The sequence below is a fragment of the Lethenteron reissneri genome, chromosome 16 (assembly GCF_015708825.2).
Source record: "Lethenteron reissneri isolate LAM-NWPU_2019-01 chromosome 16, ASM1570882v1, whole genome shotgun sequence".
NCBI classification, from domain to species: domain Eukaryota; kingdom Metazoa; phylum Chordata; class Hyperoartia; order Petromyzontiformes; family Petromyzontidae; genus Lethenteron; species Lethenteron reissneri.
In genome coordinates, this window is record NC_083794.1 from 10,608,901 (window position 1) to 10,677,152 (window position 68,252).

General features: G+C 48.9%; 2 protein-coding genes across 2 annotated transcripts in view; both read left to right on the forward strand.

Annotated features, from left to right (window-relative positions):
- Window positions 1-28,286: 28,286 nt before the first annotated feature.
- On the forward strand, window positions 28,287-47,634 carry LOC133342986 (paired mesoderm homeobox protein 2B-like). The gene is made up of 3 exons (XM_061552401.1): window positions 28,287-29,377; window positions 34,403-34,590; window positions 47,056-47,634. The coding sequence occupies exons 1-3, from the start codon at window positions 29,125-29,127 to the stop codon at window positions 47,632-47,634; spliced, it is 1,020 nt and encodes a 339-aa protein (XP_061408385.1). The 5' UTR covers window positions 28,287-29,124.
- An 8,135-nt stretch (window positions 47,635-55,769) lies between these two features.
- The window catches only part of LOC133342964 (histone deacetylase 3), a 13,819-nt gene continuing 1,336 nt past the window's right edge, over window positions 55,770-68,252 (forward strand). The window contains exons 1-15 of the mRNA XM_061552367.1: window positions 55,770-55,864; window positions 57,115-57,197; window positions 57,610-57,752; window positions 58,396-58,477; window positions 58,714-58,770; window positions 58,960-59,015; window positions 60,320-60,453; window positions 61,766-61,846; window positions 62,518-62,591; window positions 63,274-63,338; window positions 63,986-64,075; window positions 64,170-64,228; window positions 64,738-64,817; window positions 66,093-66,253; window positions 67,142-68,252. The exon at window positions 67,142-68,252 is cut by the window's right edge and continues 1,336 nt beyond it. Coding sequence (XP_061408351.1) covers window positions 55,810-55,864; window positions 57,115-57,197; window positions 57,610-57,752; window positions 58,396-58,477; window positions 58,714-58,770; window positions 58,960-59,015; window positions 60,320-60,453; window positions 61,766-61,846; window positions 62,518-62,591; window positions 63,274-63,338; window positions 63,986-64,075; window positions 64,170-64,228; window positions 64,738-64,817; window positions 66,093-66,253; window positions 67,142-67,211 — 1,290 coding nt within the window. The 5' untranslated portion in view covers window positions 55,770-55,809 and the 3' untranslated portion in view covers window positions 67,212-68,252. The remainder of the gene's footprint in view (window positions 55,865-57,114; window positions 57,198-57,609; window positions 57,753-58,395; window positions 58,478-58,713; window positions 58,771-58,959; window positions 59,016-60,319; window positions 60,454-61,765; window positions 61,847-62,517; window positions 62,592-63,273; window positions 63,339-63,985; window positions 64,076-64,169; window positions 64,229-64,737; window positions 64,818-66,092; window positions 66,254-67,141) is intronic.

Here is a 68,252-nt window from a genome sequence, read left to right on the forward strand (position 1 = left end):
ACCCAACCCCATCCATCTAGCTACCTGCCATATCGATCCGAACGTCTACCGACCTATCCGTCGACGCCTACCTCCGTGCGTGCTGTCTGCCTGATCGCCCATCGACTTGACTCTCTACCTGCCTGCCTGCATACCTAAATACCTGCTTCACTACACATCTCTCCGACTGCCTACTAATTCACATGCCCGCTTGTCTATATACGTGCATAGCTGCCCGTTCACCTGCCTAACTAGCCATCCACTTGTACGCCAACCTGCCTGCACACCTGAATACTTAATTTCCTATCGAATTACTTTGCGAGTTCCCATCTACAATCAATCGACGGCCTACCTGCCTGGTGATTGGTGCTATCGCGACTTAGTCAAGCTCACATTCCAATTTAAATGGGTGGGGGGGGTGGGCCGCTTTCATTTGTTTAACAATCATCTGGCGCGTGCGGCGTGTAACAGACTTAGAGTTCATTTGTTTACTGGGACAGAGCCAGAAGATCGGTGGCCGTGGCAAGGCGAACCATTTCGAGAGTAAACAACGATTCGGTGAATTCAGCTCAAGCGAGCCAATTGAGGAAAGTCCACATTCCTATGGCGGGGCAGGGGACGAGGGGGGGAGGGGGTGGTGAGTTCCCCCGTGGTACAACTAACCATAAAGTGGTACTCATTTCAGCAAGGCCGCAAGGAGGTTGTTGGTCAAACCCTACCACCACCACCACCGCCACCGCCCTACCCACGGGGCATTTGAACTCGGATCTTCCCCATTGCCTGAGAGCCGCCCACTCGCTCGCTCGCTCGCCTGGAGGGCTCTGGGAGAGCCCTCGGGGCTCCAGGAGCCGCGTGTGTGCGCCCCCAGGGCCTCGCGCGGTCAGCGACATCAATCTCGCCGTCCGCTTTTATTGACTTAGGAGGCGGAAGTGATTGTAGTTTAATATCCATTTCCTACAGCCCCGGCGCCTTGCGCGGGTTGAAGAATATGGGATGATATTATGGGGGCTATATAGTGTGGCGTGTGGCGGGGAGTGTGGAGTGTGTGTGCGTGTGTGGGTGTTGGGGAGCGGTAGTGTAGCAGTTAGTGCGCTGCGCTACGAACCTGGCGACCCGGGTTCGATTCCCGCTCACGGCCAACACCAGTGATGATTATCTGAACCGGTCCTGGGCCTCCCCTAGGTCGACTCAGCCTCAAATTAGTATCTGGTGCCGTGTGTAAACATCGCTGCTAGGGAGACAAAGGCGGCCGGACGTGGTGTTGGCCACCCCACCCCCTCGTGTGCCGTGCCGACCTTCATAGGTGCTCGCTAACAGAACTTGCCCCTACAGTCTGTTAAGGCTATACGGGGGATCTTTGTGTGTGAGGTATTGAGTGGGGAGTCGGTAGTGCGGCGGTTAGCGCTACGCTGGGCCACGAACTCGGCGACCCGGGTTCGATTCGCTCTCACGGCCAACACCCAGTGACGATTATTTGAACCGGTCCTGGGCCTCTCCTAGGTCGACTCAGCCTCAAATGAGTACCCGGTGCTATGTGTAAACATCGCCACTAGGGATACAAAGGCGGCCGAGCGTGGTGTTGGCCACCCACACCCCATCGTGTGCCGTGCTCGCTAACAGCACTTGCCCCAACAGTCTGTTAAGGGGACAGGGGGATTCTTTGTCTCTTGTGTGTTGGGTATTGAGTTGGGAGCGGTCGTGTAGCGGTTCGTGACGCTGCGCTATGGACCCCGCTCACGGCCACCAACACCCAGTTACGATTGTCAGAACCGGGGTTGTGGTCGCCCATCCCATCGTGATGATCTGAATCCGGTCCTGGGCCTCCCCTAGCTCGACTCGGCCTCAAATGAGTACCTAGTGCGATGTGTAAACATCGCTGCTGCTAGTGAGACAAAGGCGGCCGGACGTGGTGCTGGCCACCCACCCCCTCGTGTGCCGTTCTAGCCTTCATAGGTGCTCGCTAACAGCACTTGCCCCAAAAGTGTATTAAGGCTATACGGGGGATATTTGTCTTTGTTATGTATTGGGTAAGGGGGGGGGCATCGGTAGTTTGCATAGGAACTTGTGTGGTGGCAACGACGGTGGACTACCAGGACTGGAGTGTGGATGGGAACTCGTAGGATGGGAAACCACGGCAGTGGATCACGTGGACTGGAGTGTGCACGGCGCCACGGTGGCTGTGAGATGTTAACTCCCTCGCCTGGTATGCAGGAGGTCGTGGGTTCGATCCCGAACCTGATGCCTACTGCTGTGTATTTTGAGCTTGCGTGTCTCTCTATCATAATCATCATCACGGTGGCTAGGAGATGTTAACTCCCTCGCCTGGTATGCAGGAGGTCGTGGGTTCTATCCCGACACTGATGCCTGCTGCTGTATATTTTGAGTTTGCGTGTCATATCTCTCCTCGTGGTCCGCGTGGATTTTCCTCCCGCGGTCTTCCGGTTTCCCCCTCCACGTGTTAGAATCAACATCGTGCGTTTATCTTCTTGGTTCTTTCGGTAAAGTCACGTAGAAGGGAAATAATACAATTATAAAAAATAAAACATAATAAAATAATTCTCACGACGTTTCGATTATTGGTTGCTATGTTTTTTTACGCGATCAGCCACTTCGTTGAGCTATCATTTCGCTTCTGAAAAACCAAAAATTATATATAGCTCGGTGGGCTTTACACCTGTTAAAATAAGAAAAATAGTTCAGTGGGATGGCCAAACTACGGCGGAAGACCACCAAGATTGGAGTGTGGAACCACACGTTGGGTCCCCCCCCAGCCCCCCACCAGCCCCCCCCCCCGCCCTTCCTGTGTGTAAACTCCCACGCTCCTGTGTGGAATTTTTTTTTTGGCTGTTGCCCGAATGCGTTCACATTAATCACGCAAACATTCTCGCCTAACCCGTGATCCGGTGCCATTTTTCACTTAATCTAATTGCGCGCTAATGCTCCCCGCATAAACTCTGAGCGGCGCTGTAATTTACCATTCAGATCGTTCAATACCCTACGAGGTATTGAAATATTTCATCTTAATTATGTAGACGCCTCGCTCCTGCCCGGGATATAAAAAAAAAATCTCGTCGTCAGATGCATGCGAGGGTTTTATTTATTTTTTGTTCTTCCACCTCCTCCTCTTTCATCTGCAAGAGAACGGCAGGCGCACGCGTCGCAGGCGTCGTCTTAGCCATGGCGCAATAACTTTGAATTAAGTTGCGTTTGATTGATTTTTCGCCTTTCTCGTCGTATATACGCGCCGTGTATATGCATGCGCGTGCGTGCGCGCTCGTCTGGCGACGATGCTGCCTAAGTGCGTCGCGCGAAAGGTCCTTGTGAGAATTATGCATATCGTGTGTGCTTGTGGTGTATTCGAGTGTGTGAGTGAGTGTATGTGTGAGTGAGTGTGTGAGTGAGCGTATGAGTGAGTGAGTGAGTGTGTGAGTGTGTGTGTGAGTGAGTGAGTGTGTGAGTGAGTGAGTGTGTGAGTGAGTGAGCGTGTGAGTGTGTGAGTGAGTGTGTGAGTGAGTGTGTGAGTGAGCGTGTGAGTGAGCGTGTGAGTGAATGAGTGTGTGAGTGAGTGTGTGAGTGTGTGAGTGAGTGTGTGAGTGAGTGTGTGAGTGAGTGAGCGTGTGAGTGAGCGTGTGAGTGAGCGTGTGAGTGAGTGAGTGTGTGAGTGTGTGAGTGAATGTGTGAGTGAGTGTGTGAGTGAATGTGTGAGTGAGCGTGTGAGTGAGTGTGTGGCGACGATGCTGCCTAACTACGTCGCGTGAAAGGTCCTTGTGGGCATTCTGCATATCCTTCATAATGAAGGTTTTGGGTTAGATCGCGTAAGTATAAATGCGTCGAAACCCTCCACCACCCGACACGGCCAATCAGTAAGAGATTTGTCACGTAAACAAAACGACAACTAGTTACTGCTTCAGCCCACCGGCGTGTTGAAGAGTGAATCCACAACATTTACAATTTTAGTACGACGTGTCGCTAGTAATTACATCCAGCATCGTCGGGCGATTTGCCAGAATAATATTGGTCTCGAAAGCCTACGTGTTATTATGCATATCGTGTGTGCTTGTGGTGTATTCGTGTGTGTGTGTGAGTGTGTGAGTCTGTGTGAGGCTGTGTGTGTGTGTGAGTCTGTGTGTGAGTCTGTGTGTGTATGAGTCTGTGTGTGTGTGTGAGTCTGTGTGTGTGTGTGTGAGTCTGTGTGTGTGTGTGTGAGTCTGTGTGAGTGTGTGTGAGTGTGTGTCTGTGTGAGTGTGTGTGTCTGTGTGTCTGTGTGAGTGTTTGTGAGTCTGTGTGAGTCTGTGTGAGTCTGTGTGAGTGTGTGTGTGAGTGTATGAGTCTGTGTGAGGCTGTGTGTGTGAGTCTGGGTGTGTGTCTGTGTGAGTGTGTACGCGCACACAGCACAGTAGGGGGCCAGCCGGTGATGTATCTACCGGTTGATCTCAGTCGGCCAACCCATGGTACCTGCTGGATCTGTCCCGAGACCTCCCTGTCAGCCAGCCTTCGACACTTCACGTGGCAGCCTCAGAGTGCACCTAGCCTGGCACAGGCGCCGTGGTGACGTTACCGTATTGGTATTGGTCCGTGCGCGCTAGTTTGCGTGGGGGGGAGCAGTAACGCAACGGTTAGCGCGCTGCGCTACTAACTCGCTAACAGCACTTGCCCCAACAGTCTGTTAAGGCTATACGGGGGATCTTTGTCTTTGTAAAGGCGGAGCGGTGCGCCGCGAACCCGGCGACCCGAGTTCGATTCCCGCTCACGGTCGACACCGGTGACGATTGTTTGAACCGCTCCTGGACCTCACCTAGGTCGACTCGGCCTTAAATGAGCACCTGGTGCAGTGTGTAGTAAACATCGCCACTGGGGAGACAAAGGCGGCCGGGCGTGGTGTTACCCACCCACCCCCTCGTGTGCCTTACCGGCCTTCATAGGTGCTCGCCAACATCACTTGCCCCAACAATCTGTGAAGGTTATACGGGGAATCTTTGTCTTTGTTTTGCGTGTGTGTGCGTGCGTGCGGTAAAGAGAGGGTCAGGGTTTGGCGTTAAATACATTATAAGGGACAATTACATCCACGCTAAACCGCCTCATCCCGGGATCTCCATCAGATGAATGGAGTGAATCAGTGCGCGAAGGTGGATGGGTTTGCTATTGTTACAGCCGCAGAGCTACGTTGGGTTGGCTGTCTGCTGTCGGTTGGAGGGTGCTACAGTTATAGCGATGTGTGTCTGTGTGTCTGTGTGTATCTGTCTGTGTGTGGGGTGCGGTAGTGTAGCGGTTAGCGCGCTGCGCTACGAACCTGGTGACCCGGGTTCGATTCCCGCTCACGGCCAACACCAGTGACGATTATCTGAACCGGTCCTGGGCCTCCCCTAGGTCGACTCAGCCTCAAATGAGTACCTGGTTCGGTGTGTAAACATCGCCACTGGGGAGACAAAGGCGGCCGGGCGTGGTGCTGGCCAGCTCCCCCCGCCCCCCACCCCCTCGTGTGCCGTGCCGGCCTTCATAGGTGCTCGCTAACAGCACTTGCCCCAACAGCCTGTTAAGGCTATACGGGGGATCTTTGTCTCCCGTACCTGTACGTGTGGTCAGAGCCCGATCCGCACGCTGATAACGCGACGTCTTGATTGATGCATTAACTCAGTAAATCCCAGAGGCAATTTCCGCTCATTCAATCGCCCCTCGAGTGTAAATCATAACGCGACAGCGTTAATTAACACGAAATAAATGGGCTGATTATGAACACACACACAATACACAAAAACCCACATCAATCAACGCATTAAATGTTGTCTATCAAAGTCATCTTCTCTTTGCAGCCTTTGGGCCCAGAGGTAAAAATTCCACGTTCCCATGGCCGGGGCTAACTGTCTGAGTGAAGGACAACCACTTTTTTTTATTGGCTTTCCAGTATTAAGTGATGCTCGATTTATCGACCACGGCACGGACGATGGGCCGAGATGTGAACTCGTGAAATTGTGAGTCGAAGGCTCTGGCCGCCGTCACCACCACCACCATGACACCTGGTCACATTTGCATAGCCATTGCTTTTCACAATCGCTTTGTAATTCATGTTGAAAGCGGTCACAAACTGTCCTCTGTCCATCATCGCGTCCGTCCGTAACAATAGGATCGCGATAGCTCCAGGCACTTCGATCCAATATGAACGACCCTACAGTTACAGAGTTGTGTAGCCATTTAGGGACTGACCCTATAAGTCGACACAACGGCCGTATCAATCGACGGGTTTTACCCAAAACTTGCGGGAGAGGGCCGGAGGGAGTGGGGGTAGAAACATCATCAAGAACGATGATTGCCCGTGCCGCGCTGGCCATGAAGTGGGGAGGCGTGTGGTGGTGTGCTTGACCATACTTCACCACGCTGGTCAGTGCGTGTTGGCTAATGGAGATTGGGAAGGTGCCACGACTCGTTGCTGGCGCTTAATCGAACGTATGCGGGCGGGGTTCACAGCGCGGTGTGCTAACCGCTGCTCCACCGCTCCTCCCCGTTAGATCGTTTTATACGTATAAATATAAGATTGTTTTCTGCACGACGATGTAACAACACATCATCGGGTGACGCTGCTGCACAAAATAAAACAAAAACGACTTAAAAATCGTCTATAATGCTGAACCCTGGCTTAATACAATTTTAAAAAGTGTTATAATGGGAGACGTTTCATACTCTTTGGTTATTTTGGTAACTAACATTTTATTTAATTTTCTACCTACGTGACTTTACCGAAAGAACCAAAGAGTATGGATTCCTGCAGTCACGAAAGCTTCAAATCAAGGAGACGTTTCAGTCAATGACCCTTCTCCACACAAACACACACGAAGTTATACTGTGCAGAAAAGCCATTGCCAGAAATGTCGCCCTATTTGTCGCTGGGTAAAAGCCCACCGAGACGAAAGGAGGTGCCTCTCCGAGCCGTCATTTGAAGTCAATCAACGGAGCGAGCATTCCTCTAGCGGTCTTCAAGAACTCGAATCGGTGTTAATTACAGCCGACTCGCTTCTGCCTCTGTACAAACAGTTCCGTGGCCAGTTGGGGCACATGGGCGGATTGGGTCACCCCCCCCCCCCCCCCATATCTGGACACATAAGTTCCAACCCGAACCCATCCGCGTGGTAGATGCAGCGAGTCGAACCCATAAGAGCGCGAACTGTGATTTGTGCAACGGGGATGCCGGTTCAGGCGCCGAAGGGCACGGGGCGAATTGGCGGCGGATAGGCAGCAGACAGACACAGACAGACACAGACAGACACAGATAGTCACAGACACAGACAGTCACAGACACAGACAGTCACAGACACAGACAGTCACAGACACAGACAGACACACACAGACACAGACAGATACAGACACAGTCACAGACAGTCACAGACACAGACAGACACGGACAGACACAGACACAGTCAGTCACAGACACAGACAGTCACAGACACAGACAGTCACAGACACAGACAGACACACACAGACACAGACAGATACAGACACAGTCACAGACAGTCACAGACACAGACAGACACGGACAGACACAGACACAGACAGTCACAGACACAGACAGTCACAGACACAGACAGACACAGACAGACACACACAGACACAGACAGATACAGACACAGTCACAGACAGTCACAGACACAGACAGACACGGACAGACACAGACACAGTTAGTCACAGACAGTCACAGACAGTCACAGACATACACAGACACAGTCACAGACACAGACAGACACAGACAGTCACAGACACAGTCACAGACAGTCACAGACACAGACACAGTCACAGACAGACACAGACAGTCACAGACACAGTCAGTCACAGACAGACACAGGCAGTCACAGACAGTCACAGACAGTCACAGACACAGACAGACACAGACAGACACAGACACAGTCACAGACAGACACAGATAGTCACAGACACAGACAGACACAGACAGTCACAGACACAGTCACAGACAGTCACAGACACAGACACAGTCACAGACAGACACAGACAGTCACAGACACAGTCAGTCACAGACAGACACAGGCAGTCACAGACAGTCACAGGCAGCCACAGACAGAGACAGCCACAGACAGACACAGTCACAGACAGACACAGATAGTCACAGACACAGACAGACACAGACAGTCACAGACACAGTCACAGACAGTCACAGACACAGACACAGTCACAGACAGACACAGACAGTCACAGACACAGTCAGTCACAGACAGACACAGGCAGTCACAGACAGTCACAGACAGTCACAGACACAGACAGACACAGACAGACACAGACACAGTCAGTCACAGACAGACACAGACAGTCACAGACACAGACACAGACAGACACAGACAGTCACAGACAGACACGCCGACACATGGCACTCGCAGACACAGAGGGAGACATGAAGGCAGTCACGCACAAAGATACACAGACATACGAAAGACAAAAACAAAGATCCCCCGTGTAGACTTATTAGACTGTTGGGGCAAGTGCTGTTTGCGAGCGCCTAAAGCACACGAGGGGGTGTGTGGCCAGCACCACGCCCGGCCGCCTTCGTCTTCCCAGTGGCGATGCTCACACACACCGCACCAGGTACTCATTTTAGTCTGAGTCGACCTAGAGGAGGCCCAAGGACCGGTTCAGATAATCGTCACCGGTGTAACAACGTGGAGCAGGACTCAAACCCTGGTTGTTAGCGCAGCGCGCTAACCGCTCCACCACCGCTCCCCCTCCCGCCTAGCACAGATACACAGACACTCAGACGCACACACACACGCACACACACGCACGCACACACGCACGCACACACGCACGCACACACGCACACTCAGACGCACACACACACGCACACTCAGACGCACACACACACGCACACACACACGCACGCGCACACGCACGCACACACGCACACTCAGACGCGCACACACACGCGCACACACACGCGCACACACACGCGCACACACACGCGCACACACACGCGCACACACACGCGCACACACACGCGCACACACACGCACACACACACGCACACACACACGCACGCACACAGAGGGACACCCCCCCCCCACCTCTCTCTCTTCAAGTGGCGCTCTCATTACTGAGCTCAATAATTCGACAGAAGCCGATTATGAGTGCAGGTGCTCCGAGTAACCATCACTCCGTCTCTGTCACTGCGCGATATTAGGCCAATGAGGGAGTACGCGGCCGGGGGATCCGGTGGGGGGGGGGGGGGTTGGTGGGGTGGGGGGAAGGGGTGGGGGGAAGGGGTGTGTAAACAAAGATCCCCCGTGTAGCCTTTACCAGACTGTTGGGGCAAGTGCTGTTAGCGAGCGCCTATGAAGGCCTGCACGGCACACGAGGCAATCGGGTTGATGTTGCCGCGATTCCATTCAATGTCGTTTTCTTCTGCGCTTGCGCGTTGCGATGGGATGGGATGGACATACGTCGCAGTGGTGCGAACCACTGCGCCACCGCTCTTCACACTCTGTGACGTGGCCAAACGTCACGGACACCACGTGCACAGAGGCCCACGACGACGATAGAGGCCACGTGGTGTCGTGTCTACCTGAGCCGTTTACAACTTGGGCGAGTTAATGTCATGGCTATGATCGCTAATATTTGTTCAGGTGGGTCTCCAGGTGGGTCTCATCATTCTGCTTGTTCACCGAGGGAAGCCTCACTGAGTCTGTAGACGTGTTTTTTCCCTGTCAAGCTCTTACTATTGAGGTGACGATGCTGCTGCTGCTCTTGCTGGGTATTCTAAAATTGAGTTGTTTCAGCATTGGGATGCTTGGCCAATAGCACTTACATTGTACGTGATGTTTGTTGTTATTGTTGTTTCAGCTATGGGAGAAACCCGTGTGAAGCAGACGACGGGTAGTTGCATCGCGCTTATTTACACCGGCGCGAATAACCAGGGCGGCCTGCTGGATTGGAACCGTCGTGAACTTCTGGCAAACAAAGAAGCGGCGAACGAAAAAGGAGGAGGAGGAAGACCGCCTCTTACTGTCGGCAACTCAACGACACACTCCGTCGACAACACCACCTTAAGAAGAAGAAAAAAATTAACCCGTAAAAACAAAGTTTTTCACTATAAATCCTTTATATGCGTGGCGGCTAGAGTCCTCTCGTCCTCTAACTTGAGATGGCTGCCACCTATGGGTCAGATGATTGCCTGCCACCATTAAGCAATTGGTAATTAAATATAATTAATTTTTTCCTAAAAAGTGTAAAATTTTGGAAAAAAAATTCACGTAAATAAATTGTCACGCACAACGAGTCTGTGTGCAAAATGTCAGCTCGATTGGATCACGGGAAGTGGGTTAAAAAACGACCGAAAGATTTGCACGGTCGTAAGCGCGCAAGCAAGCAATAAGTGAACTTAATATAAAGGATTTAAAAAACCGATACAGCCTATGTATAATCGGCAACGTTTCGTGCACTGGCCCTTCTTCAGAGCACACGTCATCATCATCCCCCCCCCCACCCCCCCACCGCGAGACGATCAAATCCTGAGCGCGCACGAGCGAGCAGGCCTCGCACAGTCCGATACACGTGCTACGAATAGCTATTGTTGTGGCTATTGTTGTGGCTATTGTTGTGGCTATTGTTGTAGCTATTGTTGTGGCTATTGTTGTGGCTATTGTTGTGGCTATTGTTGTGGCTATTGTTGTGGCTATTGTTGTGGCTATTGTTGTGGCTATTGGTGTGGCTATTGGTGTGGCTATTGTTGTGGCTATTGGTGTGGCTATTGTTGTGGCTATTGTTGTGGCTATTGTTGTGGCTATTGTTGTGGCTATTGTTGTGGCTATTGTTGTGGTTATTGTTGTAGCTATTGTTGTAGCTATTGTTGTGGCTATTGTTGTGGCTATTGTTATGGCTATTGGTGTGGCTATTGTTGTGGCTATTGTTGTGGCTATTGTTGTGGTTATTGTTGTAGCTATTGTTGTAGTTATTGTTGTGGCTATTGTTGTGGCTATTGTTGTGGCTATTGTTATAGCTATTGTTGTGGTTATTGTTGTAGCTATTGTTGTAGCTATTGTTGTGGCTATTGGTGTGGCTATTGGTGTGGCTATTGTTGTGGCTATTGTTGTGGTTATTGTTGTAGCTATTGTTGTAGCTATTGTTGTGGCTATTGTTGTGGCTATTGTTATGGCTATTGGTGTGGCTATTGTTGTGGCTATTGTTGTGGCTATTGTTGTGGTTATTGTTGTAGCTATTGTTGTAGTTATTGTTGTGGCTATTGTTGTGGCTATTGTTATAGCTATTGTTGTGGTTATTGTTGTAGCTATTGTTGTAGCTATTGTTGTGGCTATTGGTGTGGCTATTGGTGTGGCTATTGTTGTGGCTATTGTTGTGGCTATTGTTGTGGCTATTGTTGTGGCTATTGTTGTTTTGATTCTTGTTCTTGTTGTTATTGCTGTTGTTGTTATTGTTGTTGTTATTGCTGTTGTTGTTGTTATTGTTGTTGTTATTGCTGTTGTTGTTATTGTTGTTGTTATTGCTGTTGTTGTTATTGTTGTTGTTGCTATTGTTGTTGTTATTGCTGTTGTTGCTATTGCTGCTGTTGTTGTTAATATTGTTGTGGCTGTTGCAATTGTTGTTTTTGTTGCTATTTTTTATTGTTGTTGCTATTGCTGCTGCTGCTGTTGTTATTGTTGTTTTTGTTGCTATTGTTATTGTTGTTGTCTGTGCTTGTGCACCACTGCCAACGCAGCAGCAGCAGCATCGCCACATCATTTATCTGCTTCTTGAAAGCGATCTTCTCACTGCGGTGGGTGTGGGGGTGGTTGCACAACCGATGGCGGATGTCTGTCGAGCTCCAGGGCTCTCATTTCATTTCGCTCTCAAAGGAGCAGCAGCAGCAACAGCAGCAGTAGCAGCAGCAACAGCAGCAACAGCAACAGTAGCAGCAGCAACAGCAGCAACAGCAACAATAGCAGCAGCAGCAACAGCAGCAGCAACAGCAGCAGTAGCAACAGCAGCAGCAGCAGTAGCAGCAGCAGCAACAGCAGCAGCAACAGCAGCAGTAGCAACAACAACAGCAGCAACAACAGCAACAGCAGCAGCAACAGCAGTAACAGCAGCAGCAGCAACAGCAGCAACAGCAACAGCAGGAGCAGGCAGGAGGAGGAGTGAGGGGAGAGCAAGTTTAATATCACGGCCGATATAGACTCCAAAAGAAGCCTTCGGGGGATTTTCTCAAACTTATCACGAAATTGACTGAGGGCGCGAACACACTATTTATTGCTTTTTAAAAACCCGATGAAATGTTCGTCCTATTTAAAATACCCCCCCGCCCGCCCCCACCCATCGCCCTCTCACCCCTCCCTCACCTCCCCCCCACACCGCGATGCACGGATGAGTCGACTTTGTGCATTGAGACGCAGTTTTGTATCTGACCTTTGACCTGCCCTGAGCCGTCACCAACTTGCGACGCTTGCGTGGGTGAGTGGGTGGGTGGGTGGGGGGAGGTCAACACGTTTTTGAGAACGCGAATCTGGCCCGATGTGATTTTCTGCGCGGTTACGAAACAATTTCTCTCCCCCATCTATGCAGATCGTCATCGTAATAATCGTCAATATCATCGGCCATGGTCTATCCACTGCTGGCTAAAGGCCTTCGCCGCGTTCATTTGCGCCGTAAGCAATCCGTCCGTCCCCGCGGAGGAAGTCGTCTGCTCGCGATTCCCCTCCTTCGGCTGCCATTCCCTTGCGAGTCTCGACCGCCGGGCATCGCTCCCGGTGCTGGGCATCTCCTAGGTTGACTCGGCCTCAAATGAGTACCCGGTGCAGTGTGTAATCATCAGCACTGCGGAGACAAAGGCGGCCGGGCGTGATGCTGGCCACCCACCCCCTCGTGTGCCGTGCCCGCCTTAATAGGTGCTCGGCTCGCTAACAGCACTTGCCCAAACAGTCTGTTGAAGGCTATACGGGGGATCTTTATCTTTGTACAGTACTGTAGACACTCCGTATTGTTGGCACAGGCTAGAGCACAGGTGGCACGGGTGATGCGGATGTGGAATCTGTCAATCATCTCAGTCAGTCAACCCACAACACCTGGGTCTGTCCCGTGACCTCCTGCCAGCAGCGAGCCTTAGACGCATTCGCGTGGCCTCAAAGTGCACCTAGCCTGGCACAAAGCGCTATCGTTGTTGCATGGCATGCGACCCGAACATTATTGGTCTGGCAAGCCAATGGGCTGTTAGACTATACATTTATTTTTTAAACCCATGTATTGCTATATCAGAATCGGATTCAGAATATGTGTTTATACTGGAGGAATCCGATGAGTTATAAGCTCGTTTCACAGCTGTCTAGTAGGGGCGGGGTCAGAACGCAAGAACAGCAAACAATACAAGAAGTATAGATAAGGTAAACAAATCACATATAAGCAACGTGCAAATGAAACTAAACTATTTTATCTTACCAGGTAAAGCCCACTAAGCTATTAGCTTATTTTTCAGAAGCGACTTGGCCACAAATGACAGCTCGACGAAGCGGGCTTATCGCGTGGAAATTCCTAGCAGCAGCAACAAAATAAACTAAAATATCTAAATCACGTTGGAGGCGCAGAACAGAATCTCGTGCCCGCGTGTGTGTACACTCACCTACAACGCTAAAGCGAGTTTGTGTGATCGGTCGACAGTAAGAGTGCATCGGCGGGATCGTCGCAATCACGATAGGGAGGTGAAATAATTATCCACGCCAATGGTTCTTCACCTGGGGGTGCACAGACCTCCCTGGAAGTGCGAGACACGGCCAGAGATTTTTTTAGAAGATAAATAATTAATAAAAACACAAATTAACCACGGGCACGAAAGTATAACTGTTTTGTTTCATCAAGCCTACGTATTTATGAACATTACATTCGGGGCTTTGTCTTACGATTGACAACCAAATGGGTGCAAAGGCTGCAGGAAAATATTAAGAAACCACTGGTGCACACGCATGCCACACACGCGCGCACGCACACACACAGGCACACACACACAGGCACACACACACAGGCACACACACACGGGCACACACACACAGGCACACACACAGGCACACGACAAAGATCCCCCGTATAACCTTATCAGATTGTTGGGGAAAGTGCTGTTAGCGAGCACCAATGAAGGCCGGCAAGGCGCACGAGGGGGTGGGTGGCCAACACCACGCCCGGCCGCCTTTGTCTCCCTAGTGGCAATGTTTACACATTGCACCAGGTACTCATTTGAGGCTGAGTCGACCTAGGGGAGGCCCAAGACCGGTTCAGATAATCGTCACTGGGTGTTGGGGGCGTGAGCGGGAATCGAACCCGGGTATCCAGGTTCATAGCGCAGCGCGCTAACCGCTCGCTACACTACCGCTCCCCAAACACACAACGCACCAACACACACTGCACACACACAACGCACACACACACACCAACACAAACACACCAACACGCACACACACCAACACGCACACACACCAACACACACACACCAACACACCAACACACACACACACCAACACACACACGCACACACGCACACCAACACACACCAACACACACACACCAACACACACGCACACCAACACACACACCAACACACACGCCAACACACACACACCAACACACACACACACCAACACACACACCCCAACACACACACCAACACATACACGCACTGCACACATACAACGCACACACACCAACACACACGCAACACAAACGCACACACACACCAACACGCACACACACCAACACACACACACCAACACACGCACACCAACACACACACACCAACACACACACACCAACACACACACACCAACACGCACACACACCAACACACACCAACACACACACAATGCACACACACACCAACACACACACACACACACACCAACACACACAGACCAACACACACACAACGCACACACGCGCACACACACCAACACACACACACACCAACACACACACACCAACACACACACCAACACACACACCAACACACCAACACACACACCAACACACACCAACACACACACGCGCGCGCGTGCTCGGGGTGGGTAGTGCGGCCTGTCTGTACGGAACGGAGTTTGCACGCCATCGTAATCGCAAGCCGTGCGTTAACCCTCCTGATGAGGTTCGTACAATCGGTACGTTAATGCTACAGTGTGTGTGGGGGGGGGGGGCGAATGAACGATGTTTTTACGATGTTTTAATTCGAATCGGATGGAAGAAGCTGTTGCGCAGTGGATAGAGCACTGCGCCCGCCACCTGAGTTCGAGTCTCGAACACGGCTGACACCACGTGTCCCGGGAAACTGAAGCGCTCTCTGAGGCTGATGTTAGCCGTGGCCGGGTATCTAGCTCAGTCAGAGCAGCCCCGGGTTCGTGGCGCAGTGCGCGAACCACTACACCACGGCTCCCCACGCTTAAAGTACGCGCACACACACGCGCGCGCACACACACACGTGCCATTACATCCACGATCCGTGCATTCTATCGTTAGGGTGACCGTTCCGCACCACGTACGTACTGTGTGTTGAACTTCTTTCGCACCGTACGTAGCCATCCGTGCTACACGGAGGTGCGGGGGGGGGACAACACACATGCCCGGTGTTCGTTGGTGAAGAGCGTGGGTGACTGGGAGTCACTGGGTTTGTGGCGCAGTGCGCTAACCATTGCGCCACCGCTCCACCCTCGGTGCAAAGAGAATGATCCCCATGGGTTCGATTCGCGCTTACTACCAAGATCAGTGGTGAGTGTCCGAATCGGTCCTGGGCCTCTGCCTTGAGCATCGGGAGACCGGCGTTCGCCAACAGCACTTACAGCAACTTCCCCCGAACGCACAGGACAAAGACAAAGATTCCCCGGGTAGCCTTTTTAGACTGTTGGGGCAAGTGCTGTTGGCGAGCATCTACCAAGGCCGCGACGGCGCCCGGCCGCCTTTGTCTCCCCAGTGGCGATGTTTACACACCGCACCAGCTACTCATTTAAGACCGAGTCGACCTAGGGGAGAGCCAGAACCTGTTTAAACAACCGTCACTGGAGTTGTTGGCCGCGAGCGGAAATCAATCTGGGGTCGGCGGGTTCGTCACGCAGCGCGGCGCTAATCGCTGCGCCACCGCTCCCCACAACAGCACACACACACAGGCACAAGGAGAGAGAGAGAAAAAGACACACACACGGTAGTTTGCGGGCCAAGATGAATGATCTTTAATAATGGCTCTGTTTACTTGTGTCATAATCCTCACAGCAGTCCCTGTCAAAATATCGCCATGCACCACCCGCTGTGAGTGGCCACGCAGACCGGATAATTCGCTCAATTTGTCAAATCCTGCTCCCTGTGTCCTGCATACTCCCTCCCTCCCTGTGTCTCTGCCCCCCAACCTCCCACCCCTCACCCCCCTCCATTGCCCCCCCCCCCCTCCCTCCCCTGCGCCCTTCCTCGTCCATCTCTTCCCCTCTCGCAAGACTCACAAATAAGCGTCTATTTATCTGGCGGCTCAAATTTGCCCGTGAGTAGGGTCCGGTTGAAAGAGAGTGGGTGCCCGATCCACTCCAGCTAAGCAGGGTTGAGCCTGGTTATTGGAATCCTGCGGTCTGGAAGAGGGGAACGGGGGGGTTAAGGGACCGCCTGGCAGTGGCGCGCAGGCGGTGCAACTGCACAAGGGTGGGACGGGGGGAGGGAGGGGTGACACGTGCCGGACTACGAAGAGGTAATATTGAATACAGCATCGCACCCAAGGCCAGTGGCATCCACGACCTCGTCAATGCCGTGTGCGGAAGACCTCGTTGTGTGTGGGCTCGGTCTGCCAGCTAGCCTCTCGGTGGAGGTTCAGCGAGTCATTGTTGAATCCATCTGTGCGGAGGTTTGGAGCGTTAACACGCCCGAGTGCGAATGGGTTGGCTCGATGTTCTCCGGGAATTTCTGAATTCCTCGCACACGAAGCCAAAGTTTCGCGATCGTGGAATTGGCCAAACATCCCCCCCGTGTAGCAGCAGCAGCATCCTCTTGATGATTGAGCCTTGTGACTCAGTGAGGCCTCCTTGGGTAAACGAAGCGAATTATTGGTTGTACTATGATACCAATTTTAATTTCGGTGGTGCGCTGAGTAGCGCATTAACCGATGAAGCCAACGAGCGAAGTTCAATTCCAGACAATGTCCATAAGGTCAGCGGCGATTGATACCTGAACAGTGCCGTGGCTTCCTCCCACATGCCCTAACCCGCACTGAGCAGCGTGTGGTGAAGTATGGTCAAACACCCCCCCCCCCCAACCTCTTCCGCATGGCCATTTATACAAAAGGCAAAGATCCCCCGTGTAGCCCGAACAGACCGTTGGGGCAAGTGATGTTTGCGAGCACCTAACATTTTTTTACAGTCCTGTATAGCAGCATCATTTGTTTAAACAAACACTGAATAGGTTTCGATGTTGGTGTGTCTCATCAGCCGAGTCGGACCTGTTGAACAAACGTTACCGGGTTGCCAGATGTCACTGGCGAAAGCGCTCCATTCACGAGACGGGACCCGACTAAACTCGACCGGACATCTATGAACAAGAGCTTCATAGCTCATCGGATTTCTGCAGTATACAAATAAATATTCCGAGTCTGAACCCGGAGCAATAATCACGCCTAAAACGCATTACTCCGTTTGTCGCGGCCTAATGCGAGCAATACAATGCATCAAAAAAAATGGAACCATCTGCTCGTTTCCACGCGCAAACATCTGCCTGATGTATCTGCATGCGGCCTTTCCGATCTTATCCAACGTTGTCTGTTATGAACGGCGCAGCAACGGTTTCGACTGGTTTTTTTTTTGGAGAGGGGGGGGATCTCATCGGCAGGCTTGCCTCCCGCCTCCAAAAAAACTACCGCAAACAAAACGCGAAATCAAGAAGATGACTTCGCCTCTCCCGCGGCCCAATTAAAAGTCGCCGTCGCTGTGCGCGGGATTCCTCGGCGCGTTGTCGCCCAGAATGCACGCGCGGAGCTCGCATTCGTCAATGACACGCGGACCAGGTCGTTGCTAAAGCACAGCAAGTAGGCACAGTAGGGGGGCCACAGGCGGTGGTGTATCGGCCGGTCGTCTCGGTCGTCTCGGTCGTCTCGGTCAGTCGACCCGTGGCACCCGCTGGGTCAGCCCCGTGACCTCCTGCCAGCGGGCGTTCGACCACTTGACGTGGCCTCAAGGTGGACATGGCCTGGCACAAGCGTCGTGGTGAAGTCACCGCCACTTAGTGGCGAATGGCGGTTGTTGTTGTCTGTGTGTGTGTGATGTGTGTCTTTGTGTGGTGTAGCGGTTAGCGCCCTGCGCTACGAACCTGGCGCCCCGAGTTCGATTCCCGCTCACGACCAACACCAGTAACGATTATCTGAACTGGTCCTGGACCTCCCCTAGGTCGACTCGGCCTCAAATGAGTACCTGGTGCGGTGCGTGACCATCGCCACTGGGGAGACAAAGGCGGCCGGGCGTGGTGCTGGCCACCCACCCCCCTCGTGTGCCGTGCCGCTCTTCATAGGTGCTCGCTAACAGCACTTGCTCCTACAGTCTGGTAAGGCTGTACGGGGGATATTTGTCTTTGTTTGTCGGGAGCGGTCGTGCAGAGGTTAGCGCGCTGCGCTACGAACCCGGCGAGTCGAGTTCGATTCACCAATTACGATTATCTCAATCGGTCCTGGGCCACCCCTAGGTCGACTCAGCCTCAAATGAGTACCTGGTGCGGTGTGTAAACATCGCCACTAGGGAGACAAAGGCGGCCGGGCGTGGTGGTGGCCACCAACCCCCTCGCGTGCCGTGCCGGTCTTCATAGGTGCTACTCGCTAACAGCACTTGCCCCAATTTCTGTACGGATGTACACTTGCTGTAGGTATATTTACGTATTTATGTATGTGTTCCTATGCGGAATTATGTACTATGTGTATGTGTATATATATTCGTACCTAGGTGTGTACAGAATTATATCTACAGTGTGTGTGTCTTTATATTGTGTATATCATGTGCGTATGTGTATATATGTCTATGGCAGGTTTTCCCAACCTCCAATCTGCGACCACACCACCACGCGTTTACCAATTTACTCCTGCACATTCAAATACGCCGCACGCGCCCGATGATTGGTCAACACGTGACGGATTAAGCAATTAACGATGTCTGCGTGCACATTGAACACGTGCACGCAGACAAAGATAAAGGCTCCCCCCCCCCGTATAACCTAAAGAGAGAGTGTTGGGGCAAGTGCTGTTAGTGAGCATCTATCAAGGCAGGGGCGGCACACGAGAGGTGGTGGCCAGCACCACGCCCGGCCGCCTTTGTCTCCCCAGTGGCGATGTTCGCACATCAAAGATTCCCCGTATAGCCTTAACAGACTTTATGGGCAAGTGCTGTTAGCGAGCACCTATGAAGGCCGGAACGGTACACGAGGGGGTGGGTGGCCAGCACCACGCCTGGCGATGTGTACTACACACCGCACTAGGTACTCATTTGAGGCCGAGTCGACCTAGGGGAGGCCCAGGACCGGTTCAGATAATCGTCACTGGGAGTTGACCGTTAGCGGGAATCGAACCCGGGTCACCAGGTTCATAGCGCAGCGCGCTAACCGCTACACATCAAATACAAAGATCCCCCGTATAGCCTTAACAGACTGTAGGGGCAAGTGCTGCTAGCGAGCATCAAAGACACAAACATACGCACGTACACTGAGATCTCAATGTCATATTGCCTCGGATGTATTTCTTGGCACGTCACGTGGGATGGGTTTAGCAACTATCGGGTGCGCGCAGCGGGCAACGAGTTCAATTGCATTTGAATGGTGGAATGAGTAAATTGGCAAAGGCGGAGCGTGGTGGTGGTTGGGGGGGGGGGGGAGTCCGAGAAGATGAATGGGAAACTTGGGGGGGGGGGGGGGAGAGCGAAAAAATCGTATCTCAGATCTGTCCCCTTAATGAACGAAATTTTGTATGTATCCGTCGGTATCTGAGTAACGCGCCACTCGTCGCAAATAAAAACCGGAGCCATTCTAATGCTTGCGTACGGTTGGTTGGGAGCACCGCGCGTGTCATGGAGCCGGATTGCACAAACGATGTGTCGAGATGTGCCGGCCGCGACGAGAGGACTTCGGGACTCGCTGTTTGTGGTTCGCGTCGAGCTCTGGACGTGAAGTCGAGAATTGTTGAGCTCGCGAAGACGCGGGGCGGGGAGGGACAATGTCGCGTTCATGTTTGCGAGTGGCAGCTGGAGCGAGCGTGCTGCGATCTCGCTACAAACTCGCTCTTATAACGAGCTCATCGCTTTATGTGAGCGTAACGTTGACGTAAGCAATCTCGTACATTACGCAGGTTTCGTGGCATCGTGTACGTTGAACTTCTTTTGCACCGTACGTGGTCAACGGCGCTAATCGGAGGTTCGGGGAAGGGCAACAAACTGAACGCGTAAAGCAGTGCTACAAATATGAGTTTTCATCATCAAGCATTTCTAATTTTTTATAAATATAATTTCGAATTGTATGTCGGACTTACACACACTTTGCGCAAATTATAAATATTATATACGTAGTTTTATCATATGAATGCATTGTCGTTATTGTTCACGATATTATAATCGTTCGACAAAATTATCGTGATCTTCCTAAACAGCGAATACATTTACACAAACTCACGGATATTGCATTTCTGTACCGAACATCCCCAGTACAGGTACAAAACGCGCGTGTGAGTGCTTGTATTGCATTTGCTGTACTGTGTGTGTGTATATATTTTATATATATAGTAGGGAGCGGTAGTGATGTGCCAGTGAGCGCTACGCTGCACTACCAACCCGGCCACCCGAGTTCGATTCCCGCTCACGGACCAAAACCGGCGACGATTATCTGAACCGGTCCTGGGCCTCCCCTAGGTCGACTCAGCCTTAATTGGGTACCTTGTGTGCGGTGTGTGAACATCACCACTGGGGAGACAAAGGCGGCCGGGCCCGGTTGCTGGCCACCCACCCCCTCATGTGCGATGCCGGCCTTCATAGGTGCTCGCTAACAGCACTTGCCCCTACAGTCTGTTATAGCTCGACGGATGAGCTTTATCTTTATATTGTATATATATATTCGGGTTGTTCACAATCGGTCAACCGCATTGAAGAAAGCCCGATAAAACCGGTTACCGGTTTACCGCACATGTTGATATCTATCAAAAACATTGCTATATGTTGAAGCAATTGTACAAGTTTATTAAACCACCCCCCCCGCCTTTGTCTCTCTCCAGCGGTATAGACGGGTAACACCCCCCCCCCCCCCCCCACACACACACACACAGTTAGTCGATCAGCAAAACTCGCGTGTGTGGCTCGGTAAAGTGCGGCTACTTCTCCAAGACCTCCGATCGGTCGAGGAAGAGGAGACCAAATCACAGGAGCTCTCTCTCCCCCTCTCGATCTCCTGGGTGAAGCACGCGGTTACTTGGGCCGTCTCGTGCCCGTTTGTCGGGCAGCGCGCGCGTGTCCGATCGGCGAATTCGTGACCACGATTCTCAACCGGTGACGAGTGCAGGTTATTTACGTTCGCAAACCGGTAATCGATTGTGGAAACGGATATCGGTTTTAGCGGATTATCGATTAACAACCCAACTATATGATTGACAGTGTCGGGTGGTGGAGGGTTACGACACATTTATAAATAACGCGATCTAAACCCAAAAACATTGATTTTGAACCCAAAAACGTTGATTATGTATATATATACATCTTCTTGGTTATTTCGGTAAAGTCACGTAGAATGGAAATATTAAAATAATAATAAAAAAACATAATAAAATAATTCTCACGACATTTCGGCCACAACGCAAGCAGCCGTCCTCAGGTGGAGAGCAGGTCTGTCGACAGACCTGCTCTGTGACTTTACCGAAAGAACCAAGAAGATGAATCCCTGCAGTCACGAAAGCTTTAGATCGAAATATATATATATACAGTATATAAATAAATATATATCGACTCGGCCTTAGGTGAGTTTACCGAGGGTGCGGTGTGTACACATCCCCAGTGGGGAAACAAAGGCGGTCGGGCGTGGTGCTGACCGCATAACCCTCTTGTGTGCCGTGCCGGCCTTAATAGGTGCTCGCTAACAACACATTCCCCATCGGCCTGTAAACGGCTGTACGTGGTATATTTTGATGTACATATATACCGTGTTTGTACATACCCTATATATGTGTATGTGGATATACCTTTGATATCATCTATGTATATATGTGTGTGCTTATGTACAACAAAGGCAAAAAACCCCCGTATAGCCTTAATAGACTGTCGGGGCAAGTGCAGTTAGCGAGCACCTGTGAAGGCCGGCACGGCACACGAGGGGGGTGGGTGGCCAGCACCACGCCCGGCCGCCTTTGTCTCCCGAATGGCGAAGTTTACTACACACCGTACCAGGTACTCATTTGAGGCTGAGTCGATCTAGCGGAGGCCCAAGACCGGTTCAGATAATCGTCACTGGCGTTGGACGTCGGCGGGAATCGAACTCGGGTCGCCGAGTTCGTGGAACCGCGAGCTGATGCGCACACATCCGCACGCGCCTGATAGTACGCATGTACTGAATGTATGCGATGCATGCATACCTGTGTATGCACGTGTATGTACTGTATATGCATCATCAGAATCAGAAGTTTTATTTTCCGAGTACAACCCGTAGAGCTAAGAAGCTCTTTTTCATCCTAAAAGCATTTTACAATTACAGATTAAAAAAAAACTTATATCAATTAAGTCGTGCCTTTGCATTCACACTTAAAACTTTGGAGATTTTAATAGTTTAATTAAATTCACAAGCATATACGCATGTATATATGCACTACACATATACGTGCATTTCTGTTTGTATATATTTACGTAAAACATCGGTGACGAATATCTCCGCCGTTCTGCAGCCTCACCTAGGTCGACTCAGCCTTAAATTATTACCTGCTGCGGTGTGCCAACATCAGCACCGTGGGAGACAAAGGCGGTCGGGCGTGGCTCTGAACACCCCCCCCCCTCGCGTGCGCCGTCCCGACCCTTAATAGGTGCTCGCTAATAGCCGCCTTTGCGCCGACAGCCTGTCAAACGCTATGGCTGTTGAATGGCACGTTCGGAGCTGGCGTCTAAAACTCTCCGTAACTTACAACGCGTCGCTGTCCACGCAGAGAGGGGTGCTGATTTTCACAACGGGGGGGGGGCCCCAGATTTCACGCCTGAGCTCAGGCGAATTGTTCGCAAATTGAGCGTAAAACGCGGTTAATGTGTGCGCAGAGACACGAAGACAAATATCCCCCCCCCCATATTTGCTGAACAGACTGTTGGGGCAAGTGCTGTTAGCGAGCACCTCATATGAAGGTCGGTACTATGGTACACGAGGTAGGGGGGCGGTGGCCAGCACCGCGCCCGTAGTGGCGATGTTTACACACCGTACCAGGTAATCATTTGAGGCCGAGTCGGCCTAGGTGAGGCCCAAGATCTAGTTGAGGTAATCCGTCCACTGGTGGTGGCCGCGGGTGGGAATCGAACTCGGATGTCCGGGTTCGTAGCGCGGCGCTGCTCTCTAACCGCCGCGAAAAGATTCACAAATGCAAAGATCCCCCGTGTAGCCTCAACAGACTGTAGGAGCAAGTATTGTTAGCGAGCACCTATGAAGACCGGCACTGCACACGAGGGGGTGGGAGGCCAGCACCACCCCCAGCCGCCTTTGTCTCCCCGGTAACGATGTTTATACACTGCACCGGGTACTAATTTGAGGTTGAGTCGACCTAGGGAGGCTCAGGACCAGTTCAGACAGTGTTAGCCGTGAGCTGGAATCGAACTCGAGTCACCGGGTTCGTAAGGCAGCGCGTTAACCACAGCGCCACCGCTCCTCACTGGATGCACACAAACGCGCACTCGCACAAAGAGCGACGCGATCCCGCGTGCACGCTTCGGTGTTTGCAGCGGGGTTATCTCGCTGCGCTAACGAACCCCTGATGACCCGACCGAGTTGCCGACCTACTCACGGATAACATCAGACGTGCTGGGGTTTCCAGCTACGTCAACTCGAACTCAAATGAGTACCTGGTGCGGTGTGTAAACATGATTTTAGTATTTTTTGTTGCTGGCTACACCACCCGTGCATGCGCCCTGTCGGCCTTCATTGGTGCTCGCTAACATCAGCGCAATAGCCTAACGTGGACTATGAAGGAGGGTGATCTGATATTCGCATGCGGTCAAAATTAAAGGCGTTGCTCTACAACAGCTGTTCTTCACCTTAACCGCAGCCTTGCATACCCATGGTTCTCAATCTTAATTTTTTTTATAGCGTTCATAAATTACGTAGGTTTCACGAAACGACGTAAGTTCTAACTTAAGTGGCTGTGCTTAATTTGTGTTTTTAGATTTACCTTCGCTAACAAAAAATCTGGCCGTGCGAGCACCCCCAGGTGAAGAACCACTGCTCTGCACCTACATCGGCCACACGAATTAGACAATGCGCGCAGAGAGAGAGAGAGGGAGAGAGAGCCCGAGAGAGACAGACACACACACACGCGCACACAACAATGTGGCCCTGCCACACTCCGCCTCGAGCAGTGCTGATGATATCCAATCACAACAACAACAAACACAGCCCGCGCAGATATCACGAACGGGTTGGGCTTCACTGTTGTCTATTGGCTGCGATTTTTTGCAATCGGTGGTGAGCGGGTAACCTAATATCGTCGGATCTGTCAACCCAAGCAGACCTTGAGCCGAGCGAGTTCCTGGATGGGGGATATACGACGACAACTGCGGAATACCCCACGAGTTGTAGGCGAGCAATCTGCTGCACGGCGATAAATAATTTCTTCTAAATGTGCGGAGCTCTGAGTGTTTTATGCGCGTGGAACTTCTTTCGTACCGTGCCTAGCCAACCGTGCCAATCGGAGGTGCGGTGTTACTCCCGGTACTCAAGTTTCCTTCCGCGTGGCAAACATTCACCGATATAATTGTGGCTTAAGAGACTCGTTCTGGCTTTCGTTGGCCAACTAACGTGCACACTCTTAGGTTTTTTTCGGTAAAGTCAGGGAGGTAAAAATAAATAAGACAAATAAGTAATAGAAATAATAGAAATAATAGGAATAAAATAAATATTTTATTTAAATTTTTATTATTTTTTACCTATGTGACTTTACCGAAAAAACCTAAGAGTACGAATCCTTGCAGTCACGAAAGCTTCAAATCTAGAACTAACGTGCACACATTGATACCCACGCACGCATAATGGGAGGATCGGTGGCGCAGTGGTTATCGCGACTGCGATAGGAATCCGGTGACCTGAGTTCGATTCCCGATCACGCCCTTCCCCCCTCCCCCGCCCCCACTTCGCCACCCCCACTGACGAGCGCGGTGAAGTATGGTCAAATACCTCCCCCTCTTTTAACCCACCCCTGGCGACCTCTTGACACGTCGTGCGGAGGTCTTCATCCAGCAGTAGAGTGGAAAAAAATACTGAAAACAGAGTAACGTTACATGCGTAATGTACGTACCATGACACACGTACATCACGTGCACATCGGGTATCCTTTTCTCGTCGTAGCAATGCAGCTGGTACCACGTCTCTACTGAATAAATACAACGAAATTAGCGATCATTAAGGTCCGAAAAATACTCGGTGTAATACACACACATACAGGGCAAATACCCCCTCCCTCCGTATTGCCTGGAACGGACTGTTGGGGCAAGTGCTGTTAGCGAGTAGCACCTAATGAAGACCGGTACAGCACACGGAGGAGCGGGGGGTGGTGTTGCTAGACTCTCGCCCGACCGCCTTTGTCTCCTCCGTGCCCATGTTTATACACACACCGCACAAGCTGCTGATCTCATCCAAGGCTGAGTGAATCTAAGCGAGGCCCAGCACCGGTTCAGATATCAGCCACTGGTGTTGGCCGCGAGCGGGAATCGAACTCGGCTCGCCGGGGTTTGCAGCGCAGTGCGCTAACCGCTACACCCCCCCCCCCCCATGCGTGTGTATGTGTGTTCTGGCCTTCATAGGTGCTCACTAACAGCACTTGCCCCAACAGTCTGCCAAGGCTATACGGGAGATCTTTGTCTTTCTTTGTTTGTGCGATTGAAAACATACACGAAGACAATGACCTTCCGAACAGTCTTCAACAAACTGTTGTTCTGCTATACTCTTAGTTTTTTCGGTAAAGTCACGTAGGTAAAAAATGTAAATAAAAAAATAATAATAATAATGTTCTGCTAACGATAAAACACAAATGTGCACGCGCAGACATATACATACATATATGTGCACGTGTTAGTTACTATGTGGAACGGTGAGGTTGTGTCGGGCATGGAACAATGAAGTTGCGTGATGGTGTGGGTGAGTGTCTCTACTGTATCTCTAAAATATTAAAATACGAATGGAGTGACTGGTGTCAATTCTGATGGTCTACGAGAAGGACTTACATTCTGCAACTCTGGCACAAATGTGTAACGTCGAATAGATTATAAAAAAAATCAATTCACGAACGCGTTGGGTTTTTTTTAATAAACATATACATATATACAAAATGAGGGTCAAACTAAAACATCACAATGGTTTTTGTAGGACAACCTAAACGTCCAACATTGACGATCTAAATCGTCGAGATGAACACCTAGAATGTGTCAGTCGTCAAGTGAAGAAAGTAGTGCACCTCCCGCGGAGTATGCCGCCAAAGCGAGCATTAAGCAGGCGTACGCATGCCCACTCGGCTTCAAGTAAACACACACACACCTAGTACAAAGACAAAGATCCCCCGTATAGCCTTAGCAGACGTTTGGGGGCAAGTGCTGTTAGCGAGTAGCATCCATGAAGGCCGGCACGGCACACGAGGGAGTGGGTGGCCAGCACCACGCCCGACCGCGTTTGTCTCCCCCGATGGCGATGTTTACTACACAGCGCACCAGGTACTCATTTCAGGTTGAGTCGACTTAGGGGAGGCACAGGACCGATCCAGATAATTGTCACCGGTGTTGGCCCTGAGCGGGAATCGAATTTGGGTCGCCGGGTTTGTAGCGCAGCGCTTTAACCGCTACGCTATCAATCGCCCATATACAGTCTATGTAGTACACACACGTATACACACAGTACACACGCCATCTGTATATATAGGAATAGGTACATATGCGTATAGACTTACGCATTTGGATAGAGGCAGTTGCGAGTCGCAGTGGGTCGATGATGGGTGATGCTATTGTCAAGTTTGCGTCGTTCAATTTAATTTAAAAAAATATATTGTATCCGTCTATTCATGATGATGGTGCCTATTATTATCATCATCTAGCTTGACAAACTCGCAAAAATAAGTGTTCAATATTCACAAAGCATAAAAAATAACAAGAAAAATCTCTGTGGATCTGATGATGACGGTGATGTCGCGAAGAATAGAATCGTGTTTTTACTGAGATGCAACTCAAATGATGACAATGATGCATCACAAATGTACGAGTCGTTAATAATATTATGATTTTATAAAAAAAATATGATGATGATGATGATGATATATCCCTGAGACGATAACGATGTTGCCCCGATGACGATGTCGTTGATTATATTAATGACGTCGCTTAGATAATGGTGATATAGCTCAGATAATGATGATGATGATACCGATGTTACTCGCATGATTATGATGATGTCACCCGGATGATAGTGAGGATGGCAACACTCGGATGCTGATGATACCTAATTATTACAGAGCACATGATGATGATGATTATGATGTGACGATGACACGACTCAATGGCGATGCTGATGATATCGCTCGGATGACGACACTAAAATGACGACACCACTCGGATGATGATGATGACGATGATGATCGTGAAATCGTCATGACGATGGCGGCGGTGACGATGACATCTACAAGTCGAAAACGACAACTTCGACAGCAAATGATGATGCCGATGATGTCACGAAAATCTTCACGAACGCAACACCACTCGGACGACGACGACGCTGTTGCTACGCCAGACAATACCACCATACTCTCGTCACCACCTCCTCGCCTCTCCTCCTCCTCCTCGTGCGTTGCGCTGCGCATAACGCGGCGGCGAGCACGACGCTCAGCGGAGGAGCCCGAGCAAAGAGAGCGGCCACTCCAGTTGCCCAAGCCGCCTCGAGCGCATCGCCATAATTAATGATGCATGGGGGGTGGAAGGGTGGGAGGGGGGAGGGGGAGGGATGGAGCTGCAACGGCGAAGGAGCAGGAGCAACGGAGCCGGACCCGTCCCCAGGGTCAGGCCAATAGACTGATGACTTATTCTTATGTAAAATGATTAGCAGGGGCGACCGCCACCCTCCTCTGCCTTTTGTCTCGAGCCCCCGTTTTTTCCCCTCTCTCTCTCTCTCTTCCCCTTCCTCCCCTTGCCCCGCGGAGGCGCGCGCAGACAACACCCGTGGGGCAAAAAAGCGGCGCGTCTCATCGCCAGGGATAAGACGCGGCCAGGGCACGCGCAGCGGCACACTGCTCGTCGTGCAGTCGACCGACTCACATCGGAAGGGGGGGGGCCCATAGCAGCAGCAGCAGCAGCACCGACAGCCAGTAAAGCCAGCTAGCTAGCCAGCCAGCAGCAGCAGCAAGCACTCAAGACATCGCCATCACTAACATCATCACTAACATCATCACCGCCAACAACTACTGCCATCATCATCATCATCGCCACCACTGCCATTAACTGCCAATGCCAACATCGCCATCACCCGCACGCACGCCTATACACACACGCACACATATATACTCGAGCGGGGTTTGATGCGCATAGCACACACGATCTCGAGAACGCACGCACGCACGTGAGTGAGTGAGACTGCAATTTCTGCGCGTTCACAGAGTGCGTGCGGCCAAGGCTTTTTGCGTTCGAGTCTGGAGTTTCTTCATCTCGCCGAGTAACATTATAGCCTCCGACTTGCATTGATACTTTCATCGTCGTCTTTCTTTCTTTACACACACACACATCTCGATTATATAGATACCCTATCTGGCGTATAGATCATCGCAGCATCAGACGTAGCAGCAGTCGCGTCGCTGCACCGTGACCGACACAACTCTCTTGCCGCACGCGATCCGCACATTTGACTCCCCCTCCTCTCTCGCTCGCGACACGCACAGACTACGACACGCACGGAGACCGCCACTCACCACAACACTTGTTCCCGGGCTATCTCATGTACAAAATGGAGTTCTCCTACCTAAACTCGTCGGCCTACGACTCGTGCATGGGCGGCGTTGACGCCTCTGGACTCACGTACGCAGACTACGGCTCGTGCAGTCAGTACGCGCCCATCCGGGCCAGCTTCGGGGCCGCGGCCGCCGCGGCCGCCGCTGCCTCCGTGTGCCCCAGCCTCGGTCCCAACAGTTGCAGCCTGGCCGGTCTGCGCGACCACCAGGGCGGACCGTACACGGCGGGTATGTATACTGGTACGATTTGCATTGCACCACCGCACACACACACGCACGCGCGCGCACCGTGATGTGATGTTGATTATGATGATGTAAATTTGTACAGCATACCGACACGTGTGTGTCTCTGTGTGTGTGTGTGTGCGCTCACTCACTCACACGCGCGCGCACACCTATGTATTGTTGATGATGATGTGTTGATGATGATGTTGATAATGGTGTTAATGATGATGTTGATAATGGTGTTGGTGATGGTGTTGGTGATGATATCTGCGTGCTGGAATGCTACCTTTTGCGCCGTCTGAGTCCCGTCGTCCGTGAGTGTTTGCCGACATCCGCACACGGTTAAAAAAAATCTTACGTAGACTTCCTGAATAAGGTCCGTTGCTTGAAACGTTGACATCTTCCATTTTGATACGGCGGTACAACTATGAGTAAATATTCATATAACGTTGTTGCATCAAGCGATATTCATAACGGCTACTCCTGAATTAAAAAAAAAGTCGCCGTACGTGGCTGTCAATCCGTCAAAGTCCGATGACCGCTGGAGTAGCAGCAGCAGTGTCCGCTCTAAACGTCGTAAAACTTGTCCCTTCGCTGCGAAAGAAGTCGATCCGTTGTCTGAGCGTTCAACATCTGTCTTGACCGCGGCCACACGGACGAGCGCGCGCATTCACACGGACAGACAGACAGACGGACGGGCGAGCAGGCGTGAGACACGGGGAGACACGGGGAGACACGGGGAGACACGGGGGGTCAGCCACAGCGCACAGGGGGGAGACACGAGGAGACGCGGGGAGACACGGGGAGACACGGGGGGTCAGCCACAGCGCACGGGGAGGAGACACGGGGAGACGCGGGGAGACACGGGGAGACACGGGGAGACACGGGGGGTCAGCCACAGCGCACGGGGAGGAGACACGGGGAGACACGGGGAGACACGAGGAGACGCGGGGAGACACGGGGGGTCAGCCGCAGCGCACGGGGGGAGACACGGGGAGACGCGGAGGCCAGACACGGCGCTCGGGCGAGACACGCGAGTTCGGCAGCAACGTCGCGATTATATCCCCCGGAATGTGCTCTCGACTTCGCCTTAAATTTGGAGGCGCTCGCTCAAATCGTCGCAAATGCAAGTCAACGCGTCAGAAAATACAACCACGCGAAGCTCAAATAATCCCCAAGTAACTCGGTTATGTTATTGTATCTGAAGTCGAAAACGCAATTATTGGCAAATGCCAGGTGACTAATGCGATTTATGCTTCGCCGTTAACACATTAAGGGAAGAAATTGAATAATTTGTTGTTGAACACTATATATATAAGCGGCGTTCCTGCGACACGTTTCCTTCATTTGATGTAATTTGTACCTAAAGTGCATAAGAATATCATCCGATTATATATAAAAAAATAAAAAATTACTGGCTTGCAAGCTCGCTCCTAGGTGGATAAATCGGACGCGCGCAACTGCTAAATAGTAATTCGCTCTCTCTCTCTCTCTGTTGATCCGCGGCAATGGGCGTCAGGCATTGTACAATTGCTAACCCTGCACAGATGGCATCGACATTTTATTTGTCACCACTATTTTATCATCATCATCGTCGTCATTCCTTTTCTTCTTATTACGATTATTATTGTGGTTACAATTATTATCGTGGTTACAATAATATTGCAGGATTGTTTCAGGGAGGTTGGACACGCCGATGATTGGAGACGGGTCTTTTTGGGGGGTGGTTTGGGAGTTTTGGAGTTTTATGGGCACAGAATGTTTAGGGGGAAATAAAAACTGTCCATTTGAGACATCGGCCAGGGATCATCGTTACAGCGTGGTTATATTTACCATCACGTTTTGGCATGATTCGTTTTGGAATATCTTCGCGAATATGGTTTTCCGCCCCCCCAATATAGCATCGGGAGTAAAGAAATAAAATGTAAAAACTAATGGGTGTGTGTGTGTGATAATCGTTGTGGGGAGCGGTAGTGTAGCGGTTAGCGCGCTGAGCTACGAAACCCGGCGACCCGAGTTCGATTCCCGCTCACGGCCAACACCCAGTGACGATTATCTGAACCGGTCCGTGGCCTCCCTTAGATCGACTCAGCTTCAAATGAGTACCTGGTGCGGTGTGTAGTAGACATCGCCACTGGTGAGACAAAGGCGGCCGGGCGTGGTTGCTGGCAACCCACTCCCTCGTGCGCCGTACCGGCCTTCATAGGTGCTGCTCGCTGACAGCACTTGCCCCAACAGTCTGTTAAGGCTACACGGGGGATCTTTGTCGTTGTTAATCGTTCTTCGCAAAGTTTTAATTACGATTAAAAGAGTTCGTTTCTGAATAGGACGTTAACGTCGGATATTTTTAATTATTTTTACCAAACTCTATTCAACTGGTAAAATCGATGTTTTTATTCAGCGTAAAATAAATTACGTGGCGATGTTGCCGCCGCTGCTGCTGCCGCCGCTGCTGCGTTGATAACAAAAACACGTGCGGCTTTAAAAGAAGGCAAGTCAAATTACAATAATAATAACAACAACATAAGACGTTTCGGGTAATGGCCCTACTTCACTCGCGACTTATTTTCGCGACGACGAAAGGGGCATTGCACGAAACCAGTCGCATTTTTGATAAAACGTTACTGTTTCTCTTTTAAGCGGCATTCGCAAACAATATTTGACATTGGCTACCAGCGCAACAACACACGCATATAGATACATATACATGCGCGTGCGCGTGTGTGTGTATCTATATATAAAGTGTTTTGTGTTCTCAATTGCCGCCGATATATGCGGCACGTACACACGCGCGCGTGTGTGAGTTTGTGTGTTGCGATGTGTGTCGCGGTTAGCGCTACGCTGCGCCACTGAACCCGGCCACCCGAGTTCGATTCTCGCTCACGGCCAACGCCCAGTGACGATTTATTTTAACCGCCACTGGGCCTCCCCTAGGTGGACTCGGCCTCAAATGAGTACCTGGTGCGGCGTGTAAACATTGCCACTGGGGAGACAAAGGCGGCCGGGCGTGGTGCTGGCCACCCACCCCCTCGTGTGCCGTTCCGGCCTTCATAGGTGCTCGCTAACAGCACTTGCCCCAACAGTCTGCTAAGGCTACACGGGGGATATTTGTGATTTGTTTGTTGTTCCGATGTGCTGGTGTCATAACGGATCTAGCCCCGCACTACAACAATGCCAACCACCTGCCTTCGAGCCCACGTTACAAATAGTACTCTATAATATCATGATTTCTTTTTTAAATTAAAGGTTTGCTCGCTGGGAGGGAGGGGGGGACGGTGACGTCCAAAGGACATCCTGGCAGCGATTACATTCAGTACATATTACAATTGGTGAACTCTAAAACAGTCCTGTGCATTCTGTGGGTCAACTCGGCCTAAAATAATAATAACATTTACTTCTTTACCCATCAATAAAGCCACGGCTGCGTCGTGAGATACTCCTATTGAGGAGAGGGAGGAGGAGGGTGCTGCTACATCGGGATATTTGACCAACAACGAATATTTATTGCACGTTATGTAAGCAATTTTAAGTTTAATCTAAAAACTCACCTTTTTAAACTTGCTTTCACTGAAGATTATATTTTAGTGTTATTTTTTTATATGCCTTCAACAGCAATTTATTATAATGCAATTTTGTGTTGTATAGAAATTGCTTTTATTCTTCTTTTGATTTAGTCTTTTGACCATGTGTTTTTATATATCTGGCATCCTTTGCACGAAATAGTGCTATAGAAATAAACACTTGATTGATTGAAGTGTGGCCGGCCTTAATAGGCGCTCGCTAACAGCGCGTGCGCTCACAATCTGTAAGCAGAGACGGGAGCCAGTGGTGATCCTCGCTATTTATTACACACGCACACACAAAGCGAGCATCGTGTATCTAACACCAAGGGGTTGAAATACGCAGTATATGGATAGAATATACATTCACCCGACATACGTACAGTCTATAATTATATGATGGTGTATGTGTGAGAGATAGCGAGGGTGTGTAAACGAGAGAGATAGTGTGAGTATGTGTACATATATGACAGAGATGGTCTGTGTCAATTTGAGATGGTTTGTGTGTGTGTGTGTTGAACTTTTTTCGCACCGTACGTAGCCAACCCTGCTAACCGACGGTGCGTGTATATTCTTAGGTTTTTTCGGTAAAGTCACGTAGGTAAAAAAATAAAATTAATAAAAGCAAAATAAAAATAAAATAAAAATCACGACGTTTCGGAGGCAACACAAGCTTCCGCCTTCAGGTGGAACCGTCACAGCACGATTGCTGTATCAAGTGTGTATGCGGTAGTGTGTGTGTGTGCGTGTTGTGTGTGCGCGTGACTGTGACGCATTGGTTAAGGCACTGCGCTACAAACCCACCCGCCTGAGTTCGATCCCCGTCCACAGCTAACATGAAAATCGAAGGACATTGACACCGGTTCTGGGTTCTCGCCTACATCGACTCGGCAATTCGTGCGGATTCGGCGTCATGCCGACTGTGCAAGCGGCACTGCGCATGGGGCCGGGAAAAGGTTGATCCCTACACGGCGCCCTCGTGTGCAGCCACCACCCCTCCACCCCCCCCCGGCCTTAATAGATGCTCGCAAACGACGCCATCCCCCGAACGATATATTTACAAGACGGCTATAGACTGTAGATGTTTCTTTGCACGTTGTGTACGAATGGGACCGAGCGCTGTGCGATTCTTGTACTGTACAAACAAGTGTCAATTACATTAATCAACCGCTCCCGTGTCTCCTCCCTGTCTCCCCTCATCCCGTTACCCGTCCGCCTCGCCGCGTCTCCCATTGTCTCTACCCGTCTCTTCCCTCTCTCCCCCTCTCGCTGTCTCCTCGGCTTTGTCCCATTTTGTTCCCCTCTATCAACTGTCGCCCGCGTGTCTCCCACAAATCTGCCGGCATCTCATCCGTCCCTCCTCCTGTCTCTCTCCCCGTGTCTCCCCTTCGTGTCTCCCCGCACGTCTCCCCACCACCCCTCCTACTCCTCCTCGTGTCGTCTCCCCGCCCTCCCCTACCTGGCGGCGTGATGCCCACAGTTCCCTACAAGCTCTTCTCGGAGTGCGGCTCCCTGGCTGAGAAGCGCAAGCAGAGACGCATTCGCACCACGTTCAGCAGCGCGCAGCTCAAGGAGCTGGAGCGCGTCTTCGCCGAGACGCACTACCCCGACATCTACACTCGCGAGGAACTCGCCCTGCGCATCGACCTCACCGAGGCGCGCGTCCAGGTGAGAGGCGCCTCGGTGGCTCCTGTGTAGCACCCCCCCCCCCACACACTCTGCTGCACCGACTCGCTCTTTAAAAAAAAAAAGCCAAAGAACGCGGGGAGGTTTCACACACCACACACGCGAACCGCCCCGTGGCGCCTGCTGGGTCTGCCCCGTGACCTCCTGCCGGCGGGCGCTCGACACTTCACGTGGCCTCAACGTGTACCTAGCCTGGCACAAGCGTCGTGGTGATGTCACCGCCACTGAGTATCGAATGGCGGTTTTTGTCGTTGTTGTGTAGCGGTTAGCGCCCTGGGCTACGAACCCGGGGACCAGAGTTCGATTCCCGCTCACGGCCAATACTAGTGACAATTATCTCATCTGGTCCTGGATATCCCCTAGGTCGACTCAGCCTCAAATAAGAACTGTGCCTGGTGCGGTGTGTAAATATCGCCACTGGGAAGACAAAGGCGGTCGGGCATGGTCCTGGCCACCCATCCCCTCGTGTACAGTTCCGGCCTTCATATGTGCTACTCGCTAACAGCACTTGCCCTAACAATTTGTGAAGGCTATAAGGGGGATTTTTGTCTTTGTATATAAAAATAAATACTTTTTGTTTTTTACCAGGTAAGGGCCCACTGAGCTGCATAGCTCTTTTCGCATGCGACCTGTCCACAAATGATAGCTCAACTTAGTGGCTTATCGTGTGGAAATCTATTGCAACCAAATACTCGAAACACGTGATGTTGAGAAAAATCCCCGCGACCACGGGGAGAAAGAGAGACACGCAAACTCTAAATATACAGCAGCAGGCGTCAGGGCCGGGATCGAACCTACGCACTCCTGTGTACCAGGCGAGGTAGTTAACATCTCGCCAGTGGCGCCCACAGGTCGACTCAGCCTCAAATGACTACCTGGTTCGGTGTGTAGTAAACATCGCAACTCGGGAGACAAAAGGCGGTCGGGCGTGGTGCTGGCCACCCACCGCCTCGTGTGCCGTGCCGACCTTCATAGCTGCTCGCTAACAGCACTTGCCCCAACAGTCTATTAAGGCTACACGGGAGATATTTGTCTTTGTGCAAGTGTGTAGGCTGATGGGACACTTCTATGTCCGTTCGCCTATGGTACATCGGAAGCAATGTTTAACAGCAACATTTACGTGCATTTAAGCGCACAAAGCCTCGAGCGGTTGTGACTTTTTCGAGTCTCATCGGCAGGGTGCGGCCAGAGATTAACAATTTCCGCTGGATTGCCAATCGTTTATCGGCAAGAAGTTAACCGTTTAGCCCATTCAGCGCAGCACCAGCAACGGTTGTACAAAATCTTTCTCCGAAAGGCGTTTGACTTTTGCTGAAATACCAAGGCGGGGGAGTGGTGGCGCAGTGATTAGCGAACTGGGTTATGAACTCGGCTGCATAAGTGCGATTCCCGGCCACGGATCGGACATCTATCGCGAGTGATTATTAAGTAGCGGTTTTGTTGTTTCGATTTAAAGCTTTCGTGACTGCAGGGATTCATCTTCTTGGTTCTTTCGGTAAAGTCACGTAAAAGGGAAATAATAAAATAAGAAAAAATAAAACATTATAAAATACAATTCTCACGACGTTTCCGCCACAACGCAAGCAGCCGTCCTCAGGTGAAGAACAGGGCTGTCGGAAAGACAGCTGTCGGAAAGACAGCGTCCTGTTCGTCACCACAATACAATCGGCTGTTACCACGCCTAGGGCTATCTGTGTGTGTGGCGTCTGTATGGGCAGTATGTCTGTTCGTCGTTAGTGTGAACTTTCGGTAATTGTGTAATAAATGTGGATTTTAACAAACGAACAAAAATAAACAATCACGATCCTGAGCGCTCTGCAAAGTGATACTCGTCTTCGAGCTGAGTTGATCTGTGAGTAGCCCGCACAATATTTACGATGGATATCAATTTTAATTGGCTAAGTGAAGGGTATTGCTATTCAATTGGGTAAATAAAGGGCATTGCTATGTTTTATTAATTAAGTGAATTATTATGATGGGCGCCGTCAATATTGGAGCGCATACATACACGCATGCATACAAAAGACAAAGATCCCCCCGTATAGCCTTAACATACTTTTGGGGCAAGTGCTGTTGGCGAAAACCTAAGAAGGCCGGCACGGGTTACGAGGGGGTGGGTGCACAACACCACGACCGACCGCCTTTGTCTCTCCAGTGGCGAAGTACGCTTTACACACCCACCAGGTACTCATTTGAGGCTGAGTCGACCGAGGGGAGCCCCAGAACCAGTTCAGATAATCGTCACTGGGTGTTTGGCCGTGAGCTGGATTCGAACTCGGGTCGCCGGGTTCGTAGCCCAGCGCGCCTACCGCTACACTACTGCTCCACAAAGACAAAGATCCCGCAGGTAGCCTGCAGAGGCCGTTGGGTCAAGTGCTGTTAGCGAGTAACATCTTTGAAGACCGACACGGCACACGAGGGGGTGGGTATCCAGCCCCCCCGCCCAGCCGCCTTTGTCTCCCCAATGCTAATGTTTACACAGTGTGCGAGGCGCACAGCCCTACACACATACACACACAGGGTTACACACAACGTAAAAAACACACACATATATCGAATTACAAATATCCCCCGTATAGCCTTAACAGGCTGTAGGGGCAAGTGCTGTTAGCGAGCACCTGTGAAGGCCGGAACGATACACAAGGGGGTGGGTGGCCAGCACCACGCCCGACCGCCTTTGTCTCCCTAGTGTCGATGTTTACACACCGCACGAGGTACTCATTTGATGCTGAGTCGACCTAGGGGGGCCCGGGACCGGTTCAGATAATTGTCACCGGTGTTGGCCCTGAGCGGGAATCGAACCCGGGTCGCCGGCTTCATAGCACAGCGCTTTAACCGCTACACTACCGCTACCCCACCAAAGTAAAAAATATACACACACGCACAGTGTTACACACAACGTAAAACACACAGACAAATATATACACACACACATATACACACACGCACAGAGTTACACACAACGTAAAACACACAGACAAATATACACACACACACATATACACACACGCACAGAGTTACACACAACGTAAAACACAGAGACAAATATATACACACACACACATATACACACACGCACAGAGTTACGCACAACGTAAAACACACAGACAAATATATACACACACACATATACACACACGCACAGAGTTACGCACAACGTAAAACACACAGACAAATATTACACACACACACGCGCGCACACGCACAGGCACGCATGCCCGATCGCGTCTATCGGAGGGTCCACGATGTCACTTGACAATTGCAGACGGCTCTCTGCTCGTTGGCTTGTTTCGGGCTGAGATCACGGCGCCGCAGCAGAGAGGCGCTGGGGAGGAAGAGGAGGGATGTGCTTCCCATAGACCGCGGGCTCGGCGATCTGCGGCTCTCCCAGTGACTGCTTCGTGACCGTTCTGTATGAAGGGCCCCCCGCCGTCTCGTATTCACCACGCAGTGCATCTTGTGATTAAACACCAAGCTACAGTCTTGCTTAAAAACCAAGCTATAGTCTACGTTATAGACTGCCAGTACGCTCACCGAGGTTAATAAGCAGGCTACAGTCTAAACTATAGACTGCCAGTACAATCACCAAACTTAATAACCAGGCGACAGTCTACATTATAGACTGCCGGTATACTCACTCCAATTAAGAACCAGGCAGCAGTCTACATTATAGACTGCCAGTACACTCACTCAGCTTAATAACCAGGCTACAATCTACATTAGTGATTTTTATTATTATTTTTCTATCTCCGTGATTTTTCCAAAAGAACAAAACAATATGGCTCTTGAGATATTGAGTTTTTGTACCGAATTCGAAACAAATGCCTCGTCATGTAGCGTTGGTTGCCGACAGTACATCGATCAGTTACGATAACGCCAGTATTGATAAGCGTACGTGTATATAGGTGATCGTCTGCTTTTCGTGTGGGCTCATGTAGATTGCAGAGCACCAACAACAACAACAAGAGTTTCGCATTCAGGTGGTCAAAGCCCAGACGACCGCGTCCAGGAGCAGTGCATCGCTGTGACGTCTCCTTCGTATTTGTGGATCGGGCATTGCGTCGTTAACCGCTGTACAGTCCGTTCTGGATGACAAGGCTCTCTCATATAGGTATATATGGGTGACACAGTTCCAATATACACTATGGGGACCTCATTTGCCAGTAAAAATATGATAATTGGTTCTTTACCCTTCTATCTGGCAACAAAACTGACACCTTTTTGCAAGGAGTCATGTTTGCATAGACCGCAATACCTGCAGTCATAATACAAACAAAAGAACATAACTCTGATAGTGCACATTATCAGAGTTATGTTCTTTTGTTTGTATTATGACTGCAGGTATTGCGGTCTATGCAAACATGACTCCTTGCAAAAAGGTGTCAGTTTTGTTGCCAGATAGAAGGGTAAAGAACCAATTATCAGTTCCAATATAGTTATAGAGATGTTTTTTTTTTCTGAGCTGTTAAGACGATGTAGCGGGCTTGAGCCAGGAGGACACGTTGTTTACAGATAGGATGGTCGGTCGTCGAGTGATAACGGAGTGGGAAGCCAAGGAATGAAACTCGTCCAGGGAGGACGTCTACAGTGGAGATGGAGCGGTAGAATCGGCTTCTTTTCAGTCGCTCGGTGGATTTATCCCACCAAAGGATCGTCGCGAGAGACGGCGGCGACGGCGTTAGTAAGGCCTTCATCCAGCAGTGGATTAACCATGGCTGATGATGATGATGATACACGTAATAGATACACGCGTATCATATGTCACAGATGTACCGGACACAGATTTAAACCCCGTGTCACGCACGCTTATCCCAAAAAGATAGAGGTGATGGAGACTCATCCATTATAATGATGTTCAAGAAGGGTTATAAACCCTAAATGTGGTGTACGCATAGATGGTGGAGGCTGACCGATCTAAATTCTAATGATGTTCTAGAAGGGTTAGAAATCGGAAATATGTACGCATAAATGATGGAGGCTGACCGATCTAAATTCGAATGACGTTCTAGAAGGGTGAGAAATATGATACATCGTTAAATCAGTTCTGCTTATAACTGGAAACATCGGAAAACGAAAGTATGTTTTTTTTTATTATCGAGGGGCAAGGTCAGCCTAAAGGTCAGAATTTATTTCGGGTCTGGCGCATCACGCTTTTAAATAAAACTGTGCGCGCACCCCCCCCCCCCATCGTCATTGAACCATGAAATTCGCCTCTCGTCGAGTGTGACGCTAAAGCCGACGGACAGCGGGATAACACCGACGACGATGCCCTTCCCGAGTGAATAATAATAATAATGTCGATTTAAAGCTTTCGTGACTGCAGGGATTCATCTTCTTGGTTCTTTCGGTAAAGTCACGTAGAATGGAAATAATAAAATAATAAAAATAAAACATAATAAAATAATTATCACGACGTTTCGGCCACAACGCAAGCAGCCGTCCTCAGGTGAAGAACAGGTCTGTCGATAAGACAGAGTCTGAATGTAATAAAATAATTCTCACGACGTTTCGGCCACAACGCAAGCAGCCGTCCTCAGGTGAAAAACATGTCTGTCTTCTTGACGCTAAAGCCGTCTTCAGGTGAAGAACAGGTCTGTCTTCTTGACAGACCTGTTCTTCACCTGAGGACGGCTGCTTGCGTTGTGGCCGAAACGTCGTGAGAATTATTTTATTATGTTTTATTTTTATTATTTTATTATTTCCATTCTACGTGACTTTACCGAAACAACCAAGAAGAAGAAGAATAATAATAACACTGCCGCAGCTTCACACGAACAGAGGCATTCACTCGAGCCCCTACGTACACGCGCGTGCGATACCGTGAATTATATTGAATTATAATTGCGGGGGGGGTGGGGGACCAATATCGATACGTAATTAATATAACATGACAGTCATTGTCGTGTTTAAAATGCAGTGGTGATGCTTCGCATGGTTTATTTTGTTTGCTGTATTCAGTAACGTGGATCATCATGAAATCACGTTTGTGTGAATTATTGTTATTGGGATAGTTTTTTTGGGGGGTGTTTTGGCTTTTACCCCACGAAAGTTAACGGTTGCTTGTGAATTGTCCATTTTTTGTGTTTGTTGTTGGTGACGCGGGCAGCAACAAACAGCACACTCGAGGGTGTCATCGCCCGGAAGAGTTGTTTTTTTTTATGTTCCCCGAATTGAGCCACGTTGCAAGAACTCTGGGAGCGAAGAGGTTGTCTTAACAGTTCGGGTTAGAGGGTTCGAGGTTAGGGTTAGAGGTTAGGGGGTTATAGGGTTAGAGGTTAGGGTTAGAGCGTTAGGGGTTCGGGTTACATGGATATAGGTTAGCGGGTTAACGGGTTAGGAGTTAGAGGTTAGGGTTACAGGGAATATAGGTTAGCGGGTTAGAGGTTAGGGTTACATGGATATAGGTTAGCGGATTAGGAGTTAGGGGTTAGAGGTTAGGGTTACATGGATATAGGTTAGCGGGTTAGGGGTTAGAGGTTCGGGATAAAGGGTTAGAGGTTAGGGTTACAGGTGAGCAGGTTAGAGGGCTCGGGTTAGAGGTTAGGGTTATAGGGATACAGGTTAGCAGGTTAGAGGGTTAGAGGTTAGAGGTTCGAGGGTTAGAGGGTGCGGGCTAGACCAGGGGTCGGCAACCCGCTACTCCGGGCCGCCTGCGGCTCTGTAAGGACTGCCCCGTGACCCTTCTCTATGAAGGGCCCCCGCCGTCTCGTATTCACCCACAGTGCATTGCGGCTCTTGAAATATTGAGTTTCTTACCGAATTCCCCCCCCCCCCTAAAAAAAAATCACTCTTCGTGTCATTTTGGTTTTCTGACCCGTGGGATAGAGGGAAGAGGCAGAACGAGAGGTGTGTTGATCGACAGGCTGCTGCTCCTGGTGGTAGTGGTGGTAGTGGTGGTGGTAGTGGTAGTAGTGGTAGTAGTGGTGGTAGTGGTAGTGGTGGTAGTAGTGGTGGTGATAGTGGTTGTACACCGTGTGTGTGTGTTTATCTACAATATTTGATTCACGGGGGGGGGAGGGATTGTTGTTTTATTTTGGTGGCCAATGTTGCCTCTTTGCCGTCGGATTGTTTGGCGAACACCGAAGCACTTGCCTCCCCCGTCAACGGCGGGGGATCGTCATCCCAAGTCGATGGCACGGAAACGCCATCCCAAGTCGATGGCGCTTCCGACGCTAAAGTGTGGAGAGGGCTTCATAATATCTTCTCGTAAAGACCAGTTAGACGGCGCATTGATTTTCCATCTTCAATCTCCGAATCATCTCCGCTGTCCCTGCGAGTGAAACCAATCAACCTCCGCGCGAACTTGATTTATGGAGGCCCAAACTCTAAACAAACAACAAGATATATACAGTATTGGTTTTCAGATGTTTAAAAGGCATAACTGACTTGACCCTGCAGAGCAACATTTAAGATTCCCAGCCATTGTAGAGCATCAACCCCATGTAGCACGTCAGTCACTCCGTCTTGATTGTATGTATACTATACATAGGCAAACGAGCTTATGTATGTCTATATTTATGGCGAGCTTCTTTCGCACCGTACGTGCGAAAGAAAACGACGTTTTATTCGTAGAATGTAATTTATATTACTATTGTGTAAATGTTGCTATATTTTAAGTGGCGTTAACTATCGGTGTTAAACACACCTTTACAATAGCCGCATCAATATAATTATTCTAAAAAAAAACAAGAATACTTTACCGCCCCTTGTCAACTCACTGCTGGATGGAGGCCTCCCCACGCCCTGTGGGCCATGGTGGGGAGTCGTTTGACCATACTTCACCACGCTGGTCAGTGCGGGTTGGTGAAGTGAGTGGAGGGACGGGGAGTCCAGGCACAGTTCACACGAATGAGATTCTGTTCGACGGTGCCGCTAACTGCTGCGCCACCAATCCACCCTCCTTCCCCAAAACCGTAGTGTATGCAAACGCGCGTATAGAGAAGGATGTGGGTAAACATGTGTTTTGGCTAACGTAAGTGTTTCAATATATAGAACAACAACAACAACAACAGCAGCCGTCATTCGTCACTAAGCGGTGGTAATGTAACTTTCTCCGACCCGCCCTCTACTGGACATCTGTGATGGGGGGGGGGGGGGCGTAGAAAAATAAGAGCTTCATAGCTCATCGGATTCCTCCTGCAGTATAAAATACAGATTCTGAGGTGCACTCCGAGGCCACGTGAAGTGTCGAAGGCTCGCTGCTGGCAGGAGGTCACGGGACAGTGCCAGGTGCCACGGGTTGACTGACTGACTGAGATGACCGGCAGATGCGCCAGCTGTGCCTCACTAACTGTTCCAACTCGCCACGTGTCTGCCCCCCACCCCCCACCTCTACACGTTCATCGATATGGCTGGGGAAGTTTTCATCCATGAAGGGATTGAGAATTCGGACTTTAAAGTTTCGTGACTGCAAGAATTCATATTTTTGGTTCTTTCGGTAAAGTCACGGAAATGGAAAACAAAAAAAATCTAAAATAAAAGCAAAAAACCCACGACGTTTCGATCGCAACACAAGCGGTCTTCTCCGCCTGATGAAGACTGGTGAAGTGTTGCGATCGAAACGTCGTTTTGGTTTTTTGCTTTTATTTTTCGATTTTTTTGGTTTTCTATTTAGGTGACTTTACCGAAAGAAATCAAGAATATGTGATTGAGAATGTAAATAAATATTTACAAGACGCTACTTTATATCGTCTTTAGCGTCACACTCCACGGCAGGCGAATGGATCGGGTTCACTGACCATTGATGGGGGTTCATATAATAATTGTTTTTTTACCCTTCTATCTGGCAACAAAACTGACACCTTTTTTACAAGGAGTCATGTTTGCATAGACCACAATACCTGCAGTCAAAATGCAAACAAAAAACATAACTCTGACAGTGCATACATTATCAGAGGTGTGTTTTTTGTTTGCATTATGACTGCAAGTATTGTGGTCTATGCAAACATGACTCCTTGTAAAAAAAGGTGTCAGTTTTGTTGCCAGATAGAAGGGTAAAAAAACAATTATCATATTTTTTACTGGCAAATGAGGTTCCAATGGGGGTTCATATAGTTCGTCGGTGTTTAACGCGATGTAGAACTTTAGATTGTCTGTGCTCTATGAGTAAAACCAATCGACAACGTCCATGCCGCGATTCTTTTGAGGTCGAAATATATAAGAAGAAAAAATACGTAGTTTTATTAATTTTGTTTTTGTGTGCACTTTGCTGAATGTTTGCCAAATTTCACATCTCTTGCCTCTCTCCTGAACATCATCATCACTTTACATCAGTTACCCCTGTCGTGACCGTCAATGCGTAACAATATTACACTATCATAGTTATTATATTGTGTCAATTATTACGTAGATATATTATGGGGAGGGTGGGGAGGGGATCAACTCGGGGATAACTCGGTGTGTCGGTAACACGCGAAGTTGCAATGAAGCAATCAATGACTTTTGTTTAGAACCCACGAGCACGTGGCATGACCTCGCCATATCGAGATATCAGGAAGCTAAGCAGGATGGAGCCTGGAGAGCCCTTGCATAGGTGACCGCTATGCACACAGCAAGGTGTTTATATATATTCTGCTGCGGGGTTATGTAGAGGGCTGTGTATAGCTAAGTCGTGGTGAAGTATGGTGAAATGACCCCCTCGATCCGTACGGGGTGGGGAGACCCTCATCCAGCATTGGATTATTTCTGATCCCGGCAACCCACGTCCAGTATATATTTGACGTATCACTGTGGCCACTAATGTACTCGTCACGTGGCAACTACTCCGGTCCACTAGCGTCTCGGTAAATATTTATAAATAAAACACAATCTTCTGAAAATCTGTTTTAATCATTAGCTTTATATCGCGTCGTTGCATGCAAATTGCATCTCACAATCGCCCGGGTAAGGGACCACAAGCCAACGTCGGAAGTGCCGTCGGGTGGTGAGCCGACACCAACAATTGCTCTGCAGTTCTCTCCATATTAAGATGTTTCCAGGCAATCCGTGAGTGTATATTAACGTGGGATGAAACCGGAGCACCCCCCCCCCCCCAGAAAAGAATCCCACGCATGCCAGAGGACATCGCTCTATCCCAGTTCTCTTCAATCATTTTCAGAAAGAGGGGGGGCACTTTCGCCGATAAGACATCGTCGGTGCGAGGGCCGCCACACTATTTGAAACCATTGGGGGGTTTGACAGCAGCACGATGATGATGGGGGGGCAGGTGTTGTCACGTGTTGTCACGTGTTGTCTATTGTCGGGGGCCGCACGGGGGGGGGGAGCGCCAGTGGCCCGCGGGCCATGCAATGAAGTTGCACTGCCCGAGCCCATCAAACAAGGGGCAGGTGATGTCAGTCCACACACACTTTGCTCGACTGCATTCTGCTGGCAAGCCAGGTGATGGCACTTCCTCAACGCCAACGGGAAGAGAGTTTCGGCAGGATCTGTGTGTGATCCAGCAACCCTCTCTGCTGCCCCCACACGCAGTGCTGGGTTTACAGACAGTCACGCGCGTAGCCACCACCACCATCACCACCACGTGCCCGGCTTTCCCGTGAGAAATTAATCATCGCGTGCTGCCATCTCCTGGCCACCCAGAAAACTGCAGCTGGTTAGGCAGGAGTCTCACAAATCTCTCTCCGATTTGAAGCTTTCGTGACTGCAGGGATTCATCTTCTTGGTTCTTTCGGTAAAGTCACGTAGAAGAGAAATAATAAAATAATAAAAATAAAACATAATAAAATAATTCTCACGACGTTTCGGCCACAACGCAAGCAGCCGTCCTCAGGTGAAGACCAGGTCTGTCGGGAAGACAGCGTCTGACAGACCTGGTCTTCACCTGAGGACGGCTGCTTGCGTTGTGGCCGAAACGTCGTGAGAATTATTTTATTATGTTTTATTTTATCATTTTATTGCTTCCCTTCTACGTGACTTTACCGACAGAACCAAGAAGATAAATCTCTCTCCGTCCAGTGGTTCTTAACGTGGGGTGTGCGAGATGCCCTTTCTATGGGTGCGAAACATGGCCAGATTTTGTGTTAGAAAGTAAATAATCGAAAAGACAAATTAGGCACGGACACGGAAGTGCAACTACTTTGTTCCATCAAGCCTTTGTATTTCTTTACAGACATAACGTTTTCTTTACGATTGAGAACCAACAAGGTGCAGGCTACGGTAAAGGTTACGAACCACTGCTCTACGTAACCCACCAACCCTTGCCTCTAATGTTACTGGATCACAGCAGCGTCTATTTAGTCGTAGCTCGGCATGTCTGTATTTATTCACTCGTCGTCTTAGACGCGTCGACGACAACTCGTGGAGCAATAATCAAGTCTCAGCCAGTGCCGGATTAAGCTAGTGCGGGGCCTGTAGCATACTTTATAAAGGGGCCCTGTATTAAAAAACCATAAATATTAAAACATATACATTTTTTTACTTGCATAGTAAAGTAATTGTATTTTTTCATTTGCTATACAGCCAGATAATACGACAAATCGCTAATCTTAAACGCCCAGTCGTTCATAGAAGTTGAAGGCAGTATAGTACTATCGTAATAGAGCAAGTGCAGATTCACCAGAATTGATAGCTTGAAAGCATTTCGCGCGGGACCCTTGAAAGTGCGGGGCCCGTAGCTACATGTGTAGTTACTTTTGCTACTAGGATAATGCGGCACTGGTCTCAGCCTGTGGATTTCGTGGAGTCATTCTTCCGAGGCTCGTCGATTAGAGCAGTCAAAACGTGGAGTCCACTGCTAGCTACGAAGCTAAATACGTAACGTATTTTGGTGATTCGTCGGTGGCAGTGATTGCGCAAGCACAAATAACAAACAAACTCAACACATTCGTGAATAACACTGCGCGTGGCCTTAAACGGAAAGAAAATGCGCTATGATGGACAATTGACTGCATAGTCGCTATTAAGAACATGTGCTATGAGGAAGGCCCATTGCCCGAATCGTCGCCTATTAGCATATACTTTTATTTCTTCCACAGTGGTGTTGGCGATCGTGCTGAGCTCGTGACCACGTGCCGGTTTCTACTCGTCGACCAAAGCCGTTGTTCACCTTTTAAGTTCACAGATTGTAGGGGTGGGTGGGATAGAACGCATCAACTAGTTAGTACATTCTCTGCTGCAGAAATCGACCTGCGCAATGCATCATTGTGCACTCTGTCCTCAACGGTCATCCCTTCAGTCAATTCCGCCTGGTGGTGGCCTACGCTCATCATCATCACCACTTTGTGTGGGGGAAGTGAACAGTGGTTGCCCTACAGGTAGCCTCTCCCACGCCACGGCAATGTGGAATTTCCATCACAGTTCTCGGCACTGCAAAAGGGCATACGAGCGCCGCTTCGGCGAAACGTTGACTCGATGTACGCATCTCGATTTCTCTCATGTCAATATCATCACTCCCCCACCCTCTGTCTCTCTCTCGATCTCCCCGTGTCCCTTCCCCTCGGCGCGCCCAAGGTTTGGTTCCAGAACCGGCGCGCCAAGTTCCGCAAGCAGGAGCGCGCCGCCAAGAACGCGTGCGCCGCCAAGAAAGCCGAGGCGCGCGCCGACGACGACCCCAAGGAGGTCAAATCCGCAGCACCGGACAGCACCGCGTCGAGCAGCGGAGTCGGGGTGGGCTTGGGAATCGGCATCGGACCCTGCGGTCAGGGCTCGGTCCAAGGCGGAGGAGTCGGGAACGGCAATGCGATATCCTCGGGCGGTCTCTCCATCCCGTCGGGCCCGCACGGGGTGACCGTGCAATCGTCGGGAGGAGCTGGCGGAGGAGTAGGCGGCGGCGGCGGTGGCGGCGGCGGTGGCGGCGTGGGACCCGTGGGGTCATGCGGGAGCCTGAGTCCCGCTTCCGACTGCGGCGCACGATCTGCGGCGGCGGCGGCGGCGGCAGCTCACGCGGCGGCAACGGCCGCGGCCTGGACGAGCCCCGTGCCCGGGGTGACCGTGTGCGAGGCCCTGGGGGGGCCCTTCGCCAGCGTCCTGTCGTCCCTGCAGCGGCCCGCAGGCATGAAGCCCTCGCCAGTGAAGAGCCACATCTTCTGAAGAGGGGGTGGATGGAGGGGATGGATGCGCGAGGGAGGGAGGGAGATGAGGAGGAGACGGGAGGAGGAGAAGGAGGAGACGGGAGATGGGGGTTTAGAGCGTAGAGGGTTGAGGAGGGCGACGTGATACCGGTGGTGGTGGTGGTGGAGGATGGAGAGGATGAGGAACGGATATGAGGACTGATTGTCAGGGAGAAGGAAACGGAGGTGGTGGTAGTGATGTGGTGGGTGATTGAAATTAACGATGACGATTGATAATGAACATGTTCATGTGGTCGATTGATATGGATGTACTGGTGATTGATAGAAGAGGATGATGATGATATTGATGATTAGAGATGACATGAGCGTGCTGAAAGATGATCGCGATTATGATGATGATAGTAGTTTTAATTATTGATGGATGTTGATAATGATGATAGTAGTAGTTTTCATTGAAGATTATGATGAGAAAGCCGAATGGTGATCACTGTAGCGAATGACGTCTGCGGATAATGAAGATGACAATGATCATTACGACAGCGGAGATGATTATTCCGAGATGATGACGATGGTGGCAATCGCCATTCTGATGCGATGATCAAGATGACGACGCCGATGATGATGATGATGATGATGGAGACTTTGGTGATCACGATGACTCCTTGAACCACCCAGGGCTGCCATAGACCGTCGTTTACTCTGCCCAGAAGAGTGCCATCACATGACGTCTTTTCGCGACAAATCGCACGAGGTCTGTCCGCCTCCCCCCTCCCTGTAGCAGTGCTATAGTGTGTGATATAGTGTATATCGGACGCTATAGTCCATATGTATTTATTACGTGAGTATGCTGTAGCACGCTATGATATGCAGTATATATGAAATGCTATTGTATGTGCTTTATGCAATGCGCTTAGTGTAATATATACTGTACATCGTGCCACGAGCGCAATTAAACAGTATAATCATTTTAGTTCATTTTCAATCCACTGCTAGATGAAGCCCCCCCCTCTCCCCCCCCCCGCCCCGACTTCGTGTGGGTCGCAAGGGTTTGTGTGAACATACTTCACCACAGAGGCTTGTGTGAATTGGTGACGACAAGGGAGGGGGGGGGAGGCCCAGGACCGGTTCGGATATTAGTCGGTGAGCCACCGATGTTAGCCGTGTCCGGGGGTCGAACTCAGGTGGCCGGGTTCATAGAGCGCCATGCGCAAACCACTGCGCCACCACTCCCCTTCCATCCACCCCCACGAGCACTGTATATGCAATATATATCTCAACATACAGGTAGGTGACTTGTAGAACATAGGTGTGTAGACTCTACATGCGCAGTATACACGACTGTAACATTTAGAACGGAACGACACAACAAACGCCACCGCGTTCATCAATATCAGGGCTCGGGTTTTTATTACTTTCCAAGTACAGAATCTAAAAGTGACAGCGCTGTCTCCCCGACAGACCTGGTCTTCATCTGAGGACGGCTGCTTGCGTTGTGGCCGAAACGTCGTGAGAATTATTTTTATTACGTTTTATTTGTATTATTTTATTATTTCCCTTCTACGTGACTTTACCGAAAGAACCAAGAAGATGAATCCCTGCAGTCACGAAAGCTTTAAATCGAAATCTAAAAGTGCTCTGGATGATGATGACGACGACGAGGGATGATGAAAATATTAATGTCGGGAGTCGTGTTGGTACGGACAGAGTCACAACTTTAAAAGCCACGCCTTTTGATGCGTCTGTTGCGAATTGTGGCTAATTGCGTTACCGTGCAAGTTGTAAAATCGCGCACCCTGGAGCCCCGTGCCCGGCGTGCACCACGCAACTTCAATTCTCACCCAACCGCGGCCACAACGTTAATGCCTAACCACTCGGAAACGAAACGTGTCCGTCACTGCAAGCATCTGAGCCGCACTAATCAGAGACTAGGTGGGCGGGTGGGAGTGGGGCGGGGGGAGATAAGGAGGGTAAAAAAAATTAGATCTGATTTTAAACATAAAAGTTGTTTTTTTTACAAATTATTTCAGCACCCTCAGTCACTTCTCTGCGTGGGCCTCAGCAGGTAGTTAGAGAACTGACTCGAGTGCGCGCGCGTGTGTGTGTGTGTTAACTAACGCGTGGTTGCCCGAAGCTAAGTATTATTTAAACGTCCTGGTCGACCCGGGAAAACAAAGTAATTAAGTACGCACTGCCAAGGGCGACGGAATATTATAGTGAGTGATGATGATGATGTTGCTGATTATGCTGATGCCATTTATTTATCCAGAAGCGTCTCGGCGAGTCTCAAAACTCCTTTTTCCAGAGGGTCCTGAAAATACTTTATACAGATACGTATGTACGTGTGTGTGTGTGTATGTGTATGGGGAGCGGTAGTGCAGCGGTTAGCGCGCTGCGCTATGAACCCGGAGACACGGGTTCGATTCCCGCTCACGGCCAACACCAGTGAAGATTATCTGAACCGGTCCTGGGCCTCCCCTAGGTCGACTCAGCCTGAAATGAGTACCTGGTGCGGTGTGTAAACATCGCCACTGGGGAGACAAAGGCGGTCGGGCGTGGTGCTGGCCACCCACCCCCTCGTGTACCGTTCCGGCCTTCATAGGTGCTCGCTAACAGCACTTGCCCCTACAGTCTATTAAGGCTATACGGGGGATCTTTGTTTTGTACGTGTGTGTGTGTATGTGTACAAATGTACGTACCTCGTCGTCCATCCAATATGGGCAAGTGGTCTGTTTCTCGCGGAAATGTCATAGTCGAACTCATGAAATAGCTCACGAAATGACACTCACCCACGGGGTTGTCCAGTCACCCACATTCTCAGCCAACACACGAAACGCACACATGCAAACATGCAAACACGCACACACACACTCATTTTACCCGTAGGCTTTCATGACCAATATTAAGATGTATCGTTAGTTTCTGGTTCGGGTTAAATCGTGTCGGTAGAATGTGAATTTGTGTTTAACTATAACCCACCACACGACAAAGCCAATCAAGTCAGGTTGGCACGGGGGCTAAATGATACTGCACGGCCAAATTATTTGTTTTTTCAGCAAAGCCGGAGGAACGATGACAAGGTTGCGCTCTCACGCAAGAGCGTAGCCCTTGTTACCGCTGGATGTAGGCATCTCAAGCGAAACGTCGAACAAGACTGTCAATTCATCGACAGACCTGTTCTCCACCTGAGGACGGCTGCTTGCGTTGTGGCCGAAACGTCGTGTGAATTATTTTATTATGTTGAATTATTTTTATTATTTTATTATTTCCATTCTACGTGACTTTACCGAAAGAACCAAGAAGAGATAAATAATGTTGATGCCAGATAAATTATTTTATTATGTTTTATTTTTATTATTTTGTTATTTCCATTCTACGTGACTTTACCGAAAGAACCAAGAAGATGAATCCCTGCAGTCACGAAAGCTTTAAATCGAAATTTAAGACTGTCAATTGTAACAATTTTACTTTTCAAAATGTCCCGTTTTTTCCCCCCGTGGAAACCCCAACCAATTTGGGGATGTATTTACCCGTGACGTGTGAAAGATTGATTTTATCAGCTCAGTCTCGCGGTGGATGATTATACAATACAGCAGTGAATAACAAAACAGTTGACGATGTTTGTTTGCATGTTCGCCACACGTACCGTGTGTGGTTAATGCAGTACTTGGTTCCTTTGTAAAGGTTTCTATTTGGCGCTTGAACATCTTCATAACGCCCCCGGTTTTATTGCCAGCAAAGGAAAAAAGCTATTCTTCTTTCATTCATGATTGACATTGTACCTACGTGACGATCTCGCCCAAAGGAAACTATACACGAATCGCACACACACACATCACCATATCACTAGCACGCGACAAAATCCCAAATTCTGACGTGCCGGCGTTTAGACACCGTTCTTTCCTTTGTTTGGTCCGCAGTTTCACGATTGCCTGAGCTTCTCAGGCATTTAATGTGGCTCGCCTGTCAGACAATAACCCTACAACCGTGTACGACTTTGTATTTATTTAGTTTATCCCCAAGATAACCGAGCATCGTCGATGAACATAATGACAATATCAATTAGCCGAACCGGTTTTCGTCGTTGTACATATACCCATCCGGTTAGCGTGTCATATAAATCGTCGTCAACATACTTTCGTGTTCGCTTATATAGGCTCTATAAAATATAAATACAGTCCGCACCAGCAATGGTGACTAGTCGTATATGATAAGGTAGGGCTCGATTTCTATCGAATATGTTCCGGTTCGCTGATAAACTGGAGTTAGACCACGGGACCCGATAGCCACAACCATTCACGAGATGTATACTGGATGCGGTGTGCCGGGTGGTGAACGATGTTCGGGGTTCGCTGGTAGGCATACGACCACACAGCCATCACGAGATGTATACTGGATGTTGTGTGCCGCGTGCGGAGTATTTATTCCGGGTGCCCCGGTATTATCCTGATGGAGCGGCGGGTGGCAACATGACCCAAGCAAGTCGCCACGGCCATAATCGAGGCGTATACTGGACGCGGTGTGCCGGGCGCGGAATTTTTCTTTTTTCTTTCTTTCACCCCCGGGTCGTGGACCCGGCTGAAATGAAGCCCTGCTGTGTGTAATGTCGCTATAATGGGATGATGAGCGGGGATACATTCGCGCGCGCCGTTCGCGTTGTTGTATATATCCATGGCGTACGTATACAGTATTGGCTCTCTGCACTGTGTTGTGACCATAAATCGGTGCTGGTCGGATGTTCAATAAAGGGTTAACACAAATGTGCGAGAGAGTGTGCGTGTGCTTTTTTTTTATTGGACTGCGCTGTGTCACAATATTTTGGAGTGTGGGCGGGGTTGTTTTTTTTTGTGACATCCCTATTGCTCTGTGTGTAATGTGATTTTCTATTCGATTATTTTTATTCCGATTTCTACTCGCTTGTCTCTCTACCCATATAAACTATATGGATATATAGATATATTTTGTTTAAGTGATTTATTTACATTTCCTATACTTTGCACTCCTATCGTTTTTGTTGTTGTAATGTTTGTTGTAACGTTGTTGTAACCTTATGACCTGGACATGTGTGAAAAAGAGCTTCATAGCTCATCGGATTCCTCCTCCAGTCTAACTATGTAAACATTCTGATGATTTCTGAATACCCTCCCATTAGATCCCCCACCGCGGATAAGCAATTTGGCCGTCGTGGCTGTAACAGGATTGAATGAATCCGCGACAGAATGAATGATAAATTATGTTAATGTAATTCTAGATTTGAAGCTTTCGTACTGCAAGGATTCATACTCTTTGTTTTTTTCGGTAAAGTCACGTAGGTAAAACAATTAATAAAATAAAATAAATGAAAACAAATAAATTAAATCACGACGTTTCGGAGGCAACACAAGCCTCCCTCATCAGGTGTAAAAAGTGCCTTTTATTAATTGTTTTACCTACGTGACTTTACCGAAAAAAAACAGAGTATGTTAATGTAGGCAGCCAATCAGCGTCAAGGGGCGGTCTAATCTGGGCGCAACTGAATGAGTTAAATTATGTTAATGTGAAGAAACCAATCAGCGTCAAGGGGCGGTCTAATGTGGGCCTTTCCGATCCACAAATCGTCTCTTTGGAACCGGGAATCGTGTGCGATTAGCAAATCGTCGGTTTCGAGAAATAATGTTACAGGAATTACTTTGAACTAAATCTTGACTGAAAGCTTTCGTGACTGCAGGAATTCATTCGTATTCTTGGGTCTTTCGGTAAAGTCACGTAGATAAGTTCAAAGAAAATAGCAAAAAATAACAAAGAAAACGTTTTTTTTAACCTACCGAAAGACCCAAGAATACACTTTTAACTATTTAAAAAAATATTTTCTAAATATCACAGCTAATGTGTTTGAGCATGGATCAAGCATCGGTCAGGCTTTGGATCCTTAAAAATCGGTCGATTCCCATTGAATCGTTAAAAATACCGTCTCATACCTGTCAACCCCTTATCAGTGCTGCAAACCTTATTACAGACCTTAGTGGTCACCCCGTGCCCTTCATAAATCTCAACGTTCATCCTACAAAGTCCCATCACAAGGGAGAAACACAAACAAATTGACAATTTAATTTACCGCAATGAAACGGCTGTACGCCGTACAAGAATACGGGGTAAACCATATGGGTTGACAGGTACGCTACTAGTATACACCTGAGGTGTGGACTCGAGTCATGTGACTTGGACTCGAGTCAGACTCGAGTCATGAATTTGATGACTTCAGACTCGACTTGGACTTGCATAACAATGACTTTGTCCCACCTCTGGTATACACTATACACTACTATACACTACAACTACTATACACTACACTATACTTCATTAATATGTTTTTTTGGTTAGATCGCGTAAATATATAAATGTGTCGGTAAACCCGCCACCACCCGACACAGCCAACTAGTGAGGGTTGTCAGAAGCGCCTCTACATTAAGGAACTAAACAGACTTCTCCACAAATCTGGCTGTCGCCTGGTGAAGCTGGTTGTAATTACTGGCGAAACGTCGTACTCGGATTGTAAACGATGTAGCTTGGCTCTACAACACCGGTGTGCTGTACTAGTACACTACACTATACACTACACACTACACCATACACTACACTATACACTGCTATACACTACACTATACACTACTATACACTACACTATACACTATTATACACTACACTATACACTACACACTAGTGCTGTACTAGTGACAAATTTGCCACGTTCTGTTTACGTGAGAACCCTTACTAGTTGGCTGTGTCGGGTGTGTGGCGGGTTTTAACGACACATTTATATATTTACGCGATCTCACCCCATAAAACCTCTATTATGAACTGCTGTGCTGTCGACCCCCGTTCCAGTATTCCTTCTCGAGGGCAAAGCTACGCCCCATCTCTCCATATACGGCCCCAAAACATAAACATACGGGAAATTATGTTAATGTAGAAAAATGATGTTGATGATATATAAAATATGTTGATGTTGGATAAATTATGTTGATGATAGATAAATTATGTTGATGATAGATACATTATGTTGATGCGAGATAAATAATGTTGATGCTAGATAAATTATTCTTTGGTTCTTTCGGTAAAGTCACGTATCAGGATAAAATAATAAATTAGTTTTGTTCTCTCTCTATGTATCTCTGTGATATCGGTCTGCTTATATGTCTGTCTATATGTCTCTGGTTCTGTGTTTGATCTCTCTCTCTCAAATTTAGCATTCTTAGGAAGAACGTAATCAACCAGGTAGGGTGTTGACTGTTATGCGATCCGACTCTCTGTTGTATTACATTACATTTCTAAGTATACTAGATTTGTGTTTCTATTTAATTTATACCTGATGATGATTGCTTGTTTTGCAATCGAAACGTCGTATGCTAGTATTTTATTTAATTTATAATTTTATCTTTATACGTGACTTTACCGAAAGAACCAAAGAATAATTCCTGCAGTCACGAAAGCTCCAAATTAAGTTTAGATAAATTATGTTGATATTGGATAAATTATGTTGATTCTAGATAAATTATGATGATGCTGGATAAATTATGTTGATGCTAGATAAATTCTATTCTTAGGTTTTTTTCGGTAAAGTCACGTAGGTAAAACATTACAATTAATGAAAGTAAAATAAAATAATAAGTATAACCAGTAAAAACTAAGTTTTTCACTATAAATCCTTTATTTGCGTGGCGGCTAGAGTCCTCTCGTCCTCTGGCTTGAGATGGCTGCCACCTATGGGTCAGACGATTGTCTGCCACCATTAAGCAATTGGTAATTAAATATTTAAATGTTTTTCCCTAAACAGTGTAAAATTTTGGAAAAAAAATTTCACGAAAATGAATTGTCACGCACAACGAGTCTGTGTGGAAAATGTCAGCTCGATTGGATCACGGGAAGTGGGTTAAAAAAACGACCGAAAGATTTGCACGGTCGTAAGCAAGCAAGCAAGCACGTGAACTTAATATAAAGGATTTAAGAATCACGACGTTTCGGAGGCATAAATTCTGTTGATGCTGGATAAATTATGTTAATGAAAAATAGATTATGTTAATGAGATGAGAAGGGAGCCAATCAGCGTCCGCGCATCGGAGGACGCCCCGCCCCCCGCCCCGCCCACCACCCCCCCCTCGCCCCGCCCCTCGCCCCGCCCCGCCCTGGGAAATGTGGAAGCCGCCTCAGCGGTGCTGCAATGGCGGCACGGGTCTCCTACTTTTACGATGCGGACGTGGGCAACTTCCACTACGGTGAGGGAGGCAGGGCGGACGCGAGGAAGGAAGCGACGAGCGAAACCCTGGACGATCCGTCGTCGTCCAGGAACCGTCAGAAAGCTGTTGCACGGTCCCTGTGTTGTGGCGTTTGTTGTTGTTGTTGTTGTGCTGCGTTCACGACCCAAATGGCTGGTGGGTTTCGCGATCCTTAGGCTTCAATCGGCCGCGTTACGCGGGTTTTTGTTATTTAGTCGACTGTAACATAATTTATCTTTACTTACTCTATTTGTCTCGCGCAAGAGTCGCACTGAGTCTTTATCAGCAAGGGGGGGGGGGGGGGCTGCCACAGCGGGTTTATTCTTTTATTATTTTTACGGACATCTGTAGTGTGGGGGAGAGCGGGGAAGATCTTTATAGCTCATAGGATTTCTAAATAAATATTCTGATGAAGATGTTTTTTGCGCCATTTAATTGATGGCAGTTCATTGTCCCGCGTCGCGAGGAAATCGGAACACCCGGAGAAAAACTTGAGCGAAGGTGTGTGGGAGGTAGTGGGGTGGGTGGTAGCAACACACACACACACGGGTGTCAACGTACAGATGGAAACAGATGGCAATTAGTCTCACACTTGCTGGACAGCCGCATCCGGGCGAGCCTGGGTTTAATGGCAAGGCACCCTCTATGCTATCCACCAAGCGCTGGGTTACATTGGGCGCAATGTGTTGCAGTGCAGTGGATGTTCTTTGTCGTGTGAGGGTCTGTGGCTCTTTGAGGATTTTTTGGGAGATTAGGGGGCGCTCTGTGAGCCTTTGGGGGGAATGAGTCATTGTGGAGGGCCTAAGTTTGGTTCTGTTGGTCCATGGGGCTTAGTTTGTATGATAACGTGGTGGGATTTCGTTAGTTATTTGGGGAGTGGGACAAGGTTTTTGCTATATGAATCTTTGGGGCGGGCTTTGGTTGTTATTCTTGGGGGGCATAGTTTGGATTTGAGTCTGTCTGAGTCACAATTTGGTTCTTTGAGCCCATGGAAGGGCTTTGGTTTTATGAGTCGTTTGGGGGCTTAGTTTTGTGAAATGAGTCCATGTGGGGGGTAAACATTTGCCCTATAAACACTTGGGGTGCTCGGTGGAACTATATAAGCTCTTTAGGGGGTGGGCTTTGTTTTGATCTCTTGAGTCCTTGGGGAGAATAGTTTGGGTACATGTGTCCAACAAGTTTGCAGCATTTCGTCTCTGTACTATCCACTGTATGAAGTCCATGCCTCTTTGTTTTCCCCGTGTGCCCAGGGCCTGGCCACCCGATGAAGCCACATCGCCTGGCGCTCACCCACAGTCTCGTGCTGCACTATGGCCTTCACAAAAAGATGATGGTCAGTGGCTGTGCACTTTCACCAGGGTTGTTCTTCACTGTTTGGGCAACCTCACGGTCAAAATGTCAAATCAATTCTTGTGTTTTTGGAGGCGGTTAAATTTGGTTTTCGAAAATATGGCTTTTTAATCTAAAAATGTGATGGCTTCACACACACACACATACAAAAATTAATGCAACATCACCATTGCAGCGTGGATGAAAAAGCCAGTTTGTCTGAACGCTTCCAACACCAATCGGCGCACTGACCAGCTCGGAGAAGCTTGGCCAAATGAACTTCGCACTACAGGGGGAGGCCTTCGACCAGCAATGGATTAATAACAGGTTGCTGCTGCTGCTGTACACGTAGGCTTGGTGTGCAAGGCGCCCGGCTTGCATTGTCGGTGACGGTCCCTGCGCCCCGCGTTCCGCAGGTCTACAAGCCGTACCGCGCGTCGCAGCACGACATGTGCCGCTTCCACTCGGAGGAGTACATTGACTTCCTGCAGCGCGTCACGCCCCACAACATCCAGGGCTTCACCAAGAGCCTCAACACTTTCAACGTCGGGGACGACTGGTGGGATTTTTTTACTACTCCTACTCCACCACCCTCTACTTTTGGGTGTAAAATCACAACTTCTAGCATAAGGTTTTGAACCTCCATCCCTTATGAGTCGATGTATTTTGCAATTTGGCGTTGCGTTTTTTTATATTTCATATTTGTAGGGGTGTAACGATTCGCTCCCATCCCTTCTAGACGTTCACTCAGTCGTCTAGTTTCAGGTGTATAATCAAATGGTTAAATAATATTTTCATTCGTATTGTGGTGAATGTAGCACTCTCCAATGCCTACAGTCATGTGAAACAATGCATCAATACATAAATGAAGAGCTGGCACCACTCAGGTCCTGGGTTTGAATCTGGACAGACCAATGATTCAGCGAGATTTTCAGTGTCGCAAGTTGATGATCTATTCTGATTCTTATGCATAAAATTAGTTCAGATCGCCCCTACAGCCAGTAGAAGGGGATACAATGCAACACAATGGTAAAAGACTTGATTCTGCAGTTGAACCGCGACCCTACATCATTACAATTCACCGAATTGCGATGTTGCAAAACATTTGAGGGTTACAACAAGGAAAGTTCCAACAGTTCTATCATCTGCTGTAGGCATCGGGCTGGTTTTCCACTGACCGTGTGGCGTTGTCATTCCCACAGCCCTGTGTTTCCTGGTCTCTTCGAGTTCTGCGCAAGATACACAGGTGCCTCTCTGCAGGGAGCAACGCAGCTCAACAACAAGGTGAGCTCACTTCCCGCTCGTGCCCATACGATCGCATTCATTAATGGATCCTAACACATCGGGTGGATATCGCCGCACAGTTTTGAGCAGCTCAATATCTGGGTTTACACTCCAGGGGCAGGTTTGGTGTTGGGAGTGGATAGCATCACTCCCAGTACATTCTGCTGCTAAAACATTTGCTTCTTGTGTGTGTGTGTCATATCCCTTTAACCCCCCTCCCCCCCCCCCCAAATTAGATGTGCGATATTGCAATCAATTGGTCTGGTGGGCTTCATCACGCCAAGAAGTTTGAGGTAACGTGTTCTGCTCATCAGAAAGTTGTCTTTGCTTTTTCACGTGAAAATAAGGTTTACAAAACGGACGGCTTCTCCGGTGGAATTAGATCGGCGAAGGGAAAACTGCTGGTATGTCTTGCTGTGTTGTGTGTTTGCCGCTGCTGGTTTGTGTCATCTAAACAAATCTTCTCTTGACTGTGTTTTCAGGCATCGGGATTCTGCTATGTCAATGACATAGTTATTGCCATCCTGGAGCTGTTGAAGTAAGTTTGTTGTGTCTCTTGATTTCCAGGATTAATTTACTTCCACGATTAAATTGTTTGCTGTAATATACTTCATATAACGGCCAGCCCAAGGGTGAATGTTTTGAGCAGCATGGCCAAAGTGGTCTATTCTAAAATGATGTTCCAAGCAAAGCTAAATAAATTGGTGATTATTCTTAAGAGTTGCTATTTTGCAATTATTAATGCAAATGTTTTTTTATTTGCATGCATGCAAGTTAGTGTTCATTTTTAAAGTTGATATGAATATTTAATCTTTATTGAGAATGTAATTATTTAATGTTCTTCAGTAAGTTGTACATTTCTCAAATGTTACTTCCTGCATTGATTTTGCTTATGCATGATAATTTGCTGTTTTTGCTCGACTCATTTAAACGCAAGCCTCGGTGAACAAAGAGATGCCGACTCTCACTGGGCACCTATATAATTTACAGCCCTTTGTCTATCCACTGCTCGATGAAGGTTGCCCTACGCCATATTAGCTGTACGGATTGTTTGACTCTACTTCATTATGCTGGTCAGTGTAGGTTGGTGAAGTGGGGCCCGGGACCAGTACAGATATATCCATTGGTCATATCCGTGGCCAGACATCCAACTTGGGTCCACCAGGTTCATCACGCAGTGTGCTAACCACAGAACCACTGCTTCCACTTTTTCCTGGGTAATTAGGCATTATTATTATCTGCATATTAAACAGCTGCTGGTGATTGCAAAGTAAAGGTAATTAAATAATTATAATAAGTTACGGCCCTTTTATCCACGCAGTCCCCACATGGGTTACTTTCTGGGCAGCAGAGGGTAGTGCTGCAATATAAATTGTCGTACTATATCTATGTACTATTTCTTTATTTTAGCAGGTAGGGCCCACTGAGCTATATAGATATTTTTCAGAATCAACCTGGCCACAAATGATAGCTCAACGAAGTGGCTTACCACGTGAAAATGTATAGCAGTCAAATACTCTCAACGCATGTTGATTCAAAATGTGTAGGGCGAAACCGTAGGACACGGAGAATAATCCACACGACCACGGGGAGAGAGACGTGTGAACTCCAAATGTGCTCCCATGTCTAAACTCACTGCCATCACCGAACCCACGCTGACCAGCATGGTGAAGTTAGCACGTTCACGACCGACCATTGCGCGGAGAGGCCTTCATCCATTGACACGTACGTGCCATTCCGCTGATGGACAGAGCGCTGCCCCCACACACTCGGTCAGTCGTGGGCCGTGTCTCTCGTTAGCCATGCGTGAGAGAGCGATCGTCGGTGCCACTGCGCGCGCAGGTACCACCCGCGTGTGCTCTACATCGACATTGACATCCACCACGGGGACGGGGTGCAGGAAGCCTTCTACCTCACCGACCGCGTCATGACCGTGTCCTTCCACAAATATGGGAACTACTTTTTCCCCGGAACAGGTGAGAGGGGCACCCACCCCACCCCCCACCCCCGGAATTATTTATTTCTTAAGCTGTTAAACGTCTTTTAAACGTGTTGTAATTCTCATCAGGTCCCATCGTGTAAAGTATACAGTCTTCAACTTCTGTTATCCACTCTGTCTTTCTGGCCTGCATTAATATGCTGTGAAGAAGGGCCATTGCTCGAAACGTCGCCAGTTATACATTTTAGCTTTTAAGGTCACAGTGTTCTTTACCAACGTGTCAAGTTTTGTTGTGCTTGTCCAACACTGCCAACGCAATATCACCAAATAATGTATCAAGCGATTAGTTGCTGTCTATCTCGAATGTGCTTCAAGTTCCTGCGTAACAATTCGTGAACAACTACTGACATTTGTCAAAATATTTCTATATCTCTTGGCCTCCTAGTCATGTTTGAAAGAATTATTTTCCGGAACATATGCTTGGTCTGTTGTTGGTGTACACTGCCTTAACTGTATAAATAACTTTCGCTCGATCTCATCAGTTCTCCAAAACTGAGCAGACTTGAGCCTGGATAGTGGTTGGATGGGCAACCACCATCAATAATAACAGGTGTTATAGGCTGCTGTAGGGCTACGTGATGGGCAGCAGGTTGGGCTATGCAGCAAAGTCCACTGTGAAGCAGACAGCGGGAGTGTATCATGGATATTATAAACCCGCAGTATTAATCGGGGTGGCCGCTGGATTCGAACCGTCAACCTCTGAAACAAGCGGCGAACGCTTCAACTGAAACATGCGTTTAGTGTATTTGGCTGCTATAAATTTCCGCTTGATAAGCCATTTCGTTGGGCTATCATTTGTGGCCAGGTCACTTCTGAAAAAACAGCTATATAGCTCAAAGTATGAAAAATAAGAATAGGTTTTACCCTTTCTGGCAATAAAATGCAGTGTGTTTTTTGTTTGCATTCTGACCTCAAGTATTGTGGTTAATGCAGACATGATTCCTTGTAAAAAAAGTTTCAGTTTTGTTGCCAGAAAAAAGTGGAAAAACCCTATTCCTAATAAAATAGGTGTTAAGATATTAAAACAACAAATAGATACATTTTCAATGCGTATCCTATCCAGACCATGTTTGTTTGCATGTTTTTACAGCAAGTACTTGTGGTTAATACGGACTTGATACTTTGCAAAAGTTATCTATTTTCTATTTGAAAATCTTAACACCTATTCTTACCTGTTAAAATAAAAAAAGTTTTTCTACTTTTTATAATATTTAGACAGTGTTGAGTGTGGGGCAGGACCGGTGGCGTGACATCGCGGCTGACGTGCTGCCGTGTGCCGCACCTCACAGGTGACATGTACGAGGTGGGTGCGGAGAGCGGGCGCTACTACTCTGTCAACGTCCCCCTGCGGGACGGCATCGACGACCAGTGTGAGTTGCAGCGTGACTGCCCGATCGTCAGTTTAATTTTTTTACATCAATCTTGTTTTGTTGAGGGTAGCTACCATATCTCTTCACTCTCCTTAAACCTCTGATCACGGAGAACTGCAGTATGCTACGGAGCGTGTGACAATATCAGTCGGTCATCCCCAGGACTCGGGACATCCTGACTGAGTGACGTTTCATTTCAGTCCATGGATAAATGAGAGGCGATTGGTATCTGAACCTGTGATGGGCCTGCCCAAGGTCGACTCAGTCTTTAAATTCATACCTAGTACAGTGTGTGCAAGCATTGTGGGGAGAGACAAAGGTAGCCGGTCGTGGCACTTGCCACACCACAAAGCCCCCTGAGTGCAGTGTCACTTTTAATAGGTGCTCACTAACAGTACATGAATTTCGATTTAAAGCTTTCGTGACTGCAGGGATTCATCTTCTTGGTTCTTTCGGTAAAGTCACGTAGAAAGGAAGCAATAAAATAATAAAAACAAAACATGATAAAATAATTCTCACGACGTTTCAGCCACAACGCAAGCAGCCGTCCTCGCCTTCTACGTGACTTTACCGAAAGAACCAAGAAAATAACAGTACATGCCCCAAATGTAAATTCTCTACAGAAGGTCTTGGTTTTTGACGTATACTTTTTGATTGCTGGTTGTATGCAGGCTACAGGCTGCTGTTCCAGCCAATTATCAAGCAGGTGATGGACTTCTACCAGCCCACGTGCATCGTGCTGCAGGTACGATCGCCCATGTGTGTGCGCTTGCCCTCCCATTTCTTAGTAGTAGTAGGTTTTTACCTTTTTAAACTGGTACAAAACTGACACCTTTATTCAAGGCATCATGTTTGCAATAACCACAACACAAGTAGTCAAAAAAGGGTAAAAACCTACTACTATATTTTGCCACTGGTAAAAGAGATCTCGTAGTGTAAATGCTTACCCCGAGCTCTCAATACTCTGATATTGCACTGTGTTTGAGTTGTACGCCTTCTGGTGTCATCTGGTCCAACACCAATGGGGACTAGGCTCTAAAGAAAGCTGTCTCGGGTGTGGACCAATCAACTTCAAGCACAGTGCATATTATTATCATTATCAGAGTTGCTTCTTTTTGTTTGCTTTTTTGACTACTTGTGTTGTGGTTATTGCAAACATGCCTTGAATAAAGGTGTCAGTTTTGTACCAGTTTAAAAGGGTAAAAACCTACTACTATATTTTGCCACTGGTAAAAGAGATCTCATAGTGTAAATGCTTACTCCCATTTCTTATCGATTTGGCTCTACTTGTTCGCAAGTTGTCCACTTGGTTCTGCACCATTGTGATACGCCCTCCTACCTGGCGTGCATGTATGTTGATCTTCTTTCGCTCTGTATTTAGCCATCCGTGCTAATCGGAGATGCGTGTGTGTGCATCCTGTAATTAGTGCGGCGCTGACTCACTGGGCTGTGATCGCTTGGGCTGTTTCAACCTCAGTATCAAGGGACATGGGTAAGTGTTGGCGGCGGCTGATGGCGGTTTGCTTGCTGGTCTTGTTGAGTTCACGTGTAACTACGAAGGGCGTCATGGAAAAACTTAACCCACAAAATCCCATTGTCCAGAAAGTATGCTACTAATTCCATTATTCCCATGACAGTTTGTCCAGAGTAGTCATCTAGCAGATAGAAAAAGTCCATTGGTGCTGATGAGACCCAAGAACGTTGAAACCGGTCCAGAGTTTGCTTGTCTATTTATAAAACAACAACAAAACCTTCTTGGTTCTTTCGGTAAAGTAACGTAGAAGGGAAATAATAATAATAAAACATAATAAAATAAAATTCTCATGACGTTTCGGCCACAACGCAAGCAGCCGTCCTCAGGCGAAGAACAGGGCTGTCGGAAAGACAGCGTCCGAATGACAGCCCTGTTCTTCGCCTGAGGACGGCTGCTTGCGTTGTGGCCGAAACGTCGTGAGAATTGTATTTTATTATGTTTTATTTTATTATTTCCTTTCTACGTGACTTTACCGAAAGAACCAAGAAGATGAATCCCTGCAGTCACGAAAGCTTTAAATCGAAATTTAATTATAGTTTGTTATGTTCTCGCGATGGGCCTTGAGACCGGGTGTTGTGTGTGTGCGCGTGTAATGTCGGTCTCAGCGAGTGCGTAGACTTTGTGAAGTCGTTCAATATTCCGCTGCTGGTGCTCGGCGGAGGGGGCTACACGGTGAGGAACGTGGCACGGTGCTGGTGAGTCGCGCTTTCCGCCTGATCATTACAACGGTTGTCAGCCTATCGGTGATTGCGGGTGGCGGTGCCTAATGCCTTGCCGTTGATGTTGCAGGACATACGAAACCTCTTTGCTGATGAACGATCCCATAAGCGATGAACTTCCATACAACGGTGAGTGGTTACTCAGGTCGCATCCTCGTGTAAACTTTACATATGCCAACTTTGGTAAGATGCAGTAGTGATGTCGGTTATACCGTATGGGTACGAGATCTGTATTTTTTAACAAAAGAACTCGAGAAAAAATGTCTGGCCTTTGATTACAGGTGCCATGTGGAGAATGTTAGTAACATGAAAAAAATAAGGGAAGTAAAATACAAATTGGGAATGAAACGGAAGTTTTGCAGATGTAATCAGGAGGCGGATGTTGCAATGAGTGGGACGTGTAGGAGGGAGGAGGGGTAGGTTGCCAAGGTAGGCTTTGGATGGAACACCCAGGGGTGGACGAAGCAAGTGGGGATACCGTAAGAGCAGATCTTGAAGGTCGGATGTTGATCTTACAACTGCAGTATCTGTAAGAAGAAGGAAGGGATGGCGAGGCATGATGACCTGTCCTTGAACTCGTTACTCTTGATGATGTGCTTACACACTTGACGATAAATCTCAATGTCGTTTTGTTTCAGAGTATCTCGAGTACTTTTCACCCGACTTCAGTCTGCATCCAGACATCAGCACTCGCATTGAAAACCAGAATTCCAAGCAGGTATGATGCACTTTCGCAAGTTTGAACGTAGGAAAGCTGCAGTTTCAACTTATTGGGAAGCCACTAGAGCCATATGCACTTTTACTGGTAGGAACCTCCTGGTTACATCAGCCCATAGGGGATTATTGTGTCTGTCGTGCAGGGAGGGGCTGGGTGGGGAGGGAGGGGCTGGGTGGGGAGGGGCTGGCTGGGTGGGGAGGGGCTGGGTGGGGAGGGTGGGGCTGGGTGGGGGGTGGGAGGGGTGGGGCTGGGTGGAAAGGGGCTGGGCATATTTGCGGAATACACCACGCCACCGTTGACCCTGGCCATTGACCGAGCAACCCAACGTTCCTACCAACTCCCTCCGCAGGAATGTATTAAAACTAGATTGAAAACTAATTTCTTTAGAACTGATTTTTTGTGTTTAGTTTCTTATCCTTCCCACCTTCGTTTGACATGGTTGTCTTCGTACGGTGCGAAAGAAGTTCGACATACATGATGCTACTATATGGAACCTGTATAATTTACGAGATTACTTAGGATAACATTACGATATATACATACATTACAGTGTCTACAATGTACTGTTACCTGCACTAATTCACAGCCCATTTTCAAGCGAGCGCCAGATTAAGGCATCCGCCACCCCATGTCAGTCGTGGGGATTGCCTGACACCATACTTCACCACACTGTTCACTGCAGTTTGTTGACAGCGGGAGCATAGCTGCAGGCACATAGAATTACAGTACCGTAATGTATGTTTCTGCTCCGCCCTCTGCTGCCAACATCAGAGCCCTGTAGCAGCCATTAACACCCGCTTTATGCACGGTTGTCGCCCATCCAAACACAATCAAGGCTCAATCCTGCTTTGAGTCTGAGACCTGGTGAGATCGGGTACATTATGTGTGATTTGGTCAAAGGCTACAGCAGTGTTCTTCACTCATTTTCAGAGGGGGGGGCCACTTTGCCAATAAAACATCAGCGTGAGGGCCACCACACATTTGAAACCAATTGGGTTTGACAGCGTGATGGGGTGTTTTCACGATTTGTGCATTGACGGGGGTTGCACGTCAGCGACCACGCTGAGGTCACCAGGGCCAGCGAGTGGCCTGCGGCCCTTGCATTGAAGAACGCCGGGCTACAGGGATATTTGTATATAAATAGCCTCACAGGTGCGATATTGAATTGTATTTACATTTTTTGTGGTCTCTCCGTTATATGCAATTCCTGGTTTATTTGCCAACGTTTCGGATACACTGTCCTATACTTACCTTGCCTTCCCCACTGCACTGCAGTACTTGGAGCAAATCCGGCAAAGCATCTTTGAGAACCTGAAGATGCTGAACCACGCACCCAGCGTTCAGATCCACGAGGTTCCTTCCGACTTACTCAGCTACGAGCGCAAGGATGAGCCCAACCCAGACGCCCGCCCCGGCACGGACGACGCCATAGTCAAGTACGAACGCACTCGCGCGCATATACACACACGCATCCACACACGAAATTAACCATATCCATACACACTTACCCATACACAAAGACAAAGATCCCCCGTGTAGCCTTAGACTGTAGGCGCAAGTGCTGTTAGCGAGCACCTATGATGGCCAAAACGGCACACGAGGGGGTGGGTGGCCAGCACCACGCCCGGCCGCCTTTGTCTCCCTCGTGGCGATGTTTTTACGCACCGCACCAGGTACTCATTTGAGGCTGAGTCGACCTAGGAGACGCCCATGACCGGTTCAGATAATCGTCACATGTGTTGGCCGTGAACGGGAATCAAACTCTGGTTGCCAGGTTTGTAGCGCAGCGTGCTAACCGCTACACGAACACACACCTACCCGTACACACACTTGCCTGCCCATAGACTCACCTACTCATACACGGACACGCGTATTGCTTAGCTCAGAGGTAAGGATCTTAGGACCTGCGGGCCGAAACCGGCCCACATCTTCATTTTGTACAGCCCATAGGCTACATGTGGCACACAGTGTCCAGAAAGTTGCCAGCACGTGGAGTGAAACATTAGATATATTGTCGAACAACGCTCGGGCACAACCGCAAGAAACATACGTCGTACCAATAGATTTGCATCGCCTAATTTACATGTTCTTGTTGTATTGTTTTTGCTTTATCCGGGCCACCCCTCCCTCCCCCATTACCCTGCATAATTGACAGGTGACTATTTAATGGACTGATCAGCTTGCGATGCAATTGCCCCATAGGCTCCTGTCCATCCATTCGTCCCCAGTTGGTCACGTGTTTGTGTTCTGCGTTCACGGCGTTGCTCTGTGACGCCGTCGAGTGCCTACCCGTGACGCCACGCGATGTGTCTCGCGGCGAGCAGGCCCGATGCGGCCAACGAGTTTTACGACGGAGACCAGGACAACGACCGGGAGAGCGACGTGGAGGTGTGAAGGCCGGGGGGGCCACGCGGAGGCCTCGGATGCGCGGAGGTGTGACCGTCCGAGCACGGATCTCTTCCACGATATCAACTAGGCGTGTAATGATGTATCGATTTATAAATGATGATTATGTTCACAGTCATCAGTAGCCATGAACTATCCACTGCTGGATAAAGGCTTGCCCCAAAGCGTTCCCTTCCCTCGCGATCCCGCAGTGTATAACAATCCACCCAATTCACGATTAGCTGATTTAATCGCTCAATCTTGGCGATGGATATCCACTTGGACATGTTCTCTCTCCTTTGGCTGCCACTCAATCGTTAGGCTCGACCACTATGTCATCATCCTTTTCAGTGACGTGTTACTGTTCTGAAGGCCTCTTAACCAATATGATGTGTCTGGCTTGCGTCTGCTCTCTGCTCTGTGTTCCTCTTTCTTTCAGTGTAATTCCAAGCACGCACCTTGCCATGTTTCTTGCACACTTTTCCGCTCCTGTTGCATTTAGTTTTTCCATGCCCATGTTTAAGTTATATCGGATAGTATACACTGATTAGAAATATTCTTATCGAGGCACATTGGTACGTTACGTTTCATTAGTAAGTTCATATTTGCAAAAGCACCAAAACCTGCTCGTACACTCCTGACAGAGAGATAATCTTTGATGGTTTGTTGAACTTATATGTAACTTACATTTTACCTAACATTTTGCTTGCTCTGGTTTTATTTCTGGAGCGCTACTTCTAGACCAACTTCTTCTATCACTTCCAGTAGTTCCTTTCCATTGGTTGTTACGCCCACAATACACGCATCGAATCGCTCGAATCATACAGCAAACCCTTGCCCATCCCCGAGGGTTACGTTCTTGAAAATATCCGCAATCAGTAAATCCGCAAACTCGAAGGCAAATGTGAAAAGTAGGTTGACGATTAATATTTTCTAACGCTAAATACAGCTTGTACGGTAAATGTATAGAATAAAAAAACTAATGTATTGTACAATACTGTACACATCCGTGTACGGTAGTGTACAGTATTGTACATGACAGGAAGAAAA

Excerpts from the sequence above, each read along its gene's own strand:
- LOC133342986 (XM_061552401.1), top strand. The coding sequence starts at position 29,125 with ATGTACAAAATGGAGTTCTCCTACCTAAACTCGTCGGCCTACGACTCG. Across the intron at positions 29,378-34,402 it reads CACGGCGGGTATGTATACTG|TTCCCTACAAGCTCTTCTCG; the intron begins GTACGATTTGCA and ends TGATGCCCACAG. Across the intron at positions 34,591-47,055 it reads TCACCGAGGCGCGCGTCCAG|GTTTGGTTCCAGAACCGGCG; the intron begins GTGAGAGGCGCC and ends GGCGCGCCCAAG.